Source organism: Cryptomeria japonica, chromosome 9 (assembly GCF_030272615.1).
Source record: "Cryptomeria japonica chromosome 9, Sugi_1.0, whole genome shotgun sequence".
Classification (NCBI taxonomy): Eukaryota; Viridiplantae; Streptophyta; class Pinopsida; order Cupressales; family Cupressaceae; genus Cryptomeria; species Cryptomeria japonica.
In genome coordinates this window covers 585,793,648-585,865,736 of record NC_081413.1, presented here as the reverse complement: position 1 = coordinate 585,865,736, position 72,089 = coordinate 585,793,648, and the positions used below count along the sequence as shown (strand labels likewise).

Below are 72,089 nucleotides of genomic sequence, written 5' to 3'. Positions count from 1 at the left end.
AACAAAATAAAATATAAATATACTCATGAAGCTCCCATTGTAAGTAGCTCTCCCTTGTCCTCCTTGCCTCCACAAACTTTGCTAGCTCCAAAGTTTGACAAATGGAGATTTGGAGAGAGATGAGTGAATGTGGATTACTCTCCTTGTGCTCAACAAGGTAAGTGGATTGATGGATTATTGGATTATTGGATTTGAGAGAGGATATAGAAGAGGATGAGAGGAGAATTGAGTAGCATGAGGATGCATGAGAAGTGGATCCATTTGTGAGGATAATAAGCTCCAATTTATGGATTGGAGGAGGCCAATGGAGGGCCAAGATTGATTTTATTATGAAGGGTTGAGATTGATTTTGGATAGAAGGCATGGATCAAGGGTGCCTTGGGAAAATAAACAGGAATATAAAATTCCTTTAGAAAAAGGGGGGAGAAATTTGAATTTCAAACTTGAGGAATTAAAAATTCCAAAATAAGGATGCATTGAGAGATTCAAAGAAATTTGAATTTCTTTGAGAGATTCAAAGTTGATGTGACATGAGTGGGAATTAAAAATAGGAGAATAATGATAAGCATGATTATGAGAGATTCTAGAAGGATTAATTAGGTTGAGTGGGATTAGGAAAAGTGATTTGTAGGAATCACATGATTAGGTTAATTAATTAGAATTAATTAACTGAGTGGGTTTAGAGGAAATAATTGTTGAGAGGACTTTAGAAGAATAGGGGAATAATTAATTTATTTGATAAATTAATTATTGGACTATAGTGACAGGATTAATTAAATTAGATTTAATTGATTCTAAGAGGAATAAGGATAACAAAATTAAGTTAATTAATTATGTTGATAGGCTTAAATTAATTAAATATTAATTTTAGGTGTCTACAATAGGCCATCATGATTTACAAACAGGGTACCGATATAGGAGGCCGACATCATCGGGAGATCCGACAATCGGTGATTCATTTTGTTATTTATGTATATATGTAATTAACCGACATGTATAATCATTTTTGTATTATCTATGTAAGCCGACATTAGTCATGAAGGATTGTAAGGGTATATAGGTCAGTTGATTAGATCATTTTTGATATAGGAGTATGTGGTGTTGTTAGTAATGTGAAGATCATGTGTATGAGGTCATTTACGTATGAGATCAATATTGTGTAATGATTTTGGATGTGAAGGTTATTCTGGTAAGGATTTAAGATTAGAGAATCAGAACAATCAGAGCTTGAACCGGAACTCAATTAGACATAACAGATGCATAAAATGAGTCCATTTTTATGTTTTCTTATTCAAACTGACTGTATTTAGTCTTTTCATATGGCCAGTGGATTGATATTGTGGGTCACAAATCCCACCGTGGTTTTTTGTCTTCGATTTTTTCCACGTATAAATTATTTGTGTTATGGTGTTCATTTGTGTGATTGGTTTATTGATTGCTTTACTTCTTTCAATTATATCTGTACTAGTTTACCGGTTGGTGAGTGCATGTTATAATAAGGTTAAAATTAAACATTCTGACAGAACACTGATTCACCCCCCCCCCCCTCTCATCATTCTTGGATTCCAACAGATACAATGTGATAATCAAAGTGTGTTGAAAATGTCTAAGAATCTAGTGTTCCATGTTCACAAAAAGAATATTGAAGTACACCATCACTTTATTCACAAGCATGTTCTCAATAAGGAAATTAAACTAGTCTACACACCAACCATGAGAAACATGTAAAATATTTTTTTGATGAATAGTTGTCTACATTAATATTAATTAAAATTAAATAATTATACACATATTCACAAAAAATGTGGGTGGATATAAAATCACACCCCAATATTCCACATGGGGCTAGAGCTTGAAAAAAATAAAAATAAATAAATAGTCACTAGGCGGCAGCTCACCGGTAGTAAAAGGGAGAGGTGAAGGTTCTTGATCATCTGGCTCACCTTGTGCATCAACAAGGTCTAGAGTGTCCATAAGAGGGTTGATAGATATTTTAGGAGAGTTTATAAAAGCTCAATAGAAAATTTTTGTACATGGATTAACACTTTTCTTCTCTTTTATTTTCATTCAATATATACTACACATATATAGGATTCCCATATCTTATTTTATAGGAAACTATATAAAAAATTTCCTATATATATATTTCTCCTGGTTGTTTTAACAACTCAACACATTCATACCATTATTGTTATAACCTATTTAACAAACTATTAACAAACCTAACAAATAGTTATTGTATGCATCCTATAAATGATAGTGATACAATATTCTTAACACCCCCCACCCCCTCTCCCATGTTGCATCATTCTCCAAATATGGATAAGTATACCAACAATAATTGATGACCATATTGCATCATTTGTCATGTGTCACTTCCCCTCCACATGTGCAACCTTGCACATTCTTCCAATCACACTTCAGTAAAGACAAATGTCACTTTTCAATTTGACCTTGCATGGGGCCACCTCCCTTTTGTTAATAAAATATTATCCACCTCTTAAATGATTGGAAAAAAGTCAAATCTTGCCTCTTCTAGGAAGCCAAGTCACTTTTTTCCTTAGCCTATTCTTATCCTTTAACCTCCAATCCCAACAAATTCTTTTGCATACACTTGTCATTTTTTCTCTTGATGGAGAAAATCCTTGTCCTTCATATGACACTTGTCACATGATTGCATCTTTGATCCATGAACTATCCTCATTTGAACTTAGCCATTCATTTTAACTTCTTACCCACAACCCTTGATTTTGCCTCTCAAAACTTCTATTTATAAAAATATTTCCTAATCAGTTATCATTACGTGTTGTTAGTGTTGTCATTTTACTTTCCAATGTATCTATTGCAATTAGACTATGTTGAGATTATTCTAGAGAAATCCACATTCAAATCTAGAGCATATCAATAAAATAGGGTGTTTTTATTTATCTCAATCATGGAGATGAAGATGTTTTGAGGTATATTGGTTTTATGTTTATTACATTTCCTTTAGTTATTAATTTGCTTCAATAACATTTAATTGTCTTCACCCTTTACTTGACCCCAAATCCTCAATCTGAAATGTGTGTCCAGTGATATGGCAGGCCTTCGATTCTTGATATTTTTGTTTATGTTTTCATTCCCCTCCTAACTTCCCAACATGTGTTGTATTGTTTCATTAGTTTATTTTTGGTACCATGATCAAAGTTTAAACTTAAATTTGCAAGTGTGTTTGGTGATTGACATATTTTTGTGGAGGGTATATAAGAGAAAAAAATATATTTAGAATTATCTATACATAACCGAATCCATTTCAAATTCTTTCTTAAGCACTTGTATTCGAGCATAAGGATCTTGGGATGAAACTCCTCGTGATTTTCAAGGATGATCTCATATAGAATTCATATTTTAACTTCACTGGACGTAGACTCCAATCACATTGTATTGATCCAATTTGCCATTGTTATTGGTATAAACTAATTTTGTAGTTACTAGTAGAACCATTGAATATAATACAACCATTATTGTAATGAGAAAAAAATCAAGATCTAAGCTTGTCATTTTTTGTTCATTATATAATGATGAGTTTTCTATTTATGCTTGTCATTTGAAATGTAATAATATTCTCATGTAAAAATAATAATTTCAATTTGAGTTGTCCAAGATATGATTGAATACAAGGATTTGATAATGTTTTTAAAATAATGTGTGTGGAAATTTAGGAATCAAATTTGCATTACTATTTTGGCTTGGGATATTATATTATATTTATATCATTTTAGTCAATTATCGCCATCTTAGAATTGTCTACACAACCAAATCCATTTCAAATTCTATTTTAAGCACTTGTATTCAAGCACATTTGAGTGCATATGAATCTTGGGATGAAAATCCTAGTGACTTCAAAGGATGATCTCATATAGAATTTATTAGAACTCGTATTTGAACTTCATTAGACGTAAACTCTAGCCACATCGTATTGATCCAATTTGAGATTGTTGTTGGTATGTGAAATATCCTAGACCAATTTATCAATTTGTCAATTACAAAATGTAATGCAACACACATCCGTTAGGGTTAGCACTTAAACCAAAATGATGCGGAATACAACTCTAACCAAGAATGTACACCAGGATCCCGAGTTGGGCAAAGCGTGAGCATATGGTCAGAGGGTGTTAAAGCATTCTGAAAGTAACTCTAACCAAGAATGTGCCCAAAATGGACTAGCATATGGTCAGAGGATCTTAGTGCATGCTGAAAGCAACTCTAACCAAGAATGTACCCAAGATGGACTAACATATGGTCAGAGGGTCTTTACAATTACAACTGCTGGAAGGAAAACTCGACACCAAGCATGTGCTTTCAAACCTAGGGTGGGAATGGAGCTACCATATGGCAGAGATGCTAAGAACTTAGAAATGGAATTAAATGTACATGACAAGCATGAAATGAAAATGTGAAGAAATGCTGCCAGTACTACTGTTCAGCTTACAATATGATAGTGAATGCTTGCCAATATCATAAGATTAAGACAATACAATGCTGCAACAATATAGAAGACTTTCCCGGGCTTAACAAGAATGATAAGTCCAAGAAATTCTACTCAAGGATCAATCTTAATATTCTGATTCACGATAGACCTACACTTGAAATGCTTAATCAGCAACACATGGAATCACTAAAATGCTCATTACTCTCTTGATACTAGTCCAAATGACCCAAAACCAAAAGCAATGGCTTCCTATGAAGGAGGCGACCAAACCAATACCAAGAAATCAAACATTAACCCAACAGATTATTTAACACGAACCCCAAGGCAATTCCCAACAATGATGCCAGGCAAGAATGGCGATTCTTCTCTATAAAATAAAACACTTCATAATAGAATCTGCAAATTTGCACAAAGGAGTGCCCAGCCAAAACAAGAGGATATATGCAATACCCAGAATGAATATGTTTTTATTTTGAAATATATGAGTGAAACTACAAATCTGCCCTGCTAACCGCGACTCCCGAAATGAAATGAAATGCAAATAACTGAACTTCCAGCACAACTCAAGCTACAATGCAATCCTCACTACAAATTCTCACAACTACACTAAATCACCACTAGTTGCTATCTTTCAAGCAAGAAGCAATGCCAAGGCTAGGAGGCATTCATTCCTTGAAGCAACCCCAATACCATTCTGACAGAGTAACATTATAATAGACATAACATCCCAAATGAAGGGAAGAGGCCTCCATTTATAAGCTTAACAAGAAATCTCTAGAGGCTTCTAGAAAGTGCGCCCTAATTTCACATTTGAATTTTCCTCCAAGAGATGGTGCCACTTTTAAAAGCTTAATTAACCTTTATTTTAATTCACTTCTCTTCATAAAGTTGGCACCCCCTTTTCATAAGCAAGATTTTAGACCTTAGGAAATATTAAATCCCTTCCATGATGCATCCACCCTTGAAGACCACCTTTTAAAACAACTTGAAGTGATGAGACTAGGACAAGGGGTCAACTTTAAAATATAACATTAAAACATAACATTATTTAAATGAAATGAACTTATCTCTCTAAAAACATCCCAAGGCCAAAGGAGACGAAGCCAACTGAACCAACTAAAGAAGAGAACCAACTATGCCAAAATAATCAGGACCACTGCTAGAAATAGGATTTACTAAAAATATTAAATTCCAAAAAGTGCTCGGAACGCAAAGCTGGACAAACCACTGCGAAGCCCTCTGAAAACCCAGAAAGAATCCATGATCCAAACTCTAACTCACGAGCAACAACAACATCCAAAATTGGAAACCCTAATTTCCTTTCCAAATAGCCTATGAGTCTCTGGAATAGGCCAATGGACCACTGAATGCACATCACTGAGAAGGGGACATTACAATCCGCCCTTCCCAAAATTGCTTGTCCTCAAGAAATGCCACCACAACTCCAGAAAATTTTAAACTGATACACACCCAAGCAAGTATGAGCACGGGGTCCCATATCCATCTCAAGTAGAACCCACCACATCGACACTGCGCCACCCTGATCACATCAGTGAAAACATCATGCCAAAACTTCACTAACCTCCCTTGTAACTCCAAAATGTTACCATCCATGATACTCAAACTGAAAATCCTTGAAGGACTGAAATCAATATCATGCAGCATCTCGTGGCCATAAGGCTCTAAGTAATCAACATCCAAAGTGCCACTGTCTATCACAAGCTTGGGCAATAGAAAATAAGGTCTACTCAACTCAAGGTCAAACTCCACAACACATCTCCATATGGTATCTAACAAAGCCACAACTATCAATGTGACATCTCCAAATCTTCTTGCAAAGAGGAAAGCATTCATTTGCAAGAGCTCAACAAACTCATACTCATATCTGCACATGAATCTACTATGCCTCAATTGAATTATCCTGATACAACCATGGAGATTTCTGAAAACTCTTACAGTTCCCACTCCAAGAACCTCAAAAAGGTGAACCAAAGAAAGAAAAGGTTCGTTGTCCCAACCATAAGAAGAAGAAAATGCATAAGGATAACCTATAGTTAGAGCTTGAACACTTCCCATACATGGATATTGATTGCCCCAACTCACCATACCTCTCACTTGAGACCACAAAACCATCCTGCTAGGAGACTGTAAAGTCTGAAAAAGAGTATACTAGTAGCCCACCAAGTCTGAAATGATTGTCTTGAGGTCTGATTTTAGGAAAATCAACATCCAAGAAGATGAACAGCTGCTGCAACATAGGAAATAGTCGTCCAAAACAACACATCTACTCATGTCCAAGGCTGGAAAACACCTCCAAGCAACCTCCAATTGAAAACCATTACTTGCATGACCAAAGAAATTGCACCAACTCCCCAGAATGAGAGCAAACCATAAAGTGAAGTGGCTAATCTACAACCGATCAGCAAGCCCAAATTTGAAAATCTGATCCATTCCTTTCAAAAGAAGATGCCCAAGAGTATGCATTTGATCGATGCTCCAATTTTGAAACAATGTCTCAAGGTTGCAAATTGCACCTAGATCCCAGACTCTGCAACGTGATCCACCCTCATCACTGAAGTCAAAAGGAATTCCCACATCAAACTTGAAAAGTCGATTAACAAATGTCCAATCAGCATCTGTATCAAACAATGGACTATCAACCTTCTGATTACTATCAGAGTCATGTTCCACCCAAAGATTCTTTTGCTCCAAAATCACTTTTTTTGATCTTTGGAGACAAAGAGCAAGATCATACTCCTCCTGAATGCAATCAAGCTCCTCCATTACCTGATTGATCTCTTTGGCCATTTCTCTATTCTCTTGATCTCTTAAATGTTTGAAATCAGCAAACTGATCTTCTACCTCCATTACAACCAACTGAGTATTTTCTAACATGTCCTTTGTTGACTTAAGCTCAAGAGTAAGCTCTTCAAGTTTCCTCTCTTTTCCTTGGAAAGCACTAAGGATCTTCTTTGCAGATTCGATGGCATAACCACGATCTGTGATCAATTGTATGCACTCTGATTTCAATGTCTCCAAAGAGTCTTTGATGAGTTGCAGATTGGGGAGAGCAACTTCATCCTTAACTCCCTTTCATCTCTCTTCAATTTGAGCTTTCCAATAGAGTTCTTCTATCAAACTATGTGTATGGTCAAACCTAGATAGAACTCGCACCTCATTCTCAAAGGACCTCATGAATTTATCCTTCCACTCGTGAACATTTAAAGGTGTTGTATAGGTCATTGGCTGTAACTGAAAATCAGAACTTTTTTTCTTGTCTTCGCTGCCCGCAAAGCTTCTCCAAGACTCCTTTTCTTCACCACCCACTAGCAGCAATTGCTCAATATCATGACGAGGATTAGATTCTACTAGATCTTCAAGTTTTTGCTTACCACCAACTTCATGAATAGGTAAATCAGATTTGTATTTCAAAACTTCTTTAAGTTTTCCTTCATCAAGAACTATATGGTCCTCTAACTCTACAACACAATCTGTTTTTTGAGCCTCATCAGGGTCAAAGGGAAATTCATCCCACACAGGTTCCTTGTCATCGCTAGTTGCCATCACACCCGGATCTCAAGTGCTAAAGGGTTGATTACTTTGTTTAGTTAAAAAGTGCTCACCATAGCTCCATGTATCATCCAACTTAGATCTTGATTATTCTCGTGGTTTCCACACATTTTTATTTTCACCAAGTGCAAGGCTAGAACCAAGCGATGTTCCATCTTCCCACTCAAAAAGTGGATTGTCATATGTTTTCACTATACCCATCTCAAACAATGGGTTATCAACAATCTGAAAAGTATTTCCTTTTTCCAACTTAGACCAACAATCCCACTGTCCTAAATCTAAAAATTCCAATTTAGGACATTGCTCACAGACTTTCAGAATTTGATCAAGCTCATTCTTCAAACTATGAGTCTCAACACCATTGTTCTGAAATGCAATTTCTGATTGGTCCTCTAAATCTGCCCCTTGAATGTCGTCATTTTGGCATATTTTAAACTCAGAAAATAGGACAGCCTCTTGGTCATTAGGAACTTCATCATTAGCTGCAATATTTTCAGCTTCATAACATGGATCTCCATCCAACAATATGTTAACCTTTTCTTGTTTAACATCTTCAATTTTCATCTTCTCTTCCTCTAGAAGCACATGAGTGCATTCGACACTGTCACTAGCTCCATAAGAAACATTAAGAGATTCATCATGCACAACCTCAAATGTTGTTTTTTCCTCTTCTTGAATCACAACCTCATCAATGGTAGGTGCATGCATGACATGGGAATCATCATCAACCTTCTCAAGCTCCTCACTTGAAGTTTTTCTTTCCTCCTCTTGAGCAAATAGAGTAAGAGCTATCATATGGTATTGTTTCTTTGCAAACTCAGTCTTGTAGCATAATTTTGGATGGTGGTTCATGAAACAATTCAAAGGTAATTCTTCCTTAATGACTTGAGGAAGTGTATCATATTCCTCAAACATGCCAAGAATTTCTTCTCTAATCTTCTCCTCATATGAACCCATCACTAAACTCTGAATTTCTGCTGAAAGCACAGGATGGCAGGAATAACTGACTTCTCTATCACTCATGGAGAATTTGATCAACTAGGACATCATGTTCATCATAGTGTCGAGCTTTTTCTCAACTCTCTCCACAGTCCCAATGGCAATCTTCTGATCTGATGTTCTCTCTGCCATTGAATCAAACATTGTTTCTCTGTCACTCAAGGAGAACTCTAATTAATCGGAACACATAGGCTGGCAGGAAAACCGGCTCTGATACCACTGAAATATCCCAGACCAATTTTTCAATTTGTCAATTACAAAAGGTAATGCAACACACATCCGTTAGGGTTAGCACTTAAACCAAAACGATGCGGAATACAACTCTAACCAAGAATGTACACCAGGATCCCGGGTTGGGCAAAGCGTGAGCATATGGTCAGAGGGTGTTAAAGCATTCTGAAAGTAACTCTAACCAAGAGTGTGCCCAAAATGGACTAGCATATGGTCAGAGGATCTTAGTCCATGTTGAAAGCAACTCTAACTAAGAATGTGCCCAAGATGGACTAACATATGGTCAGAGGGTCTTTACAATTACAACTGCTGGAAGGAAAACTCGACACCAAGCATGTGCTTTCAAACCCAGGGTGGGAATGGAGCTACCATATGGCGAAGATGCTAAGAACTTAGAAATGGAATTAAATGTACATGAAAAGCGTGAAATGAAAATGTGAAGAAATGTTGCTAGTACTACTGTTCAGCTTACAATATGATAGTGAATGCTTGCCAAGATCATAAGATTAAGACTATACAGTGCTGCAACAATATAGAAGACTCTCCCGGGCTTAACAAGAATGATAAGTCCAAGAAATTCTACTCAAGGATCAATATTAATATTCTGATTTACGACAGACTTGCACTTGAAATGCTTAATCAGCAACACATGGAATCACTAAAATGCTCATTACTCTCTCAATACTAGTCCGGATGACCCAAAACCAAAAGCAATGGCTTCCTATGAAGGAGGCGACCAAACCAATACCAAGAAATCAGACATTAACCCAACAAATTATTTAAGACGAACCCCAAGGCAATTCCCACCAGTGACGCCAGGCAAGAATGACGATTCTTCTCTATAAAATAAAACACTTCATAATAGAATCTGCAAATTTGCACAAAGGAGTGCCCAGCCAAAACAAGAGGAAATATGCAATACCCAGAATGAATATGTTTTTATTTTGAAATATATGAGTGAAACTACAAATCTGCCCTGCTAACCGCGACTCCCGAAATGAAATGAAATGCAAATAACTGAACTTCCAGCACAACTCAAGCTACAATGCAATCCTCACTACAAACTCTCACAACTACACTAAATCATCACTAGTTGCTATCTTTCAAGCAAGAAGCAATGCCAGGGCTAGGAGGCATTCATTCCTCGAAGCAACCCCAATACCATTCTGAGAGAGTAACATTATAATAGACATAACATCCCAAATGAAGGGAAGATGCCTCCATTTATAAGCTTAACAAGAAATCTCTAGAGGCTTCTAGAAAGTGTGCCCTAATTTCACATTTGAATTTTCCTCCAAGAGATGGCGCCACTTTTAAAAGCTTAATTAACCTTTTATTTTAATTCACTTCTCTTCATAAAGTTGGCACCCCCTTTTCATAAGCAAGATTTTAGACCTTAGGAAATATTAAATCCCTTCCATGATGCGTCCACCCTTGAAGACCACCTTTTAAAACAACTTGAAGTGATGACGCTAGGACAAGGGGTCAACTTTAAAATATAACATTAAAACATAACATTATTTAAATGAAATGAACTTATCTCTCCAAAAACATCCCAAGGCCAAAAGTGATGAAGCCAACTGAACCAACTGAAGAAGAGAACCAACTGTGCCAAAATAATCAGGACCACTGCCAGAAATAGGATTTACTAAAAATAGTAAATTCCAAAAAGTGCTCGGAACGCAAAGCTGGACAAACCACTGCGAAGCCCTCTGAAAACCCAGAAAGAATCCGCGATCCAAACTCTAATTCACGAGCAACAACAACCTCCAAAACTGGAAACCCTAATTTCCTTTCCAAATAGCCTACGGGTCTCTAGAATAGGCCAATGGACCACTGAATGCACATCACTGAGAAGGGGACATTACAGTATGAATTAATTTTGTAGTTATGTTTAAAGTAATGTAGAACCATTTGAATATATAAAACAACTATTATTGTAATGAGAAAGAGATCAAGATCTAAAATTGTCATCCATTGTTCATGTTCTATAATAAGAAGTTTGGGAGTTATGTTTGTCATTTGAAATGTAATGATATTCTAATGCAAAAATAGCACTTTTAATTTTAGTTGTCCAAGATATGATTGAATACTAGGATTTGATAGTGTTTTCCAAATAATATGTGTTTGTGGAAGTTGAGAAATCAAAATTGCATTACTCTTTTGGCTTGAGATGTTATATTATATCTATATCATTTTATTCAATGATCATCATTATTTGTGATTTTCTTTTAAGTATTGTAATATTTGTATTATCTTAATCAATTATTATAGTCAACTCGTGATAGGTATTACTTGACATTGTTATACATCTTTATCAATTATTATAATTTGTTTATGATCTATTATTTAATATTGTTATATCTCTATTATCTTGATCAATTTTTGTAATCTATCCATTATCTATTATTTAAATAAGTTGTTTGTATGAACTAATTTTATATGTGCTAGTTTTGCAGGACCATTTGAATATAATACAACCATAATTGTAAAGGGAAAGAGATCAAGATGTAAACTTGTAATTTGCTATTCATTATATAATAAGAAGTTTGGAAGTTGTGTTTGTCATTTGAAATGCAATCATATTCTAATGCAAAAATAATAATTTTAATTTTAGTTGTTCAAGATTCGATTGAATACTAAGATTTGATAGTGTTTTTCAAATAATGTGTGTGTGTGGAAGGTTAGAAATCAAATTTGCATTATTGTATTGGCTTGGGATGCCATATTATATCTATATCATCTTAGTCGATGAACACCTTCTATTTGTGATTTGCTATTTAGTATTCGTGTATTTGTATTTTCTTGGTCAATTATTATAGTTTATAGTATTGCTTGACATTATTATACATCCTAATCAATTATTATAATTTATTTGTGGTCTATAATTTAATATTGTCATATCTATGCTATCTTGACCGATTGCTATAATCTATTCACTATTTATTATTTAACCAATTTGGCATTGTTGTTGGCATGAACTATTTTTTGAGTTATTAGTAATATAGAACTGGATTTGAATGTAATGCAACCTTATTGTAAGAAGAAAGGGATCAAGATCCAAACTTGTCATGATTTGTTGTTCATTATATAATAAGAAGTTTGGGAGTTGTGTTTGTCATTTGAAATTTAATGATATTCTGATACAAAAATAATAATTTTAATTTGAGTTGTCCCTGATATGATTGAATACTAGGATTTGGTAGCGTTTTTCAAATAATATGTATGTGTGGAAGGTTAAGAATCAAATTTACCTTGTTGTTTTGATTTGGAATGTTATATTATATCTATATCATCTTAATCAATCATTATCACCTATTTCTAATTTGGTATTTAATATTATTATATTTATATTATCTTGATCAATTGCTATAATCTATTAATTATCTATTATATTATAGTTTGTGGGTGGTCTGTTATTTTATTGATATTGGCTTTGCTAGATGTTTTTTCCTACGCAACATGCTATATTGTAATGCTCCATTCTATTTGTTCATTATTAATAAAGCTTCTCTTGAAAAAATAAACAAAAAACCATTTAATATAATAATTGACAATTGACCTGCCACAAATTCTAAAGTTCAACTAAAGAATTTCTCTTGCAAGCCAATTCTGATCATACGCGGCTCTTCAGCCTAAGTCCTACATATCATTCTCTGCCCAATGACTTAGAATCTAAGATTTCATTGTAGAGATCACATTTCCAGTGAGAGTAGAGCAAAGATGAGATCAAGTATTATGTTACTTAGTCTACTGGTGCTTGCATTCACTACTCACTCTGCTACTGCTAAAAAACATCCTCTGGATCCTCTCACAGCCTCTGAAATCATCAATGTCCGTCAACTAGTCCTCAAATCTAAGCTAGGCCTCCACAAGAACATAAGCTTCCAATACATGGCCCTGCAAGAACCAGAAAAAAAGGCTGTGTATGAATGGAAACATGGGTTATCTCCTCTACCCCCTAGAAAAGCTACTGTAATTGCAAGAATCCCAGGAGAAACCCACCAGATTCTTGTAGATATCACATCAAAAGAAGTTGTGTATGATAATGTTTATCATGGATTCGGGTACCCCATATTCACAATAGAGGAGCAAGTTAAAGCCGTTGGATTGTCCATGGAGTATCCTCCATTCATAGAATCCATAAAAAACAGGGGCCTTGAGATGAAATCAGTTGTCTGCAACAGTGTTTCTGCTGGATGGTTTGGGGAAAAGAAGCAGGGCAAGAGGATTATGAATATACAGTGTTTGTATACTAATGGAACTGTTAACATAGATGCCAGGCCCATTGAGGGTGTTACAGCACTAGTAGATTTAGATCAAATGAAAATCATTGAGTACATGGATAGGATAAAAGTCCCAATGCCAAAAGCCCAAGGAACATATTATAGGGAATCAACTCAGAAGCCTCCATTTGGGCCCAAAACAAATCCAATCTCAATGGAGCAGCCTGAGGGACCGAGTTTCAAAGTCCATGGCCATATGGTGGAGTGGGCTAATTGGAAGTTTCATGTTGGGTTTGATTTGAGAGCAGGGCCTGTTATTTCTACAGCAGATGTTTATGACCCAGAAAAGGGAAGATTCAGGAGTGTCATGTACAGGGGTTTTGTTTCAGAGCTCTTTGTTCCTTACATGGATCCATCCCAGGAATGGTATTTCAAAACTTATTTTGATGCTGGGGAATATGGTCTGGGGTTATTCTCATTTACATTGCAGCCACTGAATGATTGTCCAAGATATGCATATTACATGGATGCAGTCTATGCAGGAGGTGATGGAAAACCCATTGTGAAAGAGAATGTTTTTTGTGTTTTTGAAAGATATGCTGGGGATATTGCATGGACGCATACAGAAATAGGGAATCCAGACTTAGTGGTAAGTTTGCTATTAATTCATAAATTTTTTTCAATTGTTATTAGTAATGTATTACATGCTTTTTTAATAAATGTTTGTAAACAGAGTTAGTTTAATAGTTTTTGGATTTGATTGTAAGATCAGTTTTTTCTTAGTTTTCATCTTGATGATGGATCATACAGTAAGATCGGAAATGTTGATGATAAAACTGATCACACAGTCAAATCTAGAAACCATCAAACTAATTTATCATGAATTGTGAAGATTTCATACATTTAATATAAATATAGTAAGAATAATCTCTCAATACTTCAAATAATATGTTTATTATCTTATTAGTTATCACTATGAAATACTAAAATATTATTTAGAACAAAGAGCTATTAGGAAAGTATCACGGTTTGAGTTAAAAACTAATTTTTTTTTGAAAATATAAGACAGTTATTAGAAATTAAATGCTTGTAAGAAAGTTATATTGTAACATGTTATGAATATATAAAGTTTTTGAGATATATATCATTAATAATTGATTTATGCAATAAAGCTTAATTTTTCCAATTTAAAATTAGGAGTAGTCATTTTAGAATATAAGAATTAAAATTTTATGATATAATATTGATGTATTTATTGGGTCTTTGGATACATCTAAATAGATTGAAAACAATAATTCTAAGATTCATATTAACTTTAAATTGTTTCAATATTTTTTTGACAAATCATCAATTGTATGTATAGACCCATGTAAACCCATCAAACAATGTAAAGAACCATTCTATAACATAATTCCTAAGAGTCTTTGAAAATAGCTTCGCAATAACATGCATCCTCGTAGATCAAAATTCTACACATGGTGCAATAAATGATCTCAATTTGTATGTGTAACATTGAGAATTAGGGTCAGCACCCTTGTTTTGCTACTTTAATTATCAAAACCATTGAGAACTAGGGTGTCATGAAACTCATAGGTTGTGGATGCATAACAATATCTAAAGTCTTTCTAATTGTAATCTAATGAAGAGCATTAATTTTCAAATTTTGAATTTGGAGTGGCAACCCGCCCATTATGGGTTGGGTATGATGAACTTATAAGGCACTGAGATGTGGGGGGGGGGGGGGGGTGAATTAGTGGTAGTAAAAACAATACAAAATTGAATATCAATTTCACCAATTTAAAACTCAATAGACATGTAGAGATAACAAGTATGCAATCGCCACACAAACCATAAACCACATGACACAAGAGTTTATACGTGGAAAACCCAAATGGGAAAAACCACAGTGGGATTTAGTACCCACAAGATCCACTATCTGCAATATAGAGATCTGACCGGTTAAGGTCTACAACACGCGGTTAGAGGTACACCCTGTTAGAAGTGTCTAAGCTCGGTTAAGAACTATACAATAAGGCCTATGAGGACCAGCCCTGTTAAGAGTTACCCAAGTTACTGGAATTTGCAAACACAAGTTAATGTGTCACCTGGTTAGAGGATTTAATGATCCGAACTATTAGGATCTGACTGCACCCTGTTAGGAGTGACCTTGTAAGAGGATTTTCTTGTTGCAACTGTTAGGAAGACAACAAGTACAAAATGATCTCATTATAGCACCTTCTGTGTCTGATAAGATCTGCTTCAGAAAATTACAACATCACAAAGACTTCATCTCTCAACTTCTCTAATCTTCGCACTATCAGAAATACACAATTCGCTCATCACATATCACACTATCAAGCTCACGTATATATATCTTCTCATACCTCATCACACAATTAAAATTATCATAAGGTCAGCTAGAACCTTATTACAATTCCCTAGGTTCAATGCATCTAGACAATCTTGCATTGTACGCTTTAGTTATGTTGACCTCCAACATAACAAATCCAATTCTGTGTTGTTTTACCGATCTGAGTGATTTTCATCACTACCGGTTAGGTCTCCATCAACTAATTTGTTTTGTCAAACAAATCTCATTCACCTGATCGGTTCAGTGTGTGTAGTCACAAACATATCTTCATCTGACAGTCTTCAATGTTGCTACAAAACCACATCACCTCAATCTTCATGATTTACATGTACCGGTTGTCAAAATGTAACACTGTCTGTTATTTATCGGTTGAAGTCCTAATTAGCGGTTCTGATAAAAAATTGTTTTTGCTTTATCGGTTAAGTCCAGTCGGTTGAACTATAAGACTTAGATGACTTAAAGAAGCATAGTTGCCATCAATGACAACATACAAAATAGTCATCATACATAAATCTAATCACTATGCACAACAGACATATACTGGTTGCAACAAGCAAACACACATTACCGGTTTAATACAAATGATCAAATGCCAACAGGGTATGCCATGAAGTTGCATATGGCCTTGTCATCAGGCTCGAGGGGGTTTAAATAATGATGATACTTATTAGCGAAGTATCGATATCAGGAAAGGCAATTTTTTATTAATCATCCGGATGAATGTCATTGGCGGTGATGAAGGCAATAGCTGGTCTCGGGTAAATCACATTGGGCGGATTGATGGCTCACACGAGCGTAATAGATTTCGTGATGGGGAAATCTATTTAAACACGGCTTGCAATAATCATGGTGATTATTGCATGATTTTATTCTTGAATTTTTTGAGCTTGCTTCTCGACTCTGCTTCTTCTCTTGAACGACTCTGTATTCTCGCTACCCTATTTTTCATTATCACTTCTAAGCTAGAGGAAATGATCATGGGGGGTGACGGATTGAGACTTGAACCTGATAAAACAGATGAATTCAAATCCAAGCCGACAATTTGGTTTGTGTGCATGGAAGGAGGCATCGATAAATTCATGGAGAGCATGAAAGGAAATGACAAGAGACTATCGAAGTAGTTTGTGGCTTCCTAGGAGGACATAAGGGTCACTATGGGTGGAATCTCGTTTGAAGTTAACAAAAATGTGATTGCTCAGCCGACGGGCCTGTCCATGGAGGGTAGAAAATGGAAGAAACAAAGCCGCATATCAGACACCACCAGCCTAAACTGGTTTTTCCATGACGGGGAGAATCTTGTGAAGCGGGCTAGCAGTTTCAATCGTGAAGAGCTTTCGCCGCCTTGGGATGAGGTCTGCTACATCATCATGAAGTATTTCACTCTGGAAGGACGGTATGGGGTTTTCTACTACTATCACCTCCCTTTCCTTAACCATCTTAGGAATAAGGATCTTATTTCCATCCCTTTTTTTCTGCTGCATTCTATGCATTCTAATGTGAGAGATATTGTTGAAGCCAAGAAGAAAGGCAAGGACTTTACTATTCTCCACCAAGGCCTTATCCTCCGCCTTTACAATTTCCACCTGGCCCTCTGTCCTCCCTGCACAATTTCGGTCCAAAATGTGCCTGAAAGCCACTCTCCGACCATAGCTGCTGCCAACCCTGACATAAGCCCTCCTCATTTGCTCAAACCTGGCTCCTCTAATAAGAAAAATAAAAATTGTGCTTGCCACTCGGAGGATTTAAAACCCCCGAAGAAAGTGAGAATCCAGGAAATCGACTCCGATGTGGAGATTACTGATGAAGCTAACACTCTCCATCGCTCTATGAGATTGGCATCCAAACCCCAAGAGAAACCCTTAAAGGAATCCTCCTCATCCCATGATACTGGGAATTCCATCCCCTCTGGTAATGCAGCCCCGTTTCATTCCACCTCGGCCCCTCATTCTGCGAGCTCCACCCATGTGTCTGAGAGCCCTAAAAATTCCATGAGCCCAGATGCTGGTCCCAAATCCCAAGCAAACTCTTTGTCCCCTATGCTCAGGTTTGAAAAGATGGTGGTAGTGGAGGAAGTGAGCAGCATCAAGGAGGAAGCAGAGGGCAAACTAACAGATTTGGAGAAGAAAGTGGACGACATGATCGAGAACTTGCAGGAAATTGCTAGTAGAACAGATGCCATTGAGAATAAGCTGCATGATGTCTCCAGGTTTGCGTTGAATGTAATGCACTGCTCTGCGACCACTCTCTGTCTCTTGCAGGAAAGCACCCTCAAAGGAAAAGGAAAGGAGGATGAGGACTACAAAGACCTCTTCAAATTCCTCACCAAAGAATGGGTAAGGAAGCTCCTCCCCAAGAGGAGCCATGGCAAAAAGAAGAAACTTTGTTTGCTATGGATTGGTTTTTTGGTTTTTTGAATGGCCCTAATGGTCTTACGGCTTATAGTTATGGTTACTGATTAATCCTGGACTTAACTATCTTTTGCCCTGCGTGGCATATTTTAACTAAGACTTTTATATACTCTATTAATATGCGTAGTATGTTTAAAGTTTTTGATAGAGGAAAGTTTAGGAGACTGTGAATTTGTTGTTTCTCTCCTAACAATTGTTTATCTGCTATTATCTTGACTATATCTAGGTCAGCCCCCTAGTTTTGGCTTCTTTAAATATCAAAAACAATATCACAAGTCAATTGCATCTTCCTAAAATCTTTGAATTCATCACTATCTTGCCCATCATGTCTTGCATCAGCATGCTTTTCTACTTAATCTATCTCATACATTAGCGCATCTAGAATAACAATGCTGACGAAATAAATTCAAGTTATGTAGTGAAGTTAAAAACCATTTAGGAATGAGAAGACATTGTAAAGGATCATAGTTCTTTCGTGAACTAAGATCAACAGTGTCAACATTTTAGCCACTTTTTCTTTCATATGTGTTTTGTCATGATTTGAGTCTTTTTTTTCTAATTCGTTTTGTCTTTTAGTCATGACTTTTCACTAAATCAACATCTTACTTTGTATCTAGATTCCACTAGCATATATATCTTAAATACATCTATCTAAAAGACACCAAAATATATAATCTCCTTGACATCTTTTTGATAAATATATTTAAGATACCTATATTAAGTATAAATAAATAAATTACAAATATTATCAAAATAATTTACTAATATTAAATATTATAAAAATAATTCATTAATAATAAATTAATTGAAAATAATAATTTTAAAATTTTATATCATAAAAGTGGTTAAGCTGTCCTAGTAAGTCATAAGAATACATCAAGGTATATTAAATCAAATTTTTTCAAGGTTATCATACAAATATAATATGACAAAATAATGATGACATCGAGAATATTTTATTTTATAATTAAGTATAATAGAGAAAGATAATATTTGAACCTACATTTTTAATAAAATAAATAATATAAAAAATATTAAAGTTTACAATTTTATTCTTTTCAACCATTTAAATTTAAATTTTTATTTTAATTGATAAACTCGTCAATTAGTTTATTAAAAATATTTTAAGACATTCTTAATTAATACGACATGTGACATGTGTTGTCCCTTGGGTTAACCGTCAATTTTAAGTGAAAGATGTTCAAATGTATAAGATGTTGAAATATTGTTCACATGATATGGATGATTACCACCGTCCTAAGGCAAAAATCTAGAACAAAGTAATAGTCAACATTCAATAAAAAAATAATAATATTTTTTATTCAACTTGTTAAAAAATGATAAATAATATATTTACTTGATTATATTATAAATTTAGTGCATTTATAACTATATCATATAAGATTTAGTTTTAGTATCTACAAAATTATTTTAATGTTTAAGATTATTAGATCTTATTAGTACTCTGTCATGCTCTATTTTTTTTTTAATTAATACAAAATGATTTAGTCACAATCAAAATTAGTTCTATAATTTTAATTAGGAATATAGTTTTATGTCAAATTTATATTATTACTTTTATTGAAAATGAGACGGTTTTTTATTAATGTGTTTCTTTTTTCATAATTTATTGTTTTGACATGTATATTGACATTGAAAATAACAATTTCAATGTAGGTACTAGCTACTATATGATCTTCGTGTATATCAAATAATTTTATTTCTTGCAATCATGTGTCCACATTTGTTTTAATAAACTTCTAACTCAATTGTATATATTGGCAAGTGGAAGGGGAAGTCTTCTCCCCTGCCCCAAACCCCCCCCCTCGGGGTTCGGGTGGCTCTTCCCCCTCTTGAGTGGGGTCTTTTTTGTCCTATGGTTGGATAGGATTCCTTTCCTATCTGACTGTGTTTGTTTCTCACCACCTTTGGGTTGTTGTTCTTTTTGCCAACATCATCTCTCTTAATGTTGTTTGTTTTCTGTTGATAGTTTTTGACTATGTTAAGGGTCTGCGCCCTAGTTAATGTTGCTTTACTAATAAAAAACAAACTCCTAAGATAATGATATCTAGTTTAGTTTTAACATTTCCATTGTATCATAGGTACTAATATTCTTGGTGAATTTACAGGTTACAGAAGTAAGACCTGAAGTAACGTTAGTGGTAAGAGTGGTTGCCACAGTGGGAAATTATGATTACATTCTTGATTGGGAATTCAAGAAAAATGGAGTCATTCGTGGCAATGTAAGTCAACACCACTAATTCACCCTTCCCTTTAGGAATAGCTTATCTTTCACATGAGTTTATAATTTTTTGAAAAATAGTATATTCTGGTAACATGATTTTATAGTATTTTATGTTGATTTTTGACTAGGATGTTCAAGTGATAATTTAATTCTTCAAATAATTACAAATGCACTAGAAGTGTGTCCTAGCCTCACCTTAAATAATAATGCATATAATTTTTTTATTTGAATTTTAATACAAAAATAAAATATAGGTGGGACTTTCAGGAATACTTGAGTATAAAGCCACAAGTTATACACACCTTGATCAAATCCAAAAGGCAGATGAAGACATACATGGAAATTTATTAGCAGAGAACACAATTGGTGTATTTCATGACCATTTTCTAACGTTCCATTTGGATATGGATGTGGATGGCATTGAAAATTCATTTGTGAAATCCATGATAAAGAGGAAGGACGTTATAGATGACCAATCTCCAAGAAAGAGTTATTGGACAATTGAAAAGATGGTCGCCAAGACAGAAAATGATGCTAAAGTTCAATTTGATTTGAAAAAACCTATGGACCTCCTAATTGTCAATTCCAACAAAAAAAGTAAAGTTGGTCAAGAAATTGCTTATAGATTGGTTCTTGGATCAACTGCAGCAAGTGTTTTGTCATTACATGACCATCCACAAATTCGAGCATCTTTTACCAACAACCAAGTAAGTAAATTACAAGAGATCATTTCACTCAATTTTTTATGATTATTTTTATACAATATTTATATTTATTTAATATATAACTTTTAAATTATAAAATAAAATATATTTATTCATTTTTAAATGGGTGATCCTATTTGATCTAACTACTATGTATAGATGTGGGTTAGTCGATATAATCAGACAGAGCAATGGGCTGGTGGAGTTTACATGGATCAAAGTCATGGAGATGATACATTAGCTATATGGACAAACAAGTGAGTAGAGAATTAATAATGATATTATTTTTATAATTTTTTATTCTTAGTTCACATTAAAGAAATGTTAAGATAAATTAAAAATTTAGGTTTGATTTTTTGTACCACACTATTATTTATTATTAATATAGAAAGAATGAAAGTCAATTAGTATAGAAAGAATGAAAGTCAATGCTTTTATTGTTTTGTTATTTTGAAATTTCTTAACACATATGTTTATTGATTGATGTGGTTTTATTATTATAGGAATCGAGACATTGAGAACAAGGACATAGTGCTATGGTATACAGTGGGTATCCATCACATTCCATACCAAGAGGATTTTCTAGTGATGCCCACATTATCAGAAGGATTTGAGTTAAAACCAACCAATTTCTTTGAAAGAAACCCAATTTTAAAATTAGAACCTATGAATACATCATCATTTCCCAAATGTATAAAGCATGGTTAAGTGTATGTGGTCCTTTACATATACGAATAATGGACCCAAGAAAAAATAAATTGTTCAATAATTTCTTTAATAAATGAATCACTATATATCAGATTATTTGGTTACTTGAGAAAATATACAATCAACAACTATTGTTTCTAAATTCAAATGTTGAGTGTTCAATGGACTATTCTAGATTATAAAAATAATATCTATTAAAGTATAAAATTATAATAATACAAAAAAAAAAGTGCCTACACAAATCTAGTTAATAGTCAAGGACTATATTATTGTACAAGCCTCAAGCTATGATTGAACATGATAATTACGAATGTCAAGTTGATCAATTGCTGCATGGGAAGAAAATAAATATTTGGAATATTTTTTCTACTAACCATGTGTACCTATTAGAATTCCTCCTAGATTGTCTAAGAAATAGAAGTGAAATTTCCCTTCACAACAATCTTAGTAATGAGACATTGTTGGGGAGAATCAGTAGGAGAAAGTGATGCCATATGTAAGAGAAACATTAAAAAAAGATATTTGTGAAGATAAATACATCATAGATTTTAAAATTACTTTGAATAAAAACTTCATTATAGATACCAATACCATCTAGGGTAAATCAAAAGCTTGCCTAATCAAGTCTTAAGGAGTACTTGAGTCAAGAACCTCTCTTGGAGTTCTAGAGATTAGCCATATATCATAGGATTTCACCATTACATACTCATTTAAGAGACAACACACATGTCTCAAATAAAATATGAACCATGTCAAACTTTGGTTCTAATAAACAAGTTTGTCAATACAAGACTCGTTTGATCAAAGATTCAAGTTTTAGACTTCATATGTTTAATTTAGTTACACTAATGGATAGCAATTAAACTAAATATTCCTTGCACAAGTTATAACAAAGTGTTGACATTACATTGGAGTACTACATATATGTAATAGATTGAACAAGAGAAACTAGAAAAGATCTCCTCACACATGTCTAAGAAAATATTAGCACATATTAATTAATTGGATAAGTAATTATTTCCTATCAATCATTTCTATAATAATATTTCTACTAGCTAAAAAGAAGAAAGAAGCAAGAAGGTGGTGATGCAGGTGGATTGGCAGAGGTGTTGGAGGATGTTAGCAGATGGTGAAGGCAGGAAGAATGGTAGAGGATAGGCTAAGGATAGGAGGTACTAGAGGATCGTGGCAGGTGGTGATACGTGAGGATTGGAAAAGGATAGGAGGTGGTGGTAGGTGAACTAATGCCAACAGAGAATGGAGGTGGTAGAAGACAACGAAGGATGTAAGTGGAGAAACAATCCAAGGAGGTTTTAATACCTAAAGAAAAATGATTGTAACCATAGGGAGGGGTCCCCCAAATGTGACCCCCATTGGTTCAAAGCTCTAGTTAAAAGCGATTACCGACCAATTTTTTTTTCTAATAGCTCATTAACTAAACCATAATTGATTACAACTTAGCTAAGAAACTAATAATTTATAATAAACAATACATACTATATCATAACATGATAAAATGAAACTTTACTCGAAATGTAGCACAAAAATTCAAATAATATGATTAGGATTTTAAAATATATATAAATTATATAAACAACATATACAATAACTAGAAATAAATAAATTGTAATAACTTTGAGAGTGTGTTTCATAAAAAGACCTTTGACCCTCATGGTCAAGGGACTACAAATTCTAGCCTAATCTCACCCACTTTTCTTGGTGTATTCTCTTCTAAGGTTTGGGTATTAGATCTCATCTCTGGCACATAAGCACTCAAGACCCATGTTGCCCATTCTATGGGAAACTAAAGTCATTTAAACATCTCTTCAACATCTATCATTGTTCCCAACACCTTTAGAATTGGATTCACAATTTTTTCCCCTTTCAACCAGAGACTCTCTTGACATATGGCTCCTTTGGGGGTTTTACCTTGCATCCCTTTCAAGTATACTCAAATTTGGCATGTTTTCAAGGTGAATATTTTGTTTTCCTCATTGAAAAAAAGGAATTCTATATTTTTTTCTAACTACTCTATTGATACATTTTTTTCACTTTTTGTTAAAGATGTCATTTGTTCTAATATAACATCATGAATTCAAGTCCAATCTAGCAAAGTGGCCCTAGAAATGGCTCACCTTAAGGAGATACTTGATCATTATGGCAATGCCATGTGTATTGCTACTTGTGTGCCTCTAGACATTTCTTCCTCCCACAATTGTTTTCTGCCTCATAAATAGCATGAAGGCCCTTTTTTTTAATTTCTCAACGATCTTGGTCTCCTAGGCTCCTCATCATCATTTTGGTGATGGAAGCGACTTGTCTAGACTTGGCTTTGCCTCACCTCCACTTGGGGGCACCACTTTTGGGTGTCCTTGAAGAGGATTGGGGCCTTTGACTGGTGGTGCTGATTGGTTGATGCTTAATTTTTCTAAGTGGTTCCTTTGGGTGTCCTTGGTGATTTCTTTGGCATGGAATGGAGATATAAACAAGGAAATTGAAGATGATAAAATGTATGAGGGGTGGTCCATTCCTGATGTCACCTTGGACCCCCCTGATGTATTGGGTAAACCAGATGATTAAGACCCTTCACCTCCCCCTACTAGTGTTTCTCTAGTAGATTGGCACCCCACTATTGAAGAAGAAAGTGAAGAGATCATAAAGGAGAAAATGAATATCTAGTAGATAAAGGATGGTAATGACTCTTGAGACCCAATTTGGTAAGGGTAATTGAATGGAGGTTGAAAATTATTTTGGAGCATTGAACATAGAAGAGTTGTTAGATTAGGTGAGTGAGATAGAATAATACTTTGACTTGGAGGATGTCCATGACCCACAGAGGGCAAAGTTGTTACAAAAAATCTCAAGGGGCATGCTTCTCTTTGGATGAGAGTTATAGAGAGAATAGGTTTCAAATAGAGAGATGGGGATAACTTGGTGGAATTAAATGGTGACTAGGTTGAAAGCAAAACTTATTCTTGGAGATGATAGAGTGGATTTGTTGAAGAAGATTTATAACCTCAAATATAAGGACCTTAGGGTGGACTACAATACGAGTTCTATAAGTTGATTATCAAGTTTAGAATACATGAAATAAATAGGGAGAAGGTAGCCAATTATGTAAATAGATTTAATATGCAAGATGAAATGAGTATGATAAGGGTTACTAAAGTTGAAGAAGTCTACTAATACATTTTAAATACTGAGGAAAAATATATCCAAATGACAAAAAAATAGTATATAAATAGGAAGAGAAGTATGCAAACGAATTGAGGTTTAATATCCAAGAATGACCAAAGTTGAAGAGGCCAACCAATTTTGCTTAAAAGCCAAGGAAAAGATATGAAAATGACAACAAACTAGTTCTAGAGGTAGAGGGAGAGTATCAATAGGAAGAGGGCCAATGGGTAACCACAAAGGGAAGCAAGTCAATAAAGAATAAAGAAGTACTAAATTAGATAATGAGCCTAGCTAGGAAACAAGAGGAAAGGAAAACTAAATGAGAGGATGAGGTAGCAACAATAAAGGATTGTTTGGATAATATTTTTTCAATGTGGAGAAGGTGGTCATAGAACCTTTGTGTGTCAATGTCCTAGCATGTGTTGGGACAAATACATTCATGCCAAAGAGATATGGATATTGGGTGACAACTTGGTACATGTGAAAATTGACTTGAGTTGGACAACTTCTAAGTGGTCCATAGCCTTTACACATACTAGAAGGGAAAGGTAATAATTCTTAATGGGATGACACTTTGAAAGTGACAACAGTGTGAGAGTGGGACTTAAGAGAGCTACTACAACTAAGCAAGATATTGAATGAATTCCTCTATTGTAAAATAAGAAGTAGTGTTGAGAATGAGCCAAAAGGCTTGTTAATCTGTGAATACTTGAATATTTGTAAGGCTTAGGCCAACACTTCACTTGTGTGAAGGTATGTATGAATCTTGTGATACCTTGTACTCTTGTTGTAACTGAGAATTTGGATATGAAATAAAGATTTCTTGTGTTATTGTTGAGAGTTGGGATTTTCTACTTGTCCCGGTAGTCCATTAAGGTCCTTGGAACTAGGACTGCACTAGATGTTGACTTACATTGTTATGAATGACTCCATTCTTCTTGAATTCTCAATAAAAAAATATAATCATATTTTCCCACAATGACAACCATTTATTTAGATCCTACTTCTATTGCCTATAATTCAATGAAGAATATTATTACTTATAATATAATGGAAACATTAAAAGTAAACTAGAAACAGTTGAGTGGGAAGTTTGTTAAATAAATGGGGACATTTTATACAATCGAGTTAGATGTTTATGAAAATAAATGAAGACACATGGTTCTAAGAAATGAAATGATTTAATGTACATCATATAGTAGCTAGTAACTACATTTAAATTGTATATTTTATTATCAATATAAATGTCAAGATAACAAATTATGACTAAGTTTTAAAAGAAACATATTAATATAAAAAAATCTTTTTTTAAATAAAAATAATGTAGATTTGACAAAAAAATGTAGAATTGGTATTGATTTTGACAAATTATTTTTGCGAAAATTAACTAATAATTAAAACATTTCCAAATACTAATAACATTTGATAATCTAAAAAGTTAAAATAGTTTATTAAATGTTAAAACTAAAACAATGTAATATTAGATTTAAATGTGCACAAGCTATATTTTTAAAATGATTTTTTTCTTAATTATAATTATTCATAAACACTATTTGATTAACTCAAAAATTTAGAACAAGCAATGGTCAGGTTTATTTATAGAGTAGGTAATTTAATAGTTAACTAATCAATATTATTTTTTATTTTTATTAGTAAAAAGTATATAACATAGGACGGTGTAATATTCCACATCATATTATATAAATGACATTTGACCTTAGACTATTAGAAGCTTAAGAAAAATTATTATTTTTATAATATAGTCGGTCTTATCTCACACTTTATCAATAAAAATAGCTGCATAATTAAAGGTAGTTGTAATTCACGTGTTAGTTTAGTTTAAAGTGTATTAAAACATTCTAATATACTAATTGACAAGTTTGTGAAAAGAAACTAAAAATTTTAAAATATTTTAAATTTATTAAAAGTATATATCTAAATATTATTAGTTTTCAAAGTAAAAATTTGTAGTTCAAATCACTTTTTTTTCATTAATTTTTAATATAAAATAAAATATTATATGTCATATCTTTTTAATGATAATTTATGAATAATAATGTTTGTTTGGTATTAAAAAGTAGCAAAATAAGTCTTCGGACGTGTAGTGTCGTGGTTAAAACACTTTGTCGGTGAAGCAGCCACCAAGGCTCGAATTCATGTTGAGCCACTATGCTCGTAGGCCTTGTGTCTTCGCTCGGTTGTTGCGCTCGTGGGTTTGAACAAGTGAAGTGTGGGGATGAGGTCCCCTGTTTGTGGCCTCACCGGTTCATAGCTTCGGGTCAAAATCATTTCACGTGGAGTTGGAGAGCGTGTTGTGTCAGCATTGTCGATCATGTTAAAAAGTTTACTGGGCATTATTTAAAAAAAAAAAAAGTAGCAAAATTAAAGATTGTTTGATATTTGATAATTTATCCTTATGACTAGTAATAAATTACTTCCAATAGGATTCTTATTGGGGCCCCACTAATTAATTTATAAGGTAAACTAGATTTATTCTTATGATTTATTCATATCCCTCCTTGGATTCTTAAAGAATGGAAGCAAATAAAACATGGTAAGACTTCTTGTTATTTGTGCATCCTATTTTGTTTGGGAATTTATTTGTCTAATATGTGGAAATGGTTTCTTAACAAAGTTGAAACAAAATTATTCTAATGGGAAAACAAATACTTATCTTTAGCCGGTAAGATCCAAGTGGTCAATCTTATTTTCTTGGCTTCACATGTTTACTACTCATCTTGTTGGATACCCTCAAAAAGATGTTATAATGACCTCATTAAACTTGTTCATCACTTCCTATGGTCCAATTGGAGTGGTAACTTTGGATTCAAATACACTTGATGGCTCAATTGTATCAAATAAAAAAAAGGTGGGTTGTGTTGGACATTGCTGCTGCTAGGATATGTTGTTGTCATTGATGTCAACATATTCCTACTCCGGTGATTGCAGATTGGCTTATTGGGATTATGGTTTGGTGTATGGAGTATCTTTAGTATCATGATATTCCTCTGTATTGATTTTGGTGATCCGGGAAGCTTAATTGATCATATCATATGATTCGGTTTTGCAGTTTGTTTTCTGATTAGTGCTTTGCAGAGTTCAATATGTCTTCCGATATATTCCAGTGTGATCAGATCTTGTGCTGATATTTTGGGATATTGTTTGGGATTGTCCTGTGTATCTTCATTGCAGATGATTTGTGATTTGGTTCTCCACGAGTTATTTTTCTTCATGACAGTTGCTATGTGTTCTTGAGGTTCAGATGTTGACAGATGGAGATTTGATAAGTGGTGTTGGTGATCAACGTGCTTGTTGGTGTTTACTAATTGTGTCTTTTTTTTTTTGGCAATCCAAATTGATCATTGTGCAATTTTTTGATGATTTTGCTGAACTGGTGATGTTCTTCATGTTATCCAGTTCTCCTGGTGGTGTAGCGTGTTGTGATTGATCTTGGTGTGATTTCTGGTGGTGTTGTGTGTTTGGGAATTTGATTTAGGACCATGTTATGTCATGTATATCATTATATTGGTTTGGTGGTTGATATTTGTATTGTGTGATGTAATTTTGTAATTGTGAGTTGAGGGTTTAGCCGACCTTATTGTCAAGGTTGATGGATTGTATAAATAGGTGATATTGTCATGTAATTTAGGTATCGAGGTTGTGTTTGCATTATCAGAGAGTGGTGCATGTGCGAATACGGATTTATATTTCGATGTTGTGATTGAGAAGAGATTGGTGTTGCAGAGCAGACAATTGTACTTAACTAGAACTATCATCAGGCATTTGGAGATGCTATTATTACAGTTCATTCATTCCAGATTGTAGTCTGAATCTTGTTGTAAGTCAGTGACACTTCCCTGAGGATTGTAGCTTTTCAGGTCATTATCTTTTGAGAAGCGATCTCTAGGCAGTGTGCCTAAATGCATGTGCATTCCCCATTGTAATATTTTCACATACTAGTGCAAAGTATCATCTTATTGTGGGTAGGTTCCCACCGTGGTTTTTCCCTTAACCGAGTTTTCCACATCAAAATCTTGGTGTTGTGTGTTGTGCTATCAATTTGCTTATCTTTGTTATTGCTACAGTTTATTAGATCTATTTTTTGTGGTTAAGTTTGTAGATCTGGTGAAAACTGATTCACCCCCTCTCTTAGTTTTCCTCCATTGTTATTGCTAACAATTGATATCAGAGCTAGATCCTCCGGAAGAAGCTTAACCACTTGAGGAGATCTGGGATGGCAACTAGAACTGAAGGTTTTATCTTTAAGAAGGAGAGTTTGAGATTTGATGGAAGTAACCATGCTATATGAAAGAACTAGATGTAAGTGCACTTAGATGTCTTGGAGAAGATTACTGGAAGATTACAAAGATTGCCTATTCTGCTCCTCCGAATGGACCGATTACTATTGATGAGATCAAGGAAACTAAATATAACATTAGAGTGAAGGAAGCATTGCTAAGTGCCCTGAGTGATTTAGAGATGACAAATGTGATGAGACTTCACACTGCACATGAGATCTGAGAGAAGCTTGAAACCATGTATGAAGGAGATAAACAAGTGAAAGTTGCTAAGTTCCAGAGTTTGAAAGGAAAGTATGAGATGCTGAAGATGGGAGAAGATGAGAACATAAATACCTTTATGGCTAAGGTGAATGACCTTGTCCTAGGTATCAGATGTGTCGGTGGAACTCTTGAAGAAGATGAAATTATTGCTAAGGTGTTGATATTGTTGCCTCTTGCTTATAAACATAAGGTAGCTGCTATTGATGAGATCCGAAGTGTGACTATAGTAACAAGAGATATGTTGTTTGGAAATATTGCTACATTTGAGCTGAGAAAATTTGGTGAATCACATGGAATGTCTGAGACATTATTTAAAGCATCTATATCTATAAAATAGAAGTATGATCTTGAAGAGTGCAAAATATCTAGATATGAAAGAGAAAGGAGAGAGATGGAAGAGCAAGAAAGAGAACTAGATGAGCTTGAAGCATTGATTGCCTGAAGATTGCCAAAGGGAGCTAGTAAGTATGATAGAAAACTGCCTTTGAAATGTTTCTCTTGCAATAAGGTAGAACATTTTTCTTCTAGATGCTCGAAGAGAATGGATAAATATAATAGGCATAACAAATTTGATAAGCATGACATAAATGATAGATATGAGAAACATGAGAAGTATGATAAGCCTAACAAGTCTAACCGGAAGTATAGGAATCAAAACAACTATTATTATGTTTTTGATGAAGGTGTTACAAATGAAGAATCAAAAGGAGATGAAGTTGTGTTTCTTTCCATTAAAGAAGATGGACCGGTACCTATTGATTCCACTAGCTGCACTATTGAGGAGAAATCATTAGCTGCTAAGGAAAGAGATGAATGGGTAATTGATAGTGGTTGTTCACATCATATGACCGGTGATAAGAGTAAATTTATAAGTATGGAAAGGTATGATGGTGGAATTGTGAGATTTGGAGATGAAAAGGCTTGTGTGATCCGCGTTAGAGGTTCTATTTCTTTTGATGGTAAGCATAATACTGATGATGTTCTGTATGTTGAAGGTTTAAAGCATAATCTTTTGACTGTTGGACAGATGGTTGACAAAGGTAAAGATTTATAATTTAAGAATGGTAAATGTAAGATCCTAAATGCCTCTGGAATAGAGATTGCATTTGGAACTAAGACTGAAGGTAATATTTTTCATTTGAATGCTGGTGAGAAAAGTTGTTTGATTGCTCAGATTGATGAAAGTTGGTTGTGGCATAGGAGAATGTGTCATGTTAATTTGATTTAATGATTAAGATCAGTTTGTTGAAAACCAACAACATTGAGAGGGGGGGGGGGTGAATTAGTGTTATACTGGAATAGTAGATTTTAGCCTTAACAAAATATTCATGCACCAACCGGTATACTAGTATAAACAAAATTGAAAGAAGTAATGCAACCAATAAGCCAAACACATAAATGAGAACCATAACACACAAATTTATACATGGAAAACCTCAATGAGGAAAAACAATGGTGGGATTTGTGACCCACAATATCAATCCACTAGCCATATGAAGAGATATTACAATATATGATGAGCTTGCACTTGCAAGAAGGCTTACAACCTAGAGCACACTGCTTAATTATAATAGGAGCCTCACTAACTACATAAAATTCTAGACAACAATCCAGAGAAGTGTGAACTGCTAAGATATCATCTTCTATGCCAGAATATAATTTCAGTTTAAGCTCTGTCTGTTCCGATTGAAACCCTAAACCCCTTTACCGGAATAACCCTTACAATAAATTCCTCACATACATAATCTCTCTGAATAATTACATTCACATATTCACCACCATATTCCTATTTTCTTCTTCCTTAACACAAAACGATCTAATCAATCTGCCCTATATACCCTATACAAATTTATGCCTTATGTCGACTTACAAAGATATATACAATATCAGATTACATGTTAGCCATATAACAAAAATGAATAAACATTAAAACAAGTTGCTGATGCCGAATCCAAGATAAGTCAGCCTTCAATACCGATAACCTTTACTATACCATGTCGGCCTGTGTTGCTGGTGACTAAAGAAGTCTTCCTGTCTTGCCGGTGCCAGTGCCAGTGCCAGTGCCAGTGCTAGTGTAGAACCTGTGAAGTGCCTACCGGTACACCATATGAATCTGGAACCCAAAATCATGTTGTCATCAATGAAAACATAGTGAAACCAACCAATAGAGTGTCAATTGCCAACAATCTCCCACTTTGGCATTGATGGCATCACTCATGTGAAAAATGGTCATGGTTTCATCTGCCAGTTTCATCCTGCCTTGCTCCCCCTGAGCTGAATATGCAAACTACTCCATATCTCCAAAATTCCAAAAATTCTGTGACTCCCCCTAATGTATGCAACTCTTTTATCCTTTTTCACATCTATACTACTCCCCTTTTGACATTAATACCCAAAAAAAAATATGTCAAAGAATAAGAACTGTACACTGAATACCTCCAAAAATGTCTTACTAGAGCTTGACCAATTTCAAGATTTTTGGATAAGCTTTCTTCAGTAATTCCACATAAGTATCCCAGCTAGTTTTGAATGTGTCGGAGATAGATACAAGTCCACTCAATAAATATGCAAAAGATTCTTTCTCATTTACCTATGCTGATGTGGGCTTTCCCAGCATATCCATGCATTCCTTCTTATGTACACAGAGTGAATCCAATCTTGGATTCACCAAACCTCTTAGACTTCTAGCTCTCCGAATTATTTTATCTCTTTCCTTTTCAAGAGTAGAAATTTGGTTCTCCAAAGTCAAAATTTATCCATCAATTGATGTTGTCAGTGAAATTAGTCCATCAAAAGAGTTAGCAATATTATCAATTTTCTCCTATACCTCTTTTATCTTTTTATCTACATTTGTTGTAAGTATCTCAGTATTGCAACATACCTTGCATATGTTTGTACATTGTTTCAAAGAATTTTCATTTAGAATTAACTTCTCCTCAATCTTTTTCTTCTCTCTCTCAATGATTTGATCAAAAGAGGCTCTCTTAGCCTGAGTGAATCTTTCAAGTGCTTGTTGGTTAGAGATTTGTTGTAAGAATTGAAAGTCTTTTGATATGTGCTCAGTTATTACCTTAAGCTTTCCGGAAGGGCTCACTTCATTTTCAATCTTACACTCTGGGACCAATCGGTGTAGAACGGTGATGGATTGATCTATAATCCCTTTGTTTATGGTTCCCTCCTTCATCAACTTCTGAGCAGCCATCATCATTAGTTCTGTGGGACTCATCTCTGTGATGGTTTTCTTTTCCACAAGGGAAGTGTCAATTGTCAATAATTATGTGCCAACAACTGGTTCCCTATTGGATTCCCTTGTTTTCTCTAATGATTTATCCTTTATTACCTCCTCACTTGCACTAGTGGCTTCACCACTGGGTGCAGTCTGTGTAACTTATAGTTCCTCTCTAGGAACAGTATCCTCAACCTGTACATTAGTATCTGGAGGACAATTGTCCTCAACCTTAGTATCCTGTACAATGTTCTTAGTATTAACCGATGTTTCAGTATTTGCCTATACATTTGTGTTTGTTAGTGGCTCAATTTCCACTCTCTTGATATTCTTCAAAACTAAGGGTGGAGTACCCATAATCCCTTTTCCTTTCCCTTCAACTAGTGTATCTATAGTATCTGTCTTTGTCTCCAGTGAAGTAAAGAATCCTTTGTGTTCTCCCAAAAATTTAATCCAAGCTTTCTGAGTTTCCTTTATTACTTCATTTATATACATCCCCTTGATCTCTGAAGTTACTAAGTCCTCTATATGACAGTGAATGTATGCCCTAACATCTTCTACATACACCACTCCCTTTGGGATGCGAGAAAATGCTCCAACCGAATCTTCCTTGGTAGCCACATGTGGATACCACTTGAAAATTGGCCTGGGGTGGTCCTTAACCTCCACTACAGTTGGATTTGCAACAAAAATAGGAATAAAAGATGATCTCGCTTCCATGTTTCAAGAAAAATACCTTTTGTTCGCTTTTGGTAAAAACCTTCAACAATTTTTTCTAGACACCGGTATGATCACTCAAGAAGAAATCTGATTGCCTCTGAATAGCCTTTGATCACACTTAGTCACTTTGAATCGCTCTAAAATCGCTCTGAATGCAGGGTGTTTAACAATTAAGTGTATTCGACCTTTTATCTTTCGAAAGAAAAACCCTAATCTTTCATTGACATAAAGGACTACCAGTGAAAGATACCGGATCTTGCTTAGAATATATCCATGCTGGATAATCTTCTCCAATATCTGGAACATCTTCCAGAACCTCTTCCCAGGCCATATGCATCATCTTCATGAATTTTGCCTACCCCTAAGGCATCTGCCTTAGTTATCAAATGAGCTCACTATCGGTGCAGGAGTAGTCTCTTCTGCTGGATAGGTAATCGGGACATTCCCATCTGATGATTTCTCTTTAGTCTTCCCAACCCATCTCTGAGTATGATCATGCTAGATTTCACTAACCTTCTCTTTTCCTTTTTTATTTGATCCTCCATTACTAACCAGTGGGTTTCTGCTTCTACAAAACTTAGCAATATGTCCAATTTCATTGCATGCATAACATGTAACATTGTTATTTTGAATTGCCTTGCTAAAACCAGTGAAATTACTTCACCTACACTAATTAGCCATATGCCCAAATTTTCCACAAGCATAGCATTTTACATTCATTCTGCAATATTTTGTCTTATGACCAATTTTATTGCATTTAGAACATTTACCAGGAGCAGAATCAGGGTTCTGATTTGCTCTATTTCTACATTGCCTAGCTATGTGACCAAATCTATTGCAAACAAAACCTCTACCATTGAATTTATAAGCATTGAATTGCCTTACTGGTGCCTTATGGTTTTGATCTTCATTAGTAGTACCAGAACTCTGTCCTTGCTCAAATCCAAGTCCACTGGAATCTCCAATCTGCCTTTGTCTCTTTAGTAACTCATCAAGTTGTGCTGAGTTGATCTTGAATTTTTATTTGTACTCACTTGCAACAGTTAAATAATCTCTTAGTATTGTCATTTATCTCTCAAGATCTTTCTCATTGCTCTAGGATTGTACAAAATTAGTTCTCAACATATCATTTTCATGAACCAATCTATGACATTCTTCAAACTTGTTCTTTAGGGATACAACAAGATTTTCTTCATTTTTCTTTCTGTCCTCAATCTCCTTAGACATCCTCATAGTTATAGCTTGCATTTCATTCTTCATAACCATGTTATCCTGACTCAATTTCTAACATTGTTCCTTAAGTGCATTTTTCTCTTCATCATCCTGATTTTGCAAAAGTTCCTTCCTCCTAGCTTGAATAGATGATAGCCTCTCTTGTAGGACAAGAATGAATTCCTTAGTAGAATTCAACTCATCTTGTAGCTTTAAGTTCTTCAACCTTTCAACATCATAATCTTCAAGTGCCATCTCAAGCTACTTCTCCAAAGCCACATTCAATGATTCCGGTTTCAGGATCTTCCTCAAGCTGTTAAACTTCCTCTGAGGCACAAGGCTCTGATACCAATTGTTGGAAACCAATAACACTGAGAAGGGGGGGGGGGGGTAAATCAGTGTTATATCGGAATAGTAGATTTTAGCCTTAACAAAACATTCATGCACTAGCCCGATATATCAGTATAAACAAAATTGAAAGAAGTAATGCAACCAATAAGCCAAACACATAAATGAGAACCATAACACACAGATTTATACATGGAAAACCTCAATGAGGAAAAACCATGGTGGGATTTGTGACCCACAATATCAATCCACTGGCCATATGAAGAGATAGTACAATATATGATGGGTTTGCACTTGTAGGAAGGCTTACAGCCTAGAGCACACTGCTCAATCACAATAGAAGCCTCACTGACTACATAAAATTTCAGATAACAATCCGAAGAAGTGTGCACTGCTAAGATAGCATCTTCTATGCTAGAATATAGTTCCGGTTTAAGCTCTGTTTGTTCTAGTTGAAACCCTAAACCCCTTTACCGGAATAATCGTTACAATAAATTCCTCACATACATAATCTCTCTGAATAATTACATTTGCATATCCACCACCATATTCCTATTTTCTTCTTCCTTAACACAAAATGATCTAATTAATCTGTCCTATATACCCTATACAAATTTATGCCTTATGTCCATTTACAAAGATATATACAATATCAGATTACATGTCAGCGATATAACAAAAATGAATAAACATAAAAAATGGTTGCCGATGTTGGATCCAAGATAGGTTGGCCTTCAATACCGATAACCTTTACTATACCATGTCGGCCTGCATTGTCAGTGACCAAAGAAATCTTCTTGTCCTATCAGTGCCGGTGTAGAATATGTTGTCATCAATGAAAACATAGTGAAACCAACCAATATAGTTGTAGCATCGTAAATTGTACGCACTTGCTAGGGTGGTACAATTTCACACCTAGTTTAGCACCCGCCTTGGCCCATTTTGCATTTTGCATTGCATTTCTCCTTTAGCACTTAATTAATCAAATTAATTAGGTCTAAGGTCCTATTTCATCATCTTCCACATTATAAAGTTGGGCCCTTTCATTAAAGTGTGCCCCTTTCATTTTATTCTTCCAATACATCATTTAATCAAAAACCCTAATTAGGTCCTATTTTGAACTTGGGGGCTTGATTTCGGGGGTCAAAACATCTTGAAATCAGCTGTAACTTCGGGATTCTCTCTAAAATCATCATATCCGACGGCCCTGAAAATTTGGTGAAAAGTTGTCGGGACCATGGCGCCCGGAGAGGACCATGGCGCCCGGAGTGCACATGGTCCCGGACATTTTTCCCAAAATTTTAGGAGCACGATCCAATCATAAAATAAAGCTTAACCCCAAGAAATTGGCAGGAGATTCAATCTCTAGGTCGGCCAAAAGTTGAAATTAAGACCTAGGGTTTCATATATAAGAGCTCTCTTTCTTCATTTGAAAGGACCAGATTTTAGGTTTCAAGGACCTTCTAGGCAGCGAAAGAGCAGGTATAGGGTTCCTCCTAGAGAGCTTAAAGTTAAAAAGAAGGAAGAAACTAGAGATCAATCAATCTTACCTAAACCTATGAGCAATAATTTTGTGGCCGCTTCTCAAACTTCTTCTCCTCACACCTCTAATTCTGAAGAATTTGATTCTTTGTCTTATGAAAAACATCCTTCTCTTTCTGAAATGGCTAATCGTTATGGTCGTGGTTTTCATATCTTGGCTAAGAGTGGCTATAGTGGAAATGGTTGTGGTGCAAATGAACAAGGAATTAAAGTTCCTTTAGAACATAACATGCATGAATATTCATTTGGACTTGGATATAATCTTTCTAAGCCCACCAAAGCATCTAAAAGACCATCTCTCAATGTGAATGCTATATTTAGTAGTGATGATGATCTCACTTCAACTAAATCATCTTCTACTTCTATCAACTCTCATTTCCCTCATAAGGAAATCTTGGCGATGAATAAATCTCTTTATGACTCCCCTCAAATTTCTAAATCCAATTATGAATCTTTATCTCCTATTCATCATAAAGTCCTTTCCTCCAGGGATAAGGCTCTAATAAATTACACTCATCCCTCTTCTAAGATTTCTCGTAGCTGTCCTTCTTCAATTTTTATCACTTTATACATGTTTTTGATCTCACTTATAGTTGAGCATTCAACATGTCATATTCAAATACCTCATTCAATCTATTATGTCTTTAAATAACATTAATGACTATTATGTTGCTCATCATTATGTGACATTGGTAGCTCATTTACTGGGGGCTCATTGTCATTCATGATGGTACAATTTCAAGTGCAATCACATTTTTGAAGCAACATAATAGCCTAATTTTTCTATGTTATCTCTTGTTCCTATGGGGTAATAATGTGGAAATATTGATCATCTTTTCTTTATAATCCTCTTTTCTTAGATATGGGAGAAGATGTGTATTCTCTTTCTTACCTTACCCACTTCTTGTGAGGAGCATTTTACATACACTAATGTCTTGCTTGCATGTAGTACATTTTGCTTATGTCTAAATCTCTCCCTAGAAGATTGTGGAAGTCCTTCTCATTGTCCTTATCCTTGGGAGGCAATGATCTTTCCTTATTTTTTTTTCTAAGGATCCATTTTTTCCTATTTCATGGATGGTGTGAACTTTATTACTTGATGTATTCCTTGTATGCATTTGTTGTTGTTTGTTCAAGGATTCTCTCTTACAAGAGGTGTAAGTCCTTGACTACAACCTCTTTTGCCCTTGGTAAAATACATCCATAATGAATTCACTCTCCCAATTGGGTTAAAAAGAGCGTCATCCTTCATTAAGAATCACTTTCACCTCACAAAAGAAGGAAGTATTGCATTCTTATTCTCTTCTAGAAGATGTTATATTTGTCTAAGACAATTCCTCTTGGGGATAGGTGTCTTTTGTACAAAGATCTCTTCTCCTCTAAGGATCTCCTTTACACATACTACAAGATATCCCTTTTCAACTATCTTATCCTTGCTTAAAGAGTGCAAAACTCTCTTGCTTGGATCTATGACATTGTTGCATTTTTGGGGTATCTTCTTTTGTGATAAAGGTAGGTATCCTTGTTCTACTTTTCTTATGACATAAACATTACACTTTTTGAGCAATGGGTCATTCTCGGAACCAGAGCATAGACTCTTAGAGCGAGATGTCTCCATTTTTCTTTTATGTAAGGTGATTATTCTCGGAACTAGAGCACAGACTCTTAGAGCGAGATGTCTCTATTTTTATTTTATGCAAGGTGATTATTCTCGGAACTAGAGCACAGACTCTTAGAGCGAGATGTCACGCTTTTGTACTATACATATACAGGTTGTAGCATACTCGGGCATAGACTCCTATGAGGTGCTTCTAACCTCACTTACACACACATGCATGAGGCTGAGTGGAACTAGCAGCATAAGGCTAGACTTTCTCACTCTCCTCCCTTACATGGATCACCTAGACAGACTCTAGGGGCTAGTTTTCCATGTCCTTTGTCCCATGGATCACCTAGACAACATCTAGGGGCGAGAAGTCCATGTTTTCTCTCTCACTATTCTTCTCATGGATCACCAATGTGTGTATTCATGCTTTTTTCCTTTCTTTTCTTCTCTTTGCATTGTGTTTCCATTTACATCCTTCATCTTGTGTTAGAGAACTCTCAAATCCTTACACTCTTTGTTGTGTTGGAATTGAGATTTAGTCCTCTTTCTTACCAAATGATTCTCCATTAGTTTTTGATCTCATATCAAATCTTCTTGTGAGCATTTGTCATCAATATTCTTTAACAATTCGAAGTGGTAAACATGATACCCTGTTTCAACTCACTAAAATTAGCAAGCCAAAACAGGGGGGGGCATATAGCTACCCTCAAATTTTCATCACCTTCCTTAGTAAGCATTAGGTGATTTTGTGATCTAACATGGGGTTTTGTAGGTTGTGGTTCCTAACTGAGTACTGCAGATACCACTGGGGGCTTCGTTCGACAGACTTATGGATATATCCTTTTTCAAATAATGTTTACTTTTCTATACTTTAGCTTGCATACGCACGTAGTGTTCATATGACCACTAAAGTGGGGGCTAAATGTAGCGTCGTAAATTGTACGCACTTGCTAGGGTGGTACAATTTCACACCTAGTTTAGCACCCGCCTTGGCGCATTTTGCATTTTGCATTGCATTTCCCCTTTAGCACTTAATTAATCAAATTAATTAGGTCTAAGGTCCTATTTCATCATCTTCCACATTATAAAGTTGGGCCCTTTCATTAAAGTGTGCCCCTTTCATTTTATTCTTCCAATACATCATTTAATCAAAAACCCTAATTAGGTCCTATTTTGAACTTCGGGGCTTGATTTCGGGGGTCAAAACATCTCGAAATCAGCTGTAACTTCGGGATTCTCTCTAAAATCATCATATCCGACGGCCTTGAAAATTTGGTGAAAAGTTGTCGGGACCATGGCACCCGAAGAGGACCATGGCGCCTGGAGTGCACATGGTCCCGAACATTTTTCCTGAAATTTTAGGAGCACGATCCAATCATAAAATAAAGCTTAACCCCAAGAAATTGGCAGGAGATTCAATCTCTAGGTTGGCCAAAAGTTGAAATTAAGACCTAGGGTTTCATATATAAGAGCTCTCTTTCTTCATTTGAAAGGACCAGATTTTAGGTTTCAAGGACCTTCTAGGCAGCGAAAGAGCAGATCTTTGAAGACTTCAACAACATTCAACATCCATCCATCAAGCAATCATCAATTTCATTCATCCATTTAGGGCTTTGAAGACATTGAAGAGCAATAGGGGATCACCGACTGAAGATTGGCTTGTACCCCTCCCTTGGGGTTGGGTATGATTTCATGTTGTTTTCATGTCTTTGCATAAGCCTCATTATATCATTTGCATTCATGCTTTAGATCACTTTGCATCTTGATTTGGAGCATTTACATTATCATTTGCAAGCAATTAGGGTTTACTTTCTAGGTTGCTCTAGTTTGCTTACTTTCATTTTAGGATCTTGCACACACACAAGGTCTGCACACACTACTTTTACAATACAACTTGGCTATTCGTGGAGGTGGAAATCACCAAAGTGGGGGTTTGACTAAGGCAAAACCCTATATAGCCGCCCACCACACCTTTTCAGATATAAGTATAGGTTTCGAAATTCAGACGACGCCGCAAGTTGCAGATCCGGAAGAAGCAGACCGAGTCGGAACAACACACCAAGTTTCAGAGAAAAAGACCAGGACAAGGGCGTGGGGCGCCCTGGTCCTGCCAGGACAGGGGCGCTGGGCGCCCTGGTCCTCCTGACAGACAGCAAGTTTCAACATTTTTGATAGCTTTTCAGGTTGCAAAACAGCAGTTTCAGGGGCAAAATCAGGACAGTGGCGCTCGCGCCCCCGTCCCGAACATTTTCACTCAGATTTTAACTCTGGGTACGCATTTGCATTCTTGTCTTGTCCTTGTGTTTACAACTTTCCACTGTTTAAGTTCAATTCTGCAATCTTGTTATTAGTTCGTACTTGCACTTTGGGGTTAGGAATTGAACTTGCATCATTTTATCTTTCAATTACAACAAAGGAATAGAAATCCTAATAGGTAGCCCGTGGCTCTCTCTTCCACAAAAAGAAGTAGCCAATTGTGTGATACCTCTAGGCTCTTTCGTATTCCACAAGTGTGTGGTTGAAAGTGAGATTAGGGCCTGTTTGCTTAGTGTCACTTTTTCCCCCACACAATAGTATCAATTGCCAACATAGTTATATTCAAGCTATTAGAGATCTGCCTAAGATTGTTAAGCCTACTAATATGGTATGTAAAGAATGTCAATTGGGTAAGAAAACACGAATTTCTTTCAAGAGCAAGCACTATACATTTTATGGATTGCTAGATCTTGTGCATACTGACCTATATGGACCTACAAATTTTATAAGTGTGCAGGGAGATAGATATTTTATGTTGCTAATTGATGATTATTCCAAGGTGATGTGGGCTTTCTTCTTGAAGGAAAAATCTTAAGCATTAGACAAATTCAAGATATTGAAAGCAAAGGTTGAGACTTAGTCGGGATTGAAGGTGAAATGTCTAAGATCTGACAAAGGTGGAGAATTTTGATCTAGTGAGTTTGATTCATTCTATGAGAAGCATGGATTAGAAGACAATTATCTACTCCTAGAACCCCTCAGTAGAATGGAGTTTTTGAAAGGAAGAACATTACTATTTTGGATGCTGCAAGGACTATGTTGATTGAAGAGAATGTTTCAAAGATCTATTGGAGAGAAGCTATTAGCACTACTATTTATACATTCAACCAAGTTCATATTAAAGGTGATACTGATAAAACTCCTTATGAGTTATGGTTTGGTCATGTTCCTACAGTGAGATATTTTAGATTCTTTGGTAGCAAATGTTATAGCAAGAGAGATGATGACATAGGAAAGTTTGATGCAAGAAGTGATGAAGGAATTTTCTTGGGATATTCAACAAAGAGAAAAGCCTATTGGTGCTACAATAAGAGACTGAGAAAGATAGCGGAAAGTGCAAATGCGAAGGTGGATGAGAACCTTGGAAAAGAGATCAGAGCTTGTGGATATGATGATGGTCAACATGTTGTTTTGAATCCTATTCAGAATGATAAATCAAAGCAAAATGATCCGGTAAAGACAATTAATCCAGATGTTGTTACTAGTGAAGAGGTGCAGGAACCTGAAAAATCAAAACAATCATAAGACTCCGAGGTATGTAAGATTGAATCATTCAGAAAATTAGATTAATGGAGATAAAAATAAAGGTGTGATAACTAGAAGAGGGCTAGTTGTTGAAGAGGTATGTTTGATTTCTAAAGTTGAACCTAAAGATGTTGTCGAAGCTTGTAAAGATGAAAATTGGATGAGAGCTATGGAAGAAGAATTAGATCAGATTGAAAAGAATAACACATGGGAGCTTGTTCCTAGACCTAAAGATAAGAATGTTATTGGTACTAAATGGTTATTTGTGAGAATTTGTTTAAAATAGCCAAGATCAAGAGCACATTGAATATCACAAGAGAGACAAATAGATTTGATAAGAATAAAATTTATTTTAATAATCAAGAGAAAAATACTGATCAACTGGATCATCAAGAATTGTTACATACAATGTAGATGAGACTGCTTATAAAGGCAAGGCTAAGAGACAAGAGAGCACACAATGATGACATGTGGCTCAATGAGATGCAAGGGTAGGTAGGGGTAGGTAGGAGAAATAGTAAAATATTCCACATGAGGTGGATCACCCATCGAAGGTGGAATTATCACTCCACAATAAGTGGATATGATAAAGTAATAACAATAACACACTATAAAAGGTGGAAATTCTCCTACATACACACTCCCAACGCAACACATCTCCCTAAGTATCTCATATGCAAACTACAATGTAGTGCATGTACCTAAGTAAACTTAAGTAAAGTGTAATTATATCCAACATGAATAAATAATTACACTAATAGTATTCAAGAAAAAATTAAATGAAGTCGGTGAAGTTGTCAGGAATAAAGAAAGATTGGTATCCAAAGGATATTCATAGAAAGAAGGAGTTGATTATGAGGAAACTTTTGCTTCAATTGCCAGACTTGAAGTTGCTAGAATGTTGCTTGCATATGCTGCCTATAAAGATTTCAAGGTATATCAGATGGATGTCAAATATGCCTTTTTGAATGGTGATCTTGAGGAAGAAGTCTACATTGAGCAACCTGATGGATTTTCATTATCAGATGATGGAGACATGGTATGCAAAGTGAAGAAATCTCTTTATGGATTGAAACAAGACCCTAGAGCCTGGCATCCTAGACTAGATAAGTATTTATTAAAATTGGGATTTAATAAAGGTGCTACTGACAATAATCCATACTTTAAGATAGAGAATGATAACATCTTGATTGTTGAAGTATTTGTTGATGACATTATATTTGGTGGAGATGATGACTTGAGCATAAATTTTGCCGGTGATATGCAAAAAGAATTTGAGATGTCTATGATTGGAGAAATGAAATTTTTCTTAGGTTTACAGATTTCATAGATTGGAAAAGGTATATTTATATCACAAACTAGATATGTGAAGGAGTTGCTAAAAAAGTTTGGGTTAGATGACTCCAAACTAGTTGGAACTCCTATGGTAACTAGCGGCAAATTGTCTAAAAATGATGAATCTCCGAAAGCTAATCAGAGTTTGTACAGATCTATGGTTGGTAGATTTCTATATCTTACTCAGACTAGACCAGACATTATGCATGCTATGTGCATGGCTTCTAGATATCAATTTGATCCGAAAGAGAGATGCCACTGTTGTGAAGAGAATATTCAGATACTTGAAGGGAACTGTGGATTATGGCTTGTGGTATCCGAAGAATGATGATTTCATGTTATGTGCTTATACTGATGCTGATTGGGTTGGTGATGTTGATGATTGAAAGAGTACCTCCGGTGGTGCATTCTTTTTAGGTAATAAATTGGTTTCATGGGCTAGTAAGAAACAAGATTCAATGTCCTTATCTACTACTAAAGCTGAGTACATTGTTGTTACTAGTAGCTGCACTCAGGTGGTTTGGATGAAGCAAATGTTGAAGGATATCAAAGTTATCTATGATGAGCCAACTATCATATACTATGATAATTCCAGTGCTATAAATATGTCAAAGAATTCGGTGCAACATTCAAAGACTAAACATGTGTCAATCAAATATCATTACTTGAGAGAAAAAGTCAGTGATGAGGAAGTGAAATTGGATTATGTATCTACAAAGGAACATATTGCTGATATTTTCACTAAGCCTTCTCCCGCAGATAAATTTGTCTACTTGAGAGACAAGCTAGGGGTATCCACCCTTCTTGATGGGAACTAGATGCATTGAGTTGCATCAATCCGGTGGACTTCACAATCTTATTCCTTTTATCCTAATTGATGAGTTGGTGTTGCTCCTCTAGTGGAGTAGTCTGGTTATGTGTTTAAGGGGGAGAGAATCATGATTTGTTTATTTAAGAGAGTGAGTTTGGTTTTCTATTTTAAGATCTTTGGCATTGCTGTCAAAGGGGGAGAGAAGCATGTGAAAAACTATTTTATCTACTTGATCTTAGGGGGAGTCTGTTGGAGATTCTTTCTTATTTCTTTGCATTGATTGTTTTTCACATTCATATGTTGCCATCAGTGCCAAAGGGGGAGATTGTTGGACATTGTTGCTGCTAGGATATGTTGTTGTCATTGATGCCAACATATTCCCGCTCTAGTGATTGCAAATTGGTTTATTGGGATTATGGTTTGGTGTATGGAGTATCTTTAGTATCATGATATTCCTCTATATTGGTCTTGGTGATCCAGGAAGCTTAATTGATGATATCATATGATCCGGTTTTGCAGTTTGTTTTTTGATCAGTGCTTTGCAGAGCTTAGTATTTCCTCTGGTATATTCCGATGTGATTAGATTTTGTGTTGATATTTTGGGATATTGTTTGGGATGGTCTTGTGTATTTTCATTGCAGATGGTTCATGATTTGGTGCTCCGCAGGTTACCTTTCTTTGCTACAATTCTTGTGTGTTCTTGAGGTTTAAACGTTGATAGATGGAGATTTGACAAGTGGTGTTGGTGTAGCCATCTCTCATAATTCTAACATTCTTGTTGGTGTTTCCTAATTGTGTCCTATTTGTTTTGGCAATCCACATTGATCGTTGTACGAGTTTTTGGTGAATTTGTTGAACCAATGATGTTCTTCATGTTATGCGGTTCTCCTGGAGGTGTAGCGTGTTGCAGTTGATCTTGGCATGATTTCCAATGGTGTTGCATGTTTGGGAATTTGATTTAGGAGCATGTTATGTCATGTATATCATTATATTGGTCCAATGGTTGAAATTTGTATTGTGTAATGTAATTTTGTAATTGTGAGTTGAGGGTTTAGCTGACCTTGTTGTCAAGGTTGATGAATTGTATAAATAGGTGATATTGTCATATAATTTAGGTATCGAGGTTGTGTCTGCATTATCAAAGAGTGGTGTATGTGCGAACAAGGATTCATCTTTCAGTGTTGTGATTGAGGAGAGATTGGTGTTGCCGAGAAGACAATTGTACTTAACCAGAACTGTCATCAGGCATTTGGAGATGCTATTATTGCAATTCATTCATTCCAGATTGTAGTCCGAATTTTGTTGCAAGTCAGTGAGACTTCCCTGAGGGTTGTAGCCTTCCGGGTCATTATCTTTTGAGAAGTGAGCTCTACGCAATGTGCCTGAATACATGGGCATTCTCCATTGTAAAATTTTCACATACTACTGCAAAGTATCATCTTATTGTGGGTAGGTTCCCACCGTGGTTTTTCCCTTAATCGGGTTTTCCACGTCAAAATATTGGTGTTCTGTGTTGTGTTATCAATTTTCTTATCTTTGTTATTGCTGCACTTTATTAGATATATGTTTTGTGGTTAAGTTTGTAGATCCAGTGAAAAATGATTCACCACCCCCCCTCCTAGTTTTCCTCCATTGTTACTGGCATCTGCCAAAAATAAATGGCAAATAGTCAAGTGGATGGGCAAAATTGAATTGGATTTTTACTTTCATATCAAAGCCTCCTTTCCTCTATAGTCTATTTGGAAGGACTAGCAGCAAGTTTGCAAATTTTTGAAGTGGAAACATCTTTCATTGCAACATGGCTTCAATTTTAGTGACTCTTCAATCTGGTGGAACAAGCTGATTTAGTACTAAGGACAACCTCTCATTGTTTCCTTTCAAAGTTATGCCTATTACCTTTTTAAGAAAGGTGTTTGTCAATTCAAGGACTTGTGGGACTTTAATAACCTTGATTGGGCTTCATGACATATCATTAAAAGTATCTTTGGTTTAAATAACAGGTTTAAAGGGTTTCTTATTTTTGTTAAATCACTAGTTCTGATTGATCTTACCATGAAAATTTGTACTTAGATGGAATGTAACTTCTCAAGGGATTGGTGGTGGTTGGCTACTCACTAGTTTAGTCATTTTCCTTTAAATAAATTTTACTTAAAGCTCTTGCCTTCCTTGCCACTAAATCCTAGATTGAATAAAAAATGGAACTGCAAATTTCAGGAAAAGACTTGGAAAAAGTTGAGTGCTCAGATCTGGCTTTCTAAAGTAGAGGCTAATGCTCAACTCTTGGATTGAAAATAATTGCATTTTGGGTCAGTGCAAGAAGTTGAGTCCACTTTTTGGCCAAAAAGTGGAAATGTTTTTCCTTGATTTTTAGATTTTGCCACATTTGACCTAAAAATTTGAAGCACTTTGAGATTGAGTCTTGAAAAAAGCAAGTAATACAAAATATAGCACTTAGAGTTTAGTTTCCAAATATGTTATTTATTTTAATACCTAGATAATAGAAATTGACTTTCAAAATGGATTTCTAAAAACCACTTTTTAAAAATGCCTATTTTAGGACCTTACTATGCACGTATACAACCAACACCTTTTGACACAAATAAAGTTTTTTTTCAAATCCTCTTGAGAAATGATTTGTAACACACTAAAGATATATATTATTAAATTTTTATTGGCCCTAATTGTCATTTTAAAAACTCGTCGTGTATGGCTAGCCTAATTTGGCCTAAACTTATCATTTTTTATTTTTTTTAAATTGAAAATAATTCTATGTAGATTGATGACAAATAATTTATTTTTCAAAAAATGTAAAAAACAAAAAAGTTATTAAATAAACAAGAGAAATTGATATTTCAAGTTAATGAACTAGATTTAGTACAAATTAATTGAAAAATAGAAAAAATAAAATAAAATCTTTAAAAAAATTATATATTCAGAATCTACACAGTGTAATTTGAAATGGGTTTTAATTTTGTTGAAAAATTCTATGATAATGAGCATCAAACATATGCCAGGACTCAGTATACCACCATGTCATTGATATAACCTTGTACTTGCAGGTCCAAGGCTAAGGGTTGAGCATTCCATACCTTTCCCGAACCAAAATCGGATGCACATGGCGAACTCTGTTTTCAAAATTTAAGAAATGGGGCCCTGTTTTAATAAATGAGTCCCTGTTTTATAAATGGGTCATGTTTTAATAAATGGGTCCCCGTTTTATAAATGAGGCCTTGTTATGTTTTTGACTTAAATAACAGGTCCCTGTTATATTTTTAAATGGGGCCCCGTTATGGTTTGGGACCCGTTAATAAGGCCCTGTTATTTTTTCACCTCGAGCCCCCAAAGCATAATGAGGCCCCATTCCTAGTAGCACACTTTCTAATGCGCGCACTTCCACCTAAGTGGGACTCAACTTTGTGCACTTACCCTTTTAAATTTCTAGTTGGAGACAATTTGAAACGTTTGATGATTCAACCATATATCTGCCCTTTTTGTCATCATGAGAATGAGAATTTGAAACATTTTTTTTGGGGATTGTATTTGGGCTAAGCCAAAAAGGAAGGTTGTTTTTAATTACATCCTAGCTATTTTTGGTCATGTTTTATGCTGGAAAGAAGCTATGTTGGGACTTAATCTTAAAGAGAATATTGTGGCCGACTCTATGAGGTAATTTTACTTAACAACTAGAAAAGTAGATGCATGGCTATGTTTTCTAACCATAAGTTTCATCAAGAAGGAGACATTCAAAGGTTTTAGTTTGAGGTCATATTTTAGATCATTTTCTTGTGTCTTAATTACAAGAGGGGCCCAAAGAACAATGGGAGATCAACAACCAGCTTGATAGGATTAAGTTCCAATTGTTGCAGCTACATAAAAGTGATGCTTTTTGCTCTAAATAGCTCCAGAAAATGTTAAATTTCAGATTATAATAGTTACTTGTCTTTCTATCTCTCCTTATACTCGGCCTAGAATTTCTTCTATGTAAATTTGGTAATGACTGTATGCTCCATTGGAGCTGCTTTTGTCTAATGTATTCCTACTTGGCCCAAGATAACTTCTATGGATCTTTAGTATGACTATATGCTCCAGTGGAGCTGTTTTTAATCTCATGCGTTTTTAAATTTTTTTGACAGTTGTTTGCCATCCATATTGTATTTTTTCTCCCTTTGCTTTATTCAATAAAAAAAGTGTCAAAAATATACCTATCCCATAGAAACCTTGAAACATTACCATAATGCAAATTAAATTTTCATGCAATGAGGCAAAAATCACTTAGGAATACCAAGGTTCATCTTAAAGGATCATAGTTTTCTCATGGAGTAAGATGTTATTTCTTAGTCATGACTATTCGCTAAATTAAATTCATGTTGTCCTCAATCCTAGTAGCATAGATATCTTAAACATATCTATCTAAAAGATATTATATCAATCTTAAGACATTTATATCAAAATTGTTATTGAAAGTAGATAGATTTTGAAAGATTGATTTTTCCAATAATCTTTTGTGCTTGCATATATAATTAAAATAATTTATTAATATGAAAATTAAAAATATTTTTTAATGATTTTAATTTTCGATGTTTTAATGTCAATTTAAAATTTTAAAAAGAAATTCTAGATAGATTGGAAGTAATTTATTACTAGTCATAAGAATAAATTAACAAATATCAAACAAACTCTAATTTTGTTACTTTTTAATATAAAAAATTAATATCAAACAAACATTATTATTTATAAATTATCATTAAAAAGATATGACATATAATATTTTATTTTATATTAAAAATTAAGTGATATTTGAACTACAAATTTTAACTTTGAAAAATAATAATATTTGAATATATATTTTTAATAAATTAAAAATATTTAAAAATGTTTAGTTTCTTTTCACAATCATATCGATTAGTATATTAGAATGTTTTAATACACTTTCAACTAAACTAACATGTGAATTACAACTACCTTTTAATTATGCAGCTGTTTTTATTGACAAAGTGTGAGATAAAGATCGATTATATTATAAAAATAATATTTTTTCTTAGGCTTCCAATAGTCTAAGATCAAATGTGATTTATATAATATGATGTGGAAAATTACAACCGTCCTAGGTTATAAAGTTTTTAGTAATTAAAATAAAAAATGATATTGATTCTTTAACTATTAAATTACCCAGTCTACAAATAAATGTGACCATTGCTTGTTCTAGATTTTTGAGTTATTTGACTATTAATCAGATAGTGTTTATGAATAATTATATTTTAAAAAAAACATTTTAAAATTGTAGCTTGAGTATGTTTAAATCTTATATTAGAATGTTTTAATACACTTTCAACTAAACTAACATGTGAAAGACAACTGCCTTTAATTATGCAGCTGTTTTTATTAACAAAGTGTGAGATAAAGATCGATTATATTATAAAAATAATAATTTTTCTTAGGCTTCCAATTGTCTAAGGTCAAATGTGATTTATATAATATGATGTGGAAAATTACAACCATCCTAGGTTATAAAGTTTTAAATAATTAAAATAAAAAATGATATTGATTATTTAACTATTAAAATTACCTAGTCTACAAATAAATGTGACCATTGCTTGTTCTAGATTTTTGAGTTATTTGACTATTAGTCAAATAGTGTTTATGAATATATATATATATATATATATATATATATATATATATATATATATATATATATATATATATATATATATATATATATAAATCATTTTAAAATTGTAGCTTGAGTATGTTTAAATCTTATATTACATAGTTTTAGTTTTAACATTTAATAGATTATTTTAACTTTTTAGATTATCAAATGTTATTAGTATTTTAATCAATATCAATTCTACAAATTTATGTCAAAATAATTTGTTATTTTGACATTTATATTGACAATGAAAAATACAATTTAAATTTAGTTACTAGCTACTATATGATGTAAACTAAATCATTTCATTTCTTAGAATCATTTGTCTTCATTTATTTTCATAAACTTCTAACTCGATTGTATTCTCTCCATCTATTTAACAAACTCCCAACTCAACTATTTCTAGTGTACTTCTAATGTTTCCCTTATAATATAAGGAATAATATTCTTCATTGATTTATAGACAATAGAAGTAAGACCTAAAATAAATGGTTGTCATTGTGGGAAAATATGATTACAATTTTTATTGAGTATTCAAGAAGAATGGAGTCATTCATAAAAATGTAAGTCAACATCTAGTGTAGTCCTAGTTCCAAGGGCCTTAATGGACTATTGGGACAAGTAGCAAATCTGAACTCTCAACAATAACAGAAGAAATCTTTATTTCATATTCAAAATCTTTGTTACAAGAAGAGTACAAGGTATTCCAAGACTCATACATACCTTCACACAAGTGAAGTGTTGGCTTAAGCCTTACAAATATTCAAGCATTTATAAATTAACAATCCTTTTTAGTTTCCTTGCATCCAAACTTCTCAATCTCAACACTACTTCCTATTTTGTAAAAGAATTCATTCAATATCTTGCTTAGTTGTAGCAGCTCTCTTAAGTCCCACTCTCACACTGTTGTCACTTTCAAATTGCCATTCCACTAAGAATGATTACCTTCCCCTTCTAGCATGTGGGAAGATTATGGACCACTTAGCAGTTGCCCAACTCAAGTCACTTTTCACATGAACCAAGTTCTCACCCAGTAGCCATATCTCCTTGGCATGAATGTACTTATCCCAACACATGTTAGGACATTGACACACAAAGGTTCTATGACCACCTTCTCAACATTGAAAAAACATTATCCAAAGAATCCTCTATTGTTGCTACCTCTCATTGAATTTTCCTTTCCTCTTGTTTCCTAGCTAGGTTCATTATCCAATTTAGTACTTCTTTCTTCTTTATTGACTTGCTTCCCTTTTTTGGTTACTCATTGGTCCTCTTCCTATTGATACTCTCATAACTCTAGAATTACTTTGTTGTCATTTTCATATCTTTTCGTCAGCTTTCAAGGAAAATTGGTTGGCCTCTTCAACTTTAGTAATTCTTGGATATTAAACCTCAATTCATTTACATACTTCTCTCCTATTTATATAAGTTATTTTGTTGTCATTTGGATATATATTCCTCAATATTTAAAACATGTCAGTAGACTTCTTCAATGTTAGTAACCCTCAACATACTGATTTCATCTCGGATATTAAACCTATTTACATACTTGGCTACCTTCTCCCTATTCATTTCATGTAAAAAATCTGATAATCAACTTATAGAACTCGTATTGTAGTCCATCCTAAGATCCTTATATTTGAGGTCGTAAAGTTTCTTCAACAACTCCACTCTATCATCTCCATAACCAAATTTTGCTTTCGATCTAATCACCATTTAGACCACACCAAATTATCCCATCTCTCTATTTGAAACCCATTCTCACTCTCTCATCCAAAGAGAAGCATGGCCCTTGAGATTTTTGGTACCTACTTTACCCTCTGTGGGTCATGGACATCCTCCAAGTCAAAGTATTATTCTAGCTCACATACCTAGTCTATCAACTCTTCTACGTTTAATGCTCCAAAATAATTTTAGACCTCCATTCAATTACCCTTACCAACCTGGGTCTCAAGAAAAATGTGGATTGATGAACTAACTGATTCTCTTTTATTCTTAAATAGTAATGGTATTGTTGGAACTCATCAGTTGTAGTCATGTATCTGTGTGATCTTAATCACTTGATATAATGTGTTGTGGTCTACTATTTAACATTGCTATATATGTATCATCTGGTCAATTACTGTGGGCTATTTGTGGTCTGGTACTCTATGGTCTTTTGCTTTGCCAGTTGCATGTTGCTTGTTTCCTATGCAACATGTTATATTGTAATGGTAGATTTATTTATTATTAATAAAAAATAATTCATTGTTTAAAAAATTATTGAATATTGATCAGCAAAATATTCAACTCTTGGAAGCTTTCAACTGAGAGAATTTTTCTTGCAGGCCAAATCATCATAGACGGTTCTCCAGCCAAGTCCTATACATCATTCTCTGATCAGTGACTAAACTGCTTGGCCGAGAAACAAAATTCTATTACAGAGAGAGTAGAGCAGAGATGAGATCAGGTATTTTGCTACTCAGTCTACTGGTTCTTGCATTCACTACTCACTCTGCTACTGCTAAAAAACATCCTCTGGATCCTCTCACAGCCTCTGAAATCATCCATGTTCGTAAACTAGTCCTCGAGTCTAAGCTAGGCCTCCACAAGAACATAAGCTTCCAATATATGGCACTGGAAGCACCAGAGAAGGAGGCTGTGTATGAATGGAAACATGGGTCATCTTCCCTACCTCCTAGAAAAGCTACTGTAATTGCAAGAATCCCAGGAGAAACCCACCAGATTCTTGTAGATATCACATCAAAAGAAGTTGTGTATGATGAAGTCTATCATAGATTCGGGTATCCCATATTCACAATAGAGGAGCAAGTTAAAGCCTATGAGTTGCCCATGGAGTATCCTCCATTCATAGAATCCATTAAAAACAGAGGCCTTGACATGAAATCAGTTGTTTGTAATACTTTTTCTGTTGGATGGTTTGGGCAAAAGAAGCAGGGCAAGAGAATCATCAATATTCTGTGTTTTTATACCAATGCAACTGTTAACATATATGCCAGACCCATTGAAGGTGTTACAGTAGTGGTAGATTTAGATCAGATGAAAATCACTGGGTATATAAATAGGATAAAAGTCCCAGTGCCAAAGGCCCAAGGAACAGATTACAGGGAATCAACTCAGAAGCCTCCATTTGGGCCCAAAACAAACCCCATTTCAATAGAGCAGCCTGAGGGGCCGAGCTTCAAAGTCCATGGTCATATGGTAGAGTGGGCCAATTGGAAATTCCATGTTGGGTTTGATGTGAAAGCAGGACCGGTTATTTCTACAGCAGATGTTTATGACCCAGAAAAGGGAAGATTCAGGAGTGTCATGTACAGGGCTTTTATTTCAGAGCTGTTTGTTCCTTACATGGATCCATCTGAGGAATGGTATTACAAAACGTTTTTTGATGCTGGGGAATTTGGTCTGGGGCAAAGCTCAGTTTCTTTGCAACCGCTGCATGATTGCCCAAGAAATGCACATTACATGGATGTAGTCTACGCAGGAGCTGATGGAAAACCTGTTGTGAATGAGAATGTTTTCTGTATTTTTGAAAGATATGCTGGGGATATTTCATGGAGGCATACAGAAACAGGGATTCCAAACCTATTGGTAAGTTTCCTATTAACAATTCTGTTCATTTTTATTAGTAATGTCTTACATGCTTGCCTTAAACAGAGTCGCCAATTTTTTCTCAATCTTTGAAGTAAGATGTTTATGAGCTAATTTTTTATTATTGTGAAATTTTAAAATATTTAGAAATTTGGTGGAATGGATATCTCTCAATCCTTCTCTTAGTCAAAGAGGTTTCAGTCTATAGGCTTGTGCCCCCTTATCGGATGGCTGAAACTACTTTGTGATGACTATCACTGGACTGGTGTGCTTGCAGGCTTCGTGCCCTTATTAGGCTGTAGTGCTCCCAAGTCTGAACCTCCGCTATATATATATATATAGAAGATCAATTTAAAGATAGAAGGTTCTTAGATAGAAGATTAGTAAATAGAAATTATATCTGCAAGAAAGTTATAATGTAAAAGGTCAATGGTATGCAAAGCTATTGAGTTAGGTGTTATCTTCTATTGGAACTATTTGACAAAGATAAAAGATGTTTTTTAGATAACTTAGTAAAGCAGAAATTATGTTTGAAAGAAAGTTACAATGTAGAAGATCAATGGACATGTAAAGTTATTGAGGTATATATTGTTCGTCATTGGATTATTAATAGTTTTTTTGTTTTTTTTGTAATTTAAGATTGTATAGGAGAGGTAGGATTTGAGTTTTATTATACAATATTAGTGTATTTATTAGGTCTCTTGACACACCAAAATAGATTAAAAATGATAATTTTTAGGTCTATATTAACTTTAAATTGCTTGAAGAAAACCTTTGTCAAATAAACAAATATATAGATAGACACATGTGACAATGAAAATGATCATTCTATAACATAATCCTTAAAAGTTTTTGGAAATAGCTTAGACAACAACCTATCCTCATATATCAAAAGTCCACACATGTTGCAATTAATGTTCTCAAATTCATATTAGGATTACTCTCACATCATGCATAGAGAAATAGGGTACCATGAAGCTTATAGGTAGCAAATGATTACCAATCTCATAAGTCAATTGTGTATGTCTAACATGTTTGAATTCATTACTATCTTTCTCATTAGGTCTTGCATCCATTTTCTTCTATATTTGATTTATCTTATAATCAATGCATCTAGAGTAAAGGAAGGGTAACAAGTGAAGGTTAAGGGCCACTATAATGGATGTAGGTATGAGTGTGAGAAGTGTGACGTGTACAAAAGGTAATGGGTTGGGAACGAGGTATAGAGGACATACTATAATGAATAGTATGCATGAGAATAGATATGGGTATAAAACAAGGAGTGGGCATGCTAGAGAGGTGTATGGAGGAAGTTGAAATGACATAAGAAAGAGGAGTGATGGATATAGTAGGTGGAATAGTGATAGACGAAATAGGAATGTAGGTGTAGTATAAGAGGATTATGAGTATTTCAAAAGGGACAAAGTTAGGAGGTAGACCACAAGGAGGAGTAAAGGTGGTGAAAAGATAAACATTGTGTGATGGTACATTAGCATTGGTTGGAATTTTTTTAGTAAAAGGAATAATGATAGAAGAGGGGGAGGTGTTAAATGCTCCAATTGAATAATTAGATTTAGAAACATTATTACGAATAGCTTGCAAGAACTCTAACCCATGTGGCTTATTTATGAACATGTTATAAAACATATCACCTAATTGTGTAGGATTTTTAGAATTAGCCAAACTAGCAAGCTTATTTGTAAATTCTTGTTGTACAACTTGGGTATCAAGATTATAATCTTGATAATCATCCAAATTATATTCAATAAAAGCATTAGAATAGATTTTAGCTTCATGTGATTGGGTAGTAGTGGTAGAGTTTAGATGAGCATTAAGTTTCTCAATGAAAGATTAGGATCATGAGTAGCTCATGACATAGACAAAAAAGGGAAGCTAAAGCTCAATAATTTATTTTCAATATTTAAAAATTAAAAATATATGTATATAATATATGAATTTTGAAAATGACACAATAATGGGATTGCCAAGGGTGGGTAAGGTGGCTAAAATAGATAGCAACCAATGAAGACTAGTTCCATTAAAAGAAAATGTATTTTCTCTAGAAAAATATTGAAAGTCATACAAAGCCTAGCAAAATCTAAACTATGATGTTGTAATAAAAAAATTAAATATTTGAAACCTTAAAATAGTGAAAGTGTAATCTCTTAAAAAAAACCCTAAGGTGGTGTAAGATAACATGGGTTCACCAAAAATGTGAAGGAAAACAACATTTCCTAAAGCTTAATCCAAACTAATCAAGTGAAATTATGTATACAACTTAGTATAAATTAATCTAGATTAATTATTTTGTTGCAAAGTGATAATTGAACAATTAATGCTATTTTAGGAGAGTAAATGTCATAGATAGGAGTTTTAGCTTTAGTACCAACATGAGTGAGTGACTCTAATGTGGCATTAAGATATTCTTCTTTGGCACAAAAATATAGATGATTTGGACATGCCTTTTGCCTCAAATTCTATGCAATATTTGTTGCTATTCTCAAGCCAAATTTTCCTTTGTAGGTGTGGATTTGTCTTGTGGACCACAAACCTAACCTTGTTGATTGCACACTTCTACTCTCTAGTCTATTGGTTTCTTCTTGCTAGTAGTCAACGACTACCAGTTTTTAAAAAAATAAAAAAGAAGATACTAGACTGCTAGCTTGACAAGTTCTTCTAGGTCAACCCCATGGAGAGACTAAGTTTATGGTTGTGCTAAAGATTGGTTTGCAACAAGGAAATGTTCAAATGTCAAACCTGATGATTATAAAGTAAATGTTGTTCCTTTATTGCAATAAGTAAAGGGTTCCTCTAATAGATTTTCCTTGAATGATTTAGGAAATCAAATGACTCTAGGTTATGCCCAAATAACTCTAGGATATGTTTTAATGTGCAAATGAACATCTTTAAATACCACAATATAGAAATAAACACACAAAATGCGTACCAAGTGGGTTTATATTAAGAATAAAATGGGCATTGTAGACAAAATTTGATTTTTATTTTAAAAATCATAAGTTATTTATGTGGATGTGGGATTGATTTTGTGTCTACAAGATTAACTTGGAGCATGAGAAAGAGAGCACTAAGATTACGGTGGGGAACAATTGCGTCAACTGTAAAAATGTATGGAAATATGTATAGAAATAGATACGATATGATCAAATGTGTGATTACGTGTATAGATGGAGATAGGTGAAGGATACAAGAATGACTACAACAATTTTTTTATCAAAATGAACTTAAAACTAAACAAGAAATGACATAAATATGCAAATAAAGAATAGCTAAAAATTATTATTAAATTTCAAAATGTTGTTTAAAACAAAAAATATTAAAAATTATTGCTTGACTTAAAAATTAAAATATTGAAAAAATAATTAAAACTTTAGATAAGGTAATTTAAAAAGAATTAAAAAAATTACACATATTATTAGAATAATTTACTTGTATCAAATATTATTAAAATAATTTATTAATAATAAATTAATTAAAGATAATCAATTTTACTTTTACTTTTAATGTTTTATAATCATGAAAGTGATTAGCATGATTTCATAATGTAAATTAAATATGGAAAAAATGAAAAGACACGTACTTGATGGAATATAATTTATTACAAGTCATAAGAATAAGTCAACAATATTAAATCAATTTAATTTTTAAGGTTATCATATAAAAATAATAAAAAATAGTTATGACATCGAATATTTTACTTTATAATTAAATTTAATAAAACTAAGTAACATTTAAACTTACATTTTTTTAATAATATAATTTATGTCAAAATATTAATGTTTAAGTATATAATATTTTTTCTTTTCGATATATATTTTTAATAGATCCCTCAGTTAGATCTTTAATATATTACTTTGTCTCCACCAACAAAGTGATGGGAGGATGTTCACATGATATTGAAGACTATCACCTTTCTATGACAAAAATTAGAATAAAAAATAGTCGAGGTTTGATAGTCAATATTTTTCTTATGAAGTATACTTATATCTTACATCACATAAGCTTTAACTTTAATATTTAATAAATTATTTTAGTATTTTAGTTTGTTAGTTGTTTTTTATTAATAAAGCAGCGAGAACAAGGGCACTGACCCTTTACATAGCATAACTATTAAAAATCATAGTGCAGAAACAACACTATAACAACAATTAACAACAACTATCAACAAAAAGGAACCAAGTCTTTAGAAATCAGAAACAACAGCATAAAACAAAAACAAACTACAGGGGTGCCTTGCGCACCCTAGTGACATCCATGGCATTGTTCCATTAATTGGATAGGAACTTGTAAAGGTCCCTAACATCCTGGTTGTCCTCCTCCGTGTCCGCAGAACGATCCCTCAATAGAGAGAGGGTGAGCGCCGAGATATGTAACACCTGCACATGGAATTTGTTAAGACCCGCCATTTGGGCTTCCCAAGCCTCCATAGATTGTTCTTGAGCCGGTTGACATCATCCTTAATAGTCTGCAATTCAAGCATAGGGTCGAGGTTCTCAATCCTCTGCGTAATGTCCAACACATCCGTGCTCAACTTTTCCACTTGCTGAAGAGTAGGGACACCCCCTGGGGTTCTCAGCAGCCATGTCATCCATAGTCTCATTGTTATTAGTATTTTGTCATGTTCTTACTTTCAATTAACTAATATATAATAAATCAATTAAAATTAAAATTAATTTTATAAATTTGATATAATTTTTTTTAAAGTTTTATATGAAATCAAGATTATTTTTGTTTGTGAATAAGATATTTTTTTATAAATACATGTTCCTTAAAATCTTGTTCATAATGCTTTTGTTTTGACATGTTTATATTGACAATAAAAATCACAATTTTAATGTAGGTACTAACCACTAAATGATCCTTATGTAAATAAAATCATTTGATTTCTTATGTTCATGTGCTCCCATTTGTTTTAATAAACTTCCAACATGATAGTATATAGTGCTCTCATTTCTTTCAATAAATTTCCAATCCAAATGTCTATAATACTCTTATCATTTTTATTATATCATAAATACTAATATGCTTGGTCAATCTATAGGTGATTGAAGTAAGACCAGAAGTAACATTAGTGGTGAGAATGGTTGCCACAGTGGGAAACTATGATTACATTCTTGACTGGGAATTCAAGAAAAATGGAGCTATTCATGGCAATGTAAGTCACGGGAACTACTCCATCATTATTATTTTAGGAATAACTTATCTTTCATGTGGGTATGCAATTATATGAAAATTAATATTATTATTTGGGTAACCAAATTATGTAGTCTTTTGTGATGATTTTTTATTATGATGTTCAAGTGAGATAGTTTTATTTTTCATATATTACAAATGCAATAGAACTATGTCCTTGCCTCATCTTAAATAATAATGCATATACATTTTTTCCATGTTGAACTTTAACATGAAAATAAAATATAGGTGGGACTCTCAGGAATCCTTGAGTATAAGGCCACAAGCTACACACACCTTGACCAAATTCAAAAAGCAAATGAAGACATCCATGGAAATTTACTAGCAGAGAATACAATTGGCATATTTCATGACCATTTTCTAACGTTCTATTTAGATATGGATGTGGATGGCCTAGAGAATTCATTTGTGAAAGCTATGTTAAAGAGGAAGGATGTTACAGATGGCCAATCTCCAAGAAAAAGTTATTGGACAATTGAAAAGATGGTTGCGAAGACAGAAAATGATGCTAAAATCCAATTTGATTTGAATAAACCTGGAGACCTTCTAATTATCAATCCCAACACAAAAAAGTAAAGTCGGTCAAGAAATTTCCTATAGATTGGTTCCTGGATCAAGTGCAACAAGTCTTTTATCACTAGATGACTATCCACAAATTCGAGCATCTTTTACCAATAACCAGGTAAACTAGATTATGTCAAGAGAACATTCATCCATTTTTATGAGTATTTTTATACAATATTTATATTTAATTTATGATAACATTATTTTTTATTATAAAACAAATTTTGTATTTACATCTATTTGTTTGAATGGGCGATCATATTTGATCTCTAACTACTATCTATAGGTGTGGGTTAGTCAATATAATCACATTGAGCAATGGGTTGGTGGAGTTTATGCGGATCAAAGTCATGGAGATGACACATTAGCTGTGTGGACTAGCAAGTGAGTAATGAATTAATAATAGTGACACGCTTATAATATTTCATTCTTAAAGAATCAAATTAAAGAAACTTTAGGATAAATTATTAAGTTTGTTATTTGGGAGCATACAAATATCAATCTATTAGTATAGAAAGAATTTAATTCAATACTTTTATTGTTTTTTTAGTTTGAAGTTTTTAACACATGAGATTAATGATTGATGTAATTGTTATTTTATAGGAATCGAGATATTGAAAACAAGGACATAGTATTATGGTATACCATGGGTTTCCACCATATTCCATATCAAGAAGATTTTCCAGTGATACCAACTCTGTCAGGAGGCTTTGAGTTAAAACCAACAAATTTCTTTGAAAGAAACCCAATTTTAAAATTAGAACCTATGAATGCATCATCATTGCCCAAATGTACAAAGGCTAGTTAAGTACATGTAGTCCTTTAGATACATGAATACTTGATAAACCAATGGAATAAATATTTCATTTGAATAATTTTATTAATAAACTTGGATCATTATGTATTAGATTATTTGGTTTCTTGAGAAACATATATTTGACAACTAATGTTTATAAATTCTAGTGGAGTGTTCTTGTGACTACTCTAGAGTATAAAATCATAAAAATATAAGTGTGGTTGTACAATTAATAAACATAGACATACAAGAATGTAGTGACTAGTCAAGGACTATGCCCTTCCACAAATCTCAAGATATAGTTGAAATCAATACTTATATGTATATCAATTTAAAATCACTCATGAATGGGTCTTTGAGGGATAATCCTCCTACTTCAACAATGTTGTCTACTGATTGGTTACCATTAGAGCCGGGAGGGATTAATATAAATTTTGACAGAGCATCTCGGGGAAACTTGGACCTGTCAAGTGCAGGTTGAATTGCTAGAGATAGCAACAAGGTGATTCTAGCAAAAGGTGCACTATGTCTACCTCAAGGCACCAATAACGAAGCGAAGATGAAAGATGCTTCATTGACAGTCCATCTTAGAAAAAAAATTCGTGTGATGAATATACATCTAGAGGGTGACTCACAAGTTATAACATAGGCTTTAATTCGAGGTGAATTCTGAATTGGAAGATTGATAGGGAAGTGAAATGGGTAAGGAACATCCTTAGCGAATTTCAAAACTTCAAGATATCCCATACTTTAAGAGACGGGAATCAAGATGTTGATAAATGCACCAACCAAGCATTTGAACTCCAAGTTGGCGAAATCAAATGCAAAATATTTCATCCCAATGGGTAGATGCTAGAATAGTAAGTGGCCAGGTTGGTAGTGGATGAATTAAATGCAAGGGACAAAGGACGACTGTCTTAGGCGTGGGAAGGTACATAAATGTCTTGCTATGGCACAAAAGGGTAGTAGATTCATCTTGGGTGGAAAGATAAAAAGGTGGTGGCGTCACCCACCTAATTGCACATGTAGAGGAGGCGATCGTATCCTCTCATTAATTTGGCGTGCCTCAAACTAGACATTCTGGTGTAGGAGCACCTAGTTGAGTAAAACTCCCATTTTTTGAGTATTGAATGCTTACATGTTTGTAATGTCTTGTGTTAGATTTATAATATTGTTTTAGGTTTTTATGTGTCTTGTTTTGTGGTTTTGATCTCATTTTGGGCTCAAGAGATCAAGGTTTGCCTTTCAGGCTTTGAGTTGACAATTTTTGGCAAAAATGTGCAAAATTGCCAAAAAGGTCTTATAATGCTTTCCAAAGCATTGAAACATGTTTGATAAGTGTTTTTAGGCATATCAAAGTTGTTTAGGCAAGTTGTTAAGGTTAGATTGTCAAAAATGCCTCATGGAGCAATAAATGTTGTCATTTGGCTTGAAAAGTTGCCAAAGTTGTCATTTTTGGGTTTTTCTTGAAAATGTAGTTGTGGAAGCCTCATGTCTATACAGGGCTTGGAAACTAATTAGAAATTCTATAAAAAATCCTCCCTTTTCCTTTAGAAAGGTTGGTGATTGTATGAGCAAGAGCTTTTTAATAAAATCATGAAATTTTGGCTTTTATGACTGGTTTTTCCTTCCTTTGTGAAACAGTCCATATTGTAGCTCCATAGTTCGTACTATACCTTTGGGAAGTGTGCATAACAGTTTTATAATGATCTCTAGTTGATTGTTGTATTGGTTTCTTTTGGAAATTTGATTGTACAAAATTATTTTCAATCTATGTACTCACTGCCTTGTCAAGGGTTTGAAGTTCTAAAATGTCACCACTTGACTAATCCAGGTGTGGGATCCCACAAAATGGAATTAGTCAAGTTTGAATTCATGTATATACTATACATATGCTCTATTTTATGCCAAGAGTGTGGCTGGAAGAAGGACTTGAGTGAATACTAGGCAAGTATTGATTATTTGGCTGGTAACATGATCAAAACTCAAGAGTTGCACCCAAAAGGAATTTGGAGTGAACAAATGCATGATGCAGAGGTCTGGACATGTGGCCAAGTGTGTTGAGCATCATATTAGTTTATTGGAATATCTCGTTCTTATCAAACATTCTCATTTTGTAAACAAAACAGTGAGTTCACTGTTTTTATGAATTGTGTTGTCAATTTGCTTATGGAATGCTTCAAAAGCATCATCCAAGCCTTGTAATTGAGAAGGCATTGTAATAGGAATATTATCCAATATTTGCAAACCTCATTGAGGTGTATTTACAATTCAAAACTCTTCATTATGCAGGTCCAAAGGTGTAATGATTGCTGATTGGTAAAAGGGCAACATTTTGACTGTGACAGTGACACTTTTACTGTTTTTCTCAATGGTTTGCCAAGTGTTTGGCATAATGTTTGTCTAACAAAGGTAGGGTAAGCTATAGTTTTCTATGGAAAAGGTCTCCAAGCAGTGTGGGAGTTTGAATAAAGCTTGGTGAGAGGAGTCCATGGTGGAAGCACCCAAAGCCTCATGAAACCCTACCTTTAAGCCCAATTTTGTGGACAGTCACTAAACTAAGTTGGTGGAAACTAAAACCAGGAAATATCCTTGCTATGACCTATTCCACACCATCCAAAACAAGTTTTTTGGAGGAGAAGCCCATCGTTGGGCAGGGTGAACAAAAATTGGCCAATTAGCCCTCCATGGGCTAGTAGCCCTTGACTGCATAACACACATTTTTTTAGAACCCGATTGCAAGGAGGAGTTTAGGGCTCATAAGACTTTGCGTGGATATGTTAAAATAGTGAATCAAATGAAAAATAGGACCCTGGACAGTGCATAACCTCAGTTGGAGTTTTGACCCTTGGTTGGTGGGTTGAGTAAGCCAAAGGCTATGGGCCTTAAACTAAGTTTGATTGCCAAAACCTTGAGTAAATATTCTTACCCTACATGTCCATGTTGAAGACTCCTAATGCACTTTGAAACAGAGGGTTGAATGGCAAGAGAACATAGATTGAGGACGTGTAGATGGGTGGAGTGAGCAATTTGAGTAGGTTTGAGCATGGGTGTGAGCTATCACCGAAAGGGGGGGTTGTTGGTGAGGACTTGTAGAGAGAGACCTATCTATTGCAACTAATCTTGACATTGGCCAACATAAGGAGCAGACATAAACAATACTTTTGTTTCCTTCTTGTGACTTCTTGACCAAAATTGGCCTTTTGAGCACTTTTCTACCAACCTCCCTATCACATTGCAACTATTACCATTGAGAATATGTGAAGGTGGTGGATTTAACTTCATTCTTATGCCTTAGACAAGATCTAAAAGGCTTCACTAACACAAGTTTCCCATTTCAAACGACAAGTAAGAACAGTGAAGAAGAGAGAAGTGGAATGGAGTCAAACTTCTCTCTCAAATATTCACAGCCTATGATGGCATTATGGGGGCCGATTTCAGATGAGAGATTGTCAAACATCTTCCTATTTAAGGAACACACTTTCCTCACACGGGTGAAAATTGTATTTGTAAATGAATACCTGAAGGGAGAGTTTAAGTACTAGATAAACATTGAAGTTGTGTCCCTATTTTCCATGTGGTGCTTAGAATTGGAGAGCAAGGAGGATGCAGAGTGGCTGATTCAGGGATGTGTCAGAGAGGTGTGGTGTGGAGGATTAGATAGCTTCCTTCGTATGACAAGAGATGGCACAAGCTTTGTATTCCCAAATAGAGTATGGCTGCATGCGAGTGACTTCAACCCTTCGTTACGTCCATACTTTTTCTGGAGTGCCAACTGCAACAAGGAGGCAAGGCGGGCGGTGAGGCAGAGTGGTATTCATGGTGTCAAGGATTTTCTAAGGGAGTGGGAGAGACCGGAAGTGAGGATGGAATTGGCGAAATGGGGTAGTGTGGAAGCCAAGCCTTCTCACTCGGAGAGTTCCACTTCAACCAAACGGAAGTGAGGTAGGCCAAGGAAGGAAAGGACGAGGAAGGCAAAGCGTTCGATGTGGATTAGATTCCCACCTGAGGAGCAGGACAATGATGCAATAGATGAAGAAGCTGAGCAAGAATCGACGGTGATTCCCAGCGGGAAAGGCAAGGAGATCATACCTGCTCCATGATAGGGAGTTGTATATATTTTTTGTGTAATTTTTGAAACTATGAATGTAAATTTGAATATCTTCTATGGGAGGGTTACTCGTTCAAGGAGACAATACAGGGCTAAGGGCTTAGATATGGATGGACATTGTCGATAATGCTACTTTTGACCTATGTTATTTTTTCAAATGAATATCCTATTTACCGATTTAAAAAAAAACTTATACAAATCGAAATGATCAATTATTATAGGCAAACACATAATTTTAGTGGTTTTTTGTACTAACCATGGAGCTATCAGGATTCTTTGCAAATTATCTAAGGAATAAAGTGGCCATACCTTTCATAACAACCTTAATAATTATAATTAATAGAAAAAGCAATGTCATATTTAATAGAAACACTTAAAAATTAAATTAACTATGAAGATAAATACATCATAAATTTTAAAATTACTTTGGACAAAGACTTCATCAAAACTTTTACGACCATTTAGGGAAGAAAAATCTCACTCATTTTAGTCTTAAAAATTAATCAAATCAAGAACCTCCATTTGAGTTTAAGAGATTACCCATTCACTATAAGATACAAATGTTGCACGCTCATTTAAAGGAAAAAACATATGTATTGTATGAAATTCGATCCAAGTTTAACCTTTATTTCATTTGTAACTTCTTTCACAAAAAAAATCAAGTTGTAAAATTCACTTGTTTAATTTAATAGACACCTTGTACATGTCATAACAAAGTGTTCACATTATATTGTACTACTATCATATATGTAATATATTAAATAATAATAAATAGAAAATATCTTTCGTACATGTTTAAGAAAATATTAATGTTACATAAAAATTAATTGGATAAGTATTTATTTCCTATTCACTATTTTGGCAACAACTTTCAAGATTGATGTCATTAACTAAACCATAATTGATTGTAAATTATCTCTAAAACATAGTACACAATAAATAATCCATGTATTATATTATAACATGCTACAAAGGAAACTCTACTCACCATGTGGCTTAGCAATTCAAATAATACATTTAGAGGAATTAAATTGAATTCTAGAAATATTATACATAATGAATAAAGATAAACAAAATTATTGAGTCCATTAGTCTAGATTAACTACATAACCAACAAGGTAGTCAAAGTAGTCACAATTATATGTTGTTCTCTTAGAGGACTACATATTCCAATTTTGTTGTAACACATTGATTAATTAAATTAATAAAACAATGTTGCCCAACCTTTAACCAATTTCTGGTTATCTGTAAAAGTAATACTTGTAATATATGGTACATTTGATTTATTTATATTCTAAATTTTGATCTTTAGTCCTTTATAAGATATTAGCGAACCTAGATAACATATCAATTGGTTATCATTCATAAGACTAATTGTTGGCACCCCATTTTGATGTGTCTCATTTTTAGTTTTTTTATCTTTAAGTGTGCATTTAACCCTATTTTACTCATTGCTGATAACTAATATGAGAAATTTCTAATTTGGATTCTCCATGTGAAGTGTTCTTTAAAAGGGTTAGAAAATATTTAAGAATTTTGCCAAAATGAGTTAAAGCCAAGGATAAATTAGCTTGTGAATTTCATGAGGCCTTCACTTAGTGAGCCCAGGTTATAGCACACACGTTCATGGAATACTAAAGAATCCCCCGATTTTCAAAAAATATTGCCCTAAACTCCTTTTTTGTTACCCCATCCTAATACACAACCTAAATTAAAAACCCCCCTATTTTCACCAAATATTGTATTTTTTCATAGCCCGAAATAAACCCCCCCTATTTTTACCAGATAAGCAATATATTGTTAATTTTTTGGGGGATATTAAACCCCCCAATATGAATGCACATGATATAATACTACCTAGCTAGTGAAGCCTCCGTGGTGGATTTTACCCTTCCAACTAAACTATTGAACACACCATAAGACTAAGAGAGGGGTTGAATCAGTCTTGACCAAATCCTCAAACTTCTTCAATCATAAATGCTTATCAATTATCATTAACCAACTAAACACCAAATAAAGATGAAACAAAAAACACCAAACACATGAACACTTGAATTTTACATGAAAAATCCAATGCGGGAAAACCATGGTGAGAATCACACTCATAATATAAATAAATAAATATAATGTTTTAGGCACAAGGCCAAGGAAGCTCACTACTCCTGATTTGGACTTGCGGGCTAAGGTGCACAACATTAGGGCAAGATACAATGGACTTGCATTACTGAGACGCATGATCCCAGGGAAGGTACATATCTACACAAGCGACCAAAATGACTCACTATCTTATGGCAAGCATAGAGAAAAGATGAATTGAATATGAGTAGGATCTCTTGATCATAAGTACATCAAAAATATATATTCACACTTCTACTTCCACACATAGACTTATACATCATCCTTAATCAATTCACACCACAATTTACACATCTATTTATATCAACTTATTCACCGAAATGCTCAACTAGGTTGACTACAGATAGAGTAAACATAAATTACACAAATTTGGTCGCCATGAGAAAATACGCTAAATGCAGTCCACTTTGAGAGATAAAAGGACCCAAATACATCATAATATGTCTTCCTAAGTCAATTCCAATGAGCTGCACACACCAACACATTTCCCAAACTCGACATCAAACGTAACATGTAGATAAACAATAAGGCATGTTAATCAGTTGGCCCAAAAAAATTATCCAATGCAAATAATTCAATGTGGATCTTCAACGCCATAGTAAGACCCATAATAATATTTTAACTTAACCTCCAATACATAATTGGACCAAAAGAGTATGATCCAAAGAAGATAAACTAGCTGAGCCAGCTAGATACCAACACAACAAATATTGCAAACAATAGATCAACATAACTTTACTTGCAAAGTAAAACAACTCTTTAATTTTGAACTAGAACACAACACAAATAATATGAAAATTTCCTCCAAAATGAAACACTTGAATAAACATTGTGGAGCCATGTAGAGCATTCTCCAGACCAATCCTAAAAGATAGTTTCACTGTCAACAAACTACAACAACTAACTTTAATATTTGAACAACTAAGGACTTGAAAACATGATAGTGCAAAATCCATAAAACATAGACATTAAGTACAAAACCACAAGACATCGTCTTCAAAATAAGAGAAATACAAAGAATTCTCACAAAAATACTTTAAATACTTTTTCTTGCATATTTTAGCTTCCACCATTGTCACCTTTTGAATACACCACATACTTACTTAATATCACCACCAAACATCATAACAACATTTGAACACTCATTTTTGTACCATCCATACCAAGCAATTAAAAAATTGATAACAATGACCATAATTACACTAAAAACACTACCAAACAACTACAACTTCCTCTTTACCTTTGTCATTAATACATGCAAGTGTGACATTAATAACAATACCTTGCAAGTTGTAACCAATCTCTCATAACAATAAATTTGACATCAATGACAACAAAAACTCATGTTTGCAATAATATTCCCCTTTGTTATTGATGACAACACTTGTACCATCAATGAACAATAAACTCTCCAACTATAACTCTCTCCCCCCTTTGACATCAAGGACAAAGGACATAACTCTTCAAAACATGACTTCTTCAAACAACGACTTGGTGAAAATATCTACAATCCAATATTTTGTAGGAACATATTCTAATATGACTTCCTTCTTTGTAGCTTTCTCTCTTAAGAAGTGACACTGAATATAAATGTATGTAGTCCTTGAATACATCACCAGATTATTTGAAATGTTAATTTCACTTGTATTATCACACATAATAGAAATTGCCTCATCATAGAACACCTTGATATCTCTAAGAATTTGCTTCATCAACATAACTTGAGTGCAACAAGATACTACTACAATATATTTTGTTAAATTGTTGTAGATAAAGATACCGAATCTTGCTTCTTTCTTAACCAAGAGATCAATCTATCTCTCATAAAAAATGTACCACCACTTGTACTTCTTCTATCATTAGCACATGTAGACCAATCAACATCTCTGTAAGCTTTCAAAGAGAAATCATCATTCTTCTTATACCACAAACTAAAATTTGGAGTCCTTTTCAAATATCTGAATATCCTTTTCACAGCTTGATCATGAGATTGCTTTGGATTATCTTGATATCTGGAAACCAAACAAACAACATTCTATTGGCATATGCACACTCTAAAGAGACATTGTAGGTGATTGAAGGTTTTGTCATTGATGGCAACCTTACAATCCTATGGCACCGACACTAGCAAGATCAGACTCTACACCGGCACACAGATCACCGACACCGACAGTGAAAGGAAGCATACCGACAGTGAAAGAAAGCATACCGACGCTGAGGCCAACAAGATTTTTTGTTGTAATATATTTTGTTTATTATTTATAAAATCATTGTAAGCCGACTTGGCAAGTTGTAAAATGACTCTTATATAAGAGAGATCATTATAGAACATTTTGTGATAAAGTAAGAGGAATGTAATTAGGCGAAATAAGGCAGACCTATTATGCGAATTATAGGTTAAGGGTTTATGTAAGAAGCAGAGCAGAAGCCGGTACTAGATCTGGCATTATACATGCTATTTTGAAGCAGTACAAGACACTGGATTTATATAATCCATTTTGTAAGTCAGTGAGACTTCCTATTTTGTATTTGAGCAGTGAGCTCTAGGCAGTTGGCCTTCCTGCATGTGCAAGCCCCTCTTGTAGCAGTAATATTCTCCTATTGGCCAGTAAGTGATTATTGTGGGTCACAAATCCCACCGAGGTTTTTCCCACACCGGGTTTCCTTGTTAAATCCTTGTGTTATGGTGTGTTTTTCATGTGGTTGTTTTTATCTCTATTTATTGCATTACTTTCTGCTTACTAGTACACAGTATTAATATGCTCTACATGTTTTAAGTTAAGAAAATTCTATAACCGGTCAGATATTGATTCACCCCCCCCTCTCAGTATTTGTGGGAGTCCTAACAATTGGTATCAGAGCTTGGCCCTCTATTTTCAAAAGCCTAACAGCTTGAGGAAGATCTTGACACCGGTAGAGATGGAAAATCTGATGAAGCAACTTGAAGGAGCTCTCTCAGACTATGATGCAGAAAAATTGAAAAATATCAAACTTGAAGATGATCTAAAGGCTGCTTAGGATATTATTCAAGCACTTCAAGAAAATCTTACTATTTCAAGAAACAAGAGAAGAGAACTTTGTGAAAAGATGCAAAATGAGAATGATGAAAAAGAAACTCTTAACGATATGATAAACAAGCTGAAGCAAGAGAACATGACAACAAAGAATGAGATGCAGGATATGACTATGAGATTCTATAAATAAATTGAAGATAGAAAGAAGAATGAAGAAGATTTGACTAGAAGACTAAGTGATGCTGCAAATGAGAACACAAGACTTAGCTATGAAAATGATTTGTTGAAGACAGACCTGATGCACACACAGAATGACTCAAATGAACTGATGAGGTAGAAAGAAGTCTTAGAAAGAGAACTAGATACTGCAAATCAACATAAAGAGAAATTCAAGAAAAGCTCAGAAGAACTTGGTAACTTGCTGAAGAATCAAAAACCTAAAGGTGACACTTGTGGAATTGGCTTTGAAGTTGGTGAAAGCTCTGGTACTGCAAATACACAGGATCATAGCAAATCGGTAAGACAACCTACTACTTATAAATTCAATGGAAAATGCTTTAACTGTAACAAGTATGGTCATAGAGAAAATGAATGTAGATCTAGAAATTATCAAAATACCAATGCACCCACCGATCAATGTTCAAATTGCAACAAAGTTGGTCATAATTCTGAGAATTGCAGAATGAATGTAAGATGTTATGTTTGTGGAAGATTTGGACACTTATCTAATCAATGCAGAACACAAACCGGCATAGGTTATGGAAAAGCTATTCAGAGAAATAATGTGACTTGTTATGCATGTAACACAATTGGGCATATTGCTAAATTTTGTAGAAGCAAGTCCTCACCAGTAGACAACAAAGGTCCTAGTTTGAAAGGTAAAGAAAAAGTTGAAGAGGTTAAGCAAGAATTTTCAAAACAATGGATCAGGAAATTAGAACTGAATGTGGATAGGAATACTCCTCCACTGGTAGAACCAAGCAACACTCCACTGGTAGAATAGAGTAGCACTCCACTGGCAGAAGTCTCTTCATCAAATTGAAGAAATTTCTTTGAGGGTTTGGCAATCAATGAGACATATGCTATTATTCCCTTGGTTGATGGTAAGAAGTTGAATTTACTTCTATGCCAGTAGATATGTTAAGTGATTACTTAACCGGCAAGCATTAAATGTGGTAGTTGGCGGTTCGACATTATAAATAAGTTATTTTGGCTCCATTTTTCTTCACCGAGCATTCAAACATTCAAAGAGCGCGAAATCTCTAGAGCTAAGGCATTTCAAGCAAAGAGGCAAAGCATTTCAGCAATCAATCCTTCCAAAGACAGAAAAAGGTATTTATAATCATGGCATCCTCCTCTGCACCCGAATTCATAGAAAACCCTACTGTAGTCGAGGTAATCAAATGCCCTAGGCCTGTATTTCAGCTAGTTCCCGAGATAGCTAAAAAGGACAACAATGTAGGTGCTTTTTCCAAAATTCCCAAAGGAGTTGTTTATGCAGAAGACCCCAGAATCTATATCCATTGCCATATAGAAGAATTGGGAGATGAAGAAATCAAGAACATGTACAAATCTGTTATATATGATGATTCTGGTAAAGTAAAACCTGAACACCAAATTATTGAAACCCCAGGATTCACAGAAATTCTCAGCATTCTGAACTTTCCTAAGGAAGTTATTAGGATAGTGTTGAGTGGGGTACATGGTACATTCTTTTGGCTAGATTCAATCCATAAAATTACCAAGGAAGCTGTGAAAGCTGTAATAGGGCTACCCTCCACCGGTAGCAGACCAGACAAAACAAAGAAGGTCTCAAATGACTTGGTAATGAACCTAACTGGTGCAACATCCGATAGAAGGTCTCTAAGGGTTAATGATGTGACCGATATAAATGTGAGATTTGTTAGCATGATTTTAGGATACAAAGAAACTCATGCAAATAGACTTAACTCAGTTTCTAGTTTATGCATAAAAAGTGCACATGATATGGTAAAAGAGAATGTGAAAATTGATGTATGTGAATGGCTAAAGGATGAATTGATTGACAATTTAGGGAAAATCAAGAAGGATAAGAAAGGGACTTTTAGATTTGGTAATCTACTTGTATGCTTAATGCTACATATAAGCAAATAGGTGCTTGGTATAGGTAACAAGAACCTTGGATTTGACATACCGATAGGGAAATAGTTATCAGACTTATTCAACAACATGGGTGAAAACAAGGAAAAGAATATCAATGAGTATTTTCAAGCACTAAAGGGCAGAATGAACAAAAGAATTAGACTATCATAGGAAATTGTTAACAAATATAAGGATGATATATGTTTTGTGATTAAAAAGGATGAGATCTGGATGGAAGCAGTTATCCCAAGAACAATTTGGGTTACTGAGATGGGCTATGAGACTGATGACCACATCATTGAAACATATGCTAAAGCTCTTCTGGAAGCACCCAATGAACCTAAGGAAGAAATATTTGGTAGTGCTGATACCATTGAAAGCCAAATTCAATCTAAGAAGAGAAAATAAGGTAGAAGCAACTATGAGAAGAGGTTCAAGGTAGGCTAAGGCTATAAAAGAAGATGTACTGAAACAAACCGGTATCACTGAAGATGATTTATAGGCACAATAACCAGAAACTCACCTATCACCAGTAGCAACTTCTTCAGAGAGTGGCAAGCCAAATTAATTTAAAAGAGTTGTAAGGAAAAGACAACCTTCACCGGTATCCACACCCTCGCCTAGAAGAGCTAGACAAAAACAACAGGCAGTGAGGTCTCTGGTAAAGAATACAACCCCAAAGAAAAAGCTAACACCTAAGAAGAAAAGGACTCAACAAAACATTGCTCCGATCGACAGACTGTTGGATGAAATCACAGAAGAAGGAAAACTCAAGAACATAGAAAAATTATATGATACACTATCAACAGATGAGAAAGAGAAAGTTGAAAACAATGTTATTTTACACCTGAATATCTAT

General features: G+C 34.3%; 1 protein-coding gene and 1 pseudogene across 1 annotated transcript; both read left to right on the top strand.

The window, feature by feature from the left end:
• The first annotated feature begins 12,977 nt into the window (after positions 1-12,977).
• Positions 12,978-21,933, top strand: LOC131053107 (amine oxidase [copper-containing] alpha 3, peroxisomal-like). Its single transcript, XM_057987716.2, has 5 exons — positions 12,978-14,146; positions 20,406-20,519; positions 20,776-21,228; positions 21,385-21,482; positions 21,729-21,933. The coding sequence occupies exons 1-5, from the start codon at positions 12,995-12,997 to the stop codon at positions 21,931-21,933; spliced, it is 2,022 nt and encodes a 673-aa protein (XP_057843699.2). The 5' UTR covers positions 12,978-12,994.
• A 30,192-nt stretch (positions 21,934-52,125) lies between these two features.
• Positions 52,126-59,860, top strand: LOC131053108 (primary amine oxidase-like; annotated as a pseudogene).
• The last annotated feature ends 12,229 nt before the right edge of the window (positions 59,861-72,089 follow it).

Bases quoted from the DNA above. Each gene is read 5' to 3' on its own strand.
- LOC131053107 (XM_057987716.2), top strand. From the start codon at position 12,995: ATGAGATCAAGTATTATGTTACTTAGTCTACTGGTGCTTGCATTCACT. The intron at 20,520-20,775 runs GTAAGTCAACAC...AATAAAATATAG, and splicing joins ATGGAGTCATTCGTGGCAAT to GTGGGACTTTCAGGAATACT. The intron at 21,229-21,384 runs GTAAGTAAATTA...TACTATGTATAG, and splicing joins CATCTTTTACCAACAACCAA to ATGTGGGTTAGTCGATATAA.